The 72089-nt window shown below is 34.0% G+C and overlaps 3 protein-coding genes and 1 long non-coding RNA gene across 5 annotated transcripts; 2 read left to right on the top strand and 2 right to left on the bottom strand.

The window, feature by feature from the left end:
* The first annotated feature begins 30472 nt into the window (after positions 1-30472).
* On the top strand, positions 30473-32237 carry LOC125874432 (chlorophyllase-2-like). Of its 2 annotated transcripts, none has more exons than XM_049555324.1 (2): positions 30473-30774; positions 31341-32237. In XM_049555324.1, exons 1-2 carry the CDS (start codon positions 30606-30608, stop codon positions 32015-32017), a joined length of 846 nt encoding a protein of 281 aa, XP_049411281.1. In that variant the 5' UTR covers positions 30473-30605; the 3' UTR covers positions 32018-32237. The 2 variants fall into 2 exon arrangements, with proteins under 2 accessions (XP_049411281.1, XP_049411280.1); XM_049555323.1 differs by having other exon boundaries at positions 30474-30774; positions 31331-32237.
* A 2796-nt stretch (positions 32238-35033) lies between these two features.
* Positions 35034-35777, top strand: LOC125874468 (EPIDERMAL PATTERNING FACTOR-like protein 4). The gene is made up of 2 exons (XM_049555364.1): positions 35034-35247; positions 35318-35777. The coding sequence occupies exons 1-2, from the start codon at positions 35139-35141 to the stop codon at positions 35524-35526; spliced, it is 318 nt and encodes a 105-aa protein (XP_049411321.1). The 5' UTR covers positions 35034-35138; the 3' UTR covers positions 35527-35777.
* Positions 35778-47383: 11606 nt separating this feature from the next.
* Positions 47384-53948, bottom strand: LOC125874473 (uncharacterized). The gene is made up of 3 exons (XR_007447269.1): positions 53726-53948; positions 50596-50747; positions 47384-47591 (listed from the first exon to the last, which is right to left on the bottom strand). It is a non-coding gene; the product is annotated as an uncharacterized LOC125874473 (long non-coding RNA).
* Positions 53949-59958: 6010 nt separating this feature from the next.
* On the bottom strand, positions 59959-70490 carry LOC125873550 (uncharacterized). Its single transcript, XM_049554459.1, is given in 9 exon segments — positions 59959-59997; positions 64703-65062; positions 65140-65256; positions 65333-65425; positions 65498-65713; positions 65804-65831; positions 65833-66046; positions 67779-67864; positions 70264-70490. Coding segments are annotated over 9 exon segments (1380 nt in total).
* Between the last annotated feature and the right edge of the window lie 1599 nt (positions 70491-72089).

Here is a 72089-nt window from a genome sequence, read left to right as displayed (position 1 = left end):
GTGATGTGGAAGAAATAAGGGTATATCGTGAGTGGTTGGCCCGGTTGGTAGTGGTTACATCCGAAAACTCTTCTAAGTGATGGAACGGTTAAGTTATGATCAATAACGAAGCGAGCGAGGGGTTAGAATCAAGTGTACTAGTATATTTTAAAGTATTCGGGAATGGTATGGGCATGAGGATATAAAGATGGAGGAATGAACAGTCTTATTGCATGTTTCCTGCTAGTCGATTTGTTATATTATGCGGTGGGTATCGGGTTGACCGATGATGCCTACCAGTATGTGTGGTTTGTACTGATACTACTTTTGTTATGCCTTTTTGGCATAGTCTGGTTGCAAGGTCAGTGATATTTCATAGGTAAAAACGAAGACAATCTCCAACAGCTTCTATTTTTCCTTCCATGTAGTGGGAGCTGCGTCATTTGTTATCATGTTTATACCTTGTAATCTTAGAAGCTCTTGTACCTGTTTAGACTAGATCCTTGGAGAAGTTAATTACTTTACAATTAATTTTGAGTCGTTTAAAACTCTTAATTTATAAACATTACATGAATTTCCGTTTATTCNATAGGTAAAAACGAAGACAATCTCCAACAGCTTTTATTTTTCCTTCCATGTAGTGGGAGCTGCGTCATTTGTTATCATGTTTATACCTTGTAATCTTAGAAGCTCTTGTACCTGTTTAGACTAGATCCTTAGAGAAGTTAATTACTTTACAATTAATTTTGAGTCGTTTAAAACTCTTATTTTATAAACATTACATGAATTTCCGTTTATTCGTTAGTTTTCTTAATCTTCCGCATGTCTTTAACTGTTTGGGAATCGAGGGTTCTCCTACTTAGGTGTTAGAGTAGGTGCATGCACGGCCTGATGGGTTGGATTGTGACAAATTGGGATCAGAGCCCAGGTTACCGGTCTCCCAGTACAAGAGCAACTGTGGAATAAACTTCTACGGATGGGTGTGTTGAAGTCCACATCTAATCTTCAAGAAGCTATGAAGCATTCTAGGAAGTCATCCATTTATTCTTTCCTTTCGCGTGAGTTATCGCTTGTGGTAGGAGTTGAGTCCAATTGGTATCTCTTGATTCCAATTGGTATCTTAACAAAGTGAACTGGACGTCGTAGTCACGACCGAAAGGACACAAGCAAAGTAAATTGGAACTAAGAATGTTCCAATTGGTATCTGGCATTAGAGGTTGTATAAATGCATGGATGATCAGTAATGGTCATCTATGGAGCGAACTAATTAATAATTTGGACTTGTTTGTGAGTTGTAGCTTGAAATTGTGAATATGTGCATATTATTGTCTGAAATGATTGTTGGTGTGTAAGGTATATTTACTTGGATGCTATGATATGATTATGTGCACCGTGTTGCCTGACTAGAGTTCGATGTAGACAGTGTACTTGCCCGAATGTTCAAAACTATGCGAGTTATAATTGCTTGAGTTTCGTGAACTTGTTGTGAGAAAGAGATTCATCACTAGGTTAGGTGCAAAGGTTAAGATAAACTACGATGTGATTCGTAAATGAAACCAGGACGCGTATTGCAACCGATTATAAACCGTATGAGTGATAAGCATGTTTGTTATGTCGGATTAATGGGAAGGGATTCTGGAGTGTGTACCGTTGGGTTGACTCGAGGTAGAGAATGACTATCGTTGCTAAGAGGGAAATCCTAAATGCTTAGTTATAGCCCTGGGAGTCAATGACAAACTTTGGAAACGGGAAGAACCCCAGAAACTGTTGTCCTGGGAACTGGTTCCGTCGGAGCCGCTGAGGCAGGATCATTCCCGCCAGGACAAGACCGCCAGAGCAAGACGTCCCCCGTCAGAGCAGGACAGGGCGAGACAGAATCTCATCCCTATCTCCCATGTTTTTCCTAGTCACACATATGAACCCCGAATCGTGCGTGGGTTAATCCCTGTAATTCGATCAGTACTCAGCAATAGAACATGAAGTTGTAATCACCTAGCATTTAAATATTAGCGGTGAAAAACAACAAAAACCAGCATCCATGTTTGTCACGCCTCAAACTAGAGAAGGCGTGACTGGCACTCGACACTTTATGCAATCGAGTTAGCCACATAAACATACCAATTGATTGAACTGAGAGCCTAGAAGGTTGGGCAACATAACATCTAAAATATTATGACTGGACCCTTAAGGTTATAACATGAATATCGGTAAGTCATATAGACGAAGGTAGACAGCCAAAGATCATAAGGTACTAGCTAGCTGACAAGGCTACAATGAAGATATGCACACATACATACATATTTATACATGCCAAGCCTATGTGGCTGGAAACTGGAAGCTGTAGAAAGAAACCCAAAATACTGTGTCCACAATAGCCTCTATGAGTGACATAAGCACTGGTCGAGACAAGGCCCCGATTATATCCAAAATATACAATAAAAGTAACATCTTATGAGAGCTCCAAGAAGAAGTGGAGCTTACCAACTCACAACTGAACCCCGAATCCTAGCAGAAGGGTCAATCAGAATCCTTACCTGGACCTGCACGCACGAAACAAAAATGCTTCCCCAGGCAACGGGACGTCAGTACTAATAAAAATGTACTGGTATGTAAGGCAGAAAATAGAATAATAAATAGTTACTGTAAAAAGGGGAATAAAGATACCACCTGAAATAGAAACTCTGGTAGCCACCATGGCTGACATCAAACCTTATATAAATTAAATATGCATGGTATGCTCACATAATCGTATGTCGTAAATACATATATATATATATAGATGCAAATGCATGTCATACCCAATCAAGTGCTATCAATGGTGATGCCTTTCGGTAGCGAACCGGGATCATATTCGCCAACTTGTGGCCATCTGTGTCTCATACGTATAAATATAGGCAATAGGCCCCATACCTTCCGATTATAGCTCGGAAGTAGAATGCATAGCATGTAATGTCATGGATTCGTAATGCATTTGTTACCTGAATCATGTTGCCAATCTTGGCTCATTGGTACTCTTGTCCTCATAATCTCGTAATCACTTTCGTATCACATGTAAATATCTCGTGAAACTTATATACTTGTAAATTAAACTGGAACACTTAACTTGAATTTAGAAAGGCAACTTAAACTTGAGGATGTTCATAAAGAGCTTAAAGTTCTTCACTTTGTATCTATATATGTTTCCTTAGTAGTTTGTAAAAGAAAGTATTTCAGAAAAAATCCATACTTTAGTAGTTTAAACCTACGATTTACATTTAAGAGTTTCGGAGATCAATGTTTTATTTTAAAGTTTTCAAAAATATAAATTAGCGAGGAAGGAGGACTAATTTCAAATTCATATTGTTCATCCCTAATCTTTTTAAGTTACTACACCTAAAGAAGAATAAGAATTCGTACACATGGATCTATAGTCAAGAGAATCAACAAAATGACATAAAGACGCCAAATACCCTATCTAACCGAATTAGTGGAATAACAACATAATGGAGTCACAAAAATATACCAATTGCAATATCAATGCCTTTCACAAAAGGTCTTTCTAGTAATAGAGTAGTAAAACAATATTTGACAATTTAGGATTCCAAAATTCATGCTCAAAGGAAGTACAGTGCTTAGCCTTAACATACCTCAATTCTGAGTCTTGTTGTATCAATATGGATTGTACCCCTTCCTTACCGTATGTAATCTACAGAAAATCATGCCACACAACCATTGCAGGCAGAATATTAACATGGCAGGGTCAAAGTAGAAATTTAGATCTTACTAGCAGAGTAATTCGCTCGCCAGACCCTTTTTAAATGTATGCCTCATTACCTTTTCTTCTCCAAATTACAACCCCAAATTAATGACGTAACATACATTTTTGCAGCAGCTATTAACAAGTGGAGGCCTACACAATAGTCAACAACAACCAAATAGAGTATGCCTGCACAATAATAAAAACTCGGCGTATCACCACACCCCTCCTCTCCAACCACAAAATAACCACAACCAAATCCAAACCATGAGTCTTCTAACCATTAAATCCAGAAAAATATATGTAACACAGTCTTATAATTGTTTAATATAACCATAATAACTCGAACTTACGACTTCCAGTCACCATCCTGTGAGTTCGTCCAATAATTACGTTTGGAATCACGTCCTTATCTTCATAAGCAATACGAGAATAAAAGGGCAGAACTTTAACTTAAAATTGATGGAGATTATAGTATTTTAGCATGTCTCCTCCATTACAGAAAGTCTCCTAAAACACAAGACGTTGAACCAAGAAGAAGTCATTTGAAAATTGCAATGCAATAATAGAACCAACGTTACACTTATTTATCTTATAATTAATTACCCATCTATACTTCTTCTTCTCTTCCAAACTCATATCAATAACAACCACACACAACCAAATCATTTCCAAAAATTCCAGCAACAACAACATCATAAAATACTTCAAAAACAGCCCAACATCACATAACTATCAAAATACGATTTTTCAACCGTCTATTCGTGTTCTTGCTTATATAGCATAACTATAACTTGGAATCGCTAAATAAAATGAAGGGTGAGAATGATTACCTCCAAACAGCAATAACAACACCTAAAAATGAGACTCCTTCACCACGAAGAATCCTTCAAATCACAACCAACGAGGAGGAAAGAAGTAACACAATCTCTATGAACGTTCTAATGGTGAAACCACGTTGAAATCTTGTAAATCTTTTCTTGGATGATAGGGGAACCTTTAGAGAGGATTTAAGATTGTTTCCTTCTTATTTTGGTCAAAAAAATGAGTTAGAACGAAGGGAAACAAAATCTTATAAAGCTAAATCGACATAGGGGCGAGGGACCTACCTTCACGTGCATGCTTGTGCAGTCTCACTAAAATCTAAATATCTTTTAATTCTGAAGTCGTATGGACAAATGGTTTAATGCTTTGGAAAGTAGACTTGTAGACCTTCGATTTCATATATTGGGATTCTTCTAAAGTTTTATATATTGGGACAAAAGCTCCGAGACATTTAACCCAAATTTCAGAAGGTTTATTAAAGAAACTTACTCTAACCTTTGTCAACTTTTATTTTCCTACTTACTTGACTTCAAAACTTAACTTACAATCATTGGGCAACTATATCACCTTATATAACATCCTTATTAGCATATAAGACACTCTTTGTCTTATCCTAAAGGTACTAGTTAACTTAAACCTTTCGAAAGGGCGGGGTGTTAGAAGAGACATTCTTTAACTCGAACTTGTTTAAGGGCTTCCTTGACCCATAATGTTAGTTTAATTCCTTCATTTTTAACCACCACTATGCAAACTTATTCTTCTAACATAATACACCAAGTCATATAAACTTCATACACTCATGCAATGATACACATACTATACAAAAGAACCACAGTGTAACATCCAGCAATTTGAAATAACTATGAAAAAGCTTGGAAATTGGAATTAGTCATTTTTGGAAAAATATTCAAAATCTGGAAAATTTGGCTAAGTGTGGGAAATCACTGAGTTTTTGGCCAACTTTGAGTAGTCGTAACTCCTAGCTTAGGATAATTTAGGAGTAGTTCCAATTATGGTTGCGAAGCTTTTGGAATGATATTTCCAACGCCACCGAGTTTGCTCTATTTCGATTTCGTATGAGTGAGATATGGCCATTTAAAGTTGGGCAGTTGGCAGGGAATCCGTCCGGAAATTTTAAGGGCATTTTGGTCTTTTCCCTAGCCATTTCTTTTGGGATTATATTGGGTGTTAGGCTGATTTTGGATCATTTTTATCCCATCCTAAAAGAGAAAGAGTTAGGGTTCCTGAGAGTGAAGAAGAGAAGAAAGAGGAGATCAACAAGATTCGTCAAGATCATCGTGGATTTTCGTCGGGGGTGATCCCTATCAAGGTATGTGAGTTCTTTGTGTGGGTTGATCCTTCCCCCCACACAGCAAGCTCATTTTTTATGATTTGAGAAAAGATTGGATTTGTTGTTGAAGTTGTTAGTTGTTGTTGTTGAAGTTATTGTTGGTTGTGGGACATGATTGGGTTGTGTATTTGAGTTGTAATCTATTGTATGTTGAGAGATTGATGATCCTTAGTGTTTGGGATTAAATCCATTGAAGTAAGGATGGTTTAGAGTTGAAGACAAATGGGAGAAAAGTCGAGTTTTCTGGGGAAGGGACTGGCACGTCGCGCCTGCCAGCGCGCCCCAAAGGGGACTCTAAAGTCCAGCCCTTGGGGCAGCGCGCCACTCAGAGCACCAGTAGGTGACTTCTGACCTTCAAGGGCTAGCGCTCCGCTCCTTGCAGATCGCCAAGGACGTCATGCTTCCCCATTCTTTCTATGCTTTCTCATGCATGTTCCTAGATATTGTACCTATGTTCCCTAGTTGTTTCCAACACTCTAAGGTACATTTAAACATTCCAAATTCATCCATAAACATGTGATCATATACCTTAAATCCGTAATTCAATTCAAGGCAAGTTAGGATCGAAGTTAAGGTGAAGTTAGAGCCAAGTCAAGTAAAGTTAAGAAGCAAGTCCAAGCAAGTCTTTAAAGCTTTTCAAGAGTCGTTATTGAACGTTTTAAATTCGTTTCAAGTTTCAAAGTCAAGCAAAAGTGTTGAGTTCCAAGTCAAGAAAAGAGTCTCAAGTTTCAAGTCGAGTAAGAGTCTTGGGTTTCAGGTTAAGTCAAGAGTTTAAAGTTAAGTCCATTTTCTCAAAAGCTATTAGGGAACTAAGTATTCCCAAAGAAGTTTATAAATGTTTTTACATTTAAGTAAGGAAGGAACCATGTTTCCCAAAAGAGCCTTTGGGCTAAGTTTTGAGTAATTATCTTAATTAAAGAAAGATGTATTTAAAGCACTTATGAGCCAAAGTATTTTGGGAGTGGGATTGAGCACCGAATTAGGGACACGAGTTCATATTAACTCAACTCTCCATAAGAACCATGCGCCAACATGGGACTTGACGTATCATTCTTTTTAGNAAGTCAAGAAAAGAGTCTCAAGTTTCAAGTCGAGTAAGAGTCTTGGGTTTCAGGTTAAGTCAAGAGTTTAAAGTTAAGTCCATTTTCTCAAAAGCTATTAGGGAACTAAGTATTCCCAAAGAAGTTTATAAATGTTTTTACATTTAAGTAAGGAAGGAACCATGTTTCCCAAAAGAGCCTTTGGGCTAAGTTTTGAGTAATTATCTCAATTAAAGAAAGATGTATTTAAAGCACTTATGAGCCAAAGTATTTTGGGAGTGGGATTGAGCACCAAATTAGGGACACGAGTTCATATTAACTCAACTCTCCATAAGAACCATGCGCCAACATGGGACTTGACGTATCATTCTTTTTAGATGATCACATAAGATTAGGCTAGTGGATCCACTAAGCAAAAGTAAGGTCCTATATCACGAAAAGGTATAGGATGGTCCTCGGGCAATGTGAGGTAAGACGTTGTTTCATCACTAGGGCTCATAGTGGTGGTTGTCGGTTAAAAAACCTCCCACAAAAGCTATCTTATTTTTATATAAGTGAAGTTGAGTTTGTTATCGTTTAATCCTTAACGAACTAAGTTGTTTACATTGTTTTACAAGTTTTATATGTATTGCATGTGTCTTATTGCTTTATATTGAGTTCGGTTATTCATGAGTCGAACAAAGTCAAGGTAAGTGTTCTTTTGTAGCCTTTTCAAGCTTAAGTTGTGATTTAGCTTTCCAGCTCGCATACTCGTACATTTCATGTACTGATGCCAATTGGTCTGCATCTTATCATGATGCAGATAGAGGTATCCCGGATCAGCATCTAGCACGTCGTTGATCCAGCTGAGCACTCCAGAGTCAGTGGTGAGTCTCCTTGCATTCGGGAGGACTCAATTATTTTGTGTACTTAGTTTTGTTCTATTAGGATGTTGCGGGGTCTGTCCCAACATCCATCTCAGTATATTAGAGGTTTCATAGACAGTCAGTCAGTTAGTTTTGAGTTTTTCTTCTATGTATATATGTAAATATCCTATTTTGAGACTCGAGTTGCCATTTGGCCAGATTTTATCAGTTGGTTATTTTATAACCTTTCATTGTATTGAGTTATGCTTTTGAGATAAGTTTCCGCTGAGTTAAGAAAGTCTGGCCAAGGGTCCCGCCCAGGGTGTAGGCTCGGGGTGTGCCACACAGGGTCTCACATTTTATAAAAATACAAGAAAAAATGAAAGAGAAAATGAAATATTGTTCATTACATGCCCAAGAGGGACAAAACCAAATCAGGATCCTTGGGAATGGCAAGTGTCACTGCCGAACTCCACGTCCTCGGGGGGTATCAAGCCAGACCATGCCTCATTCAACCAAGGGAACTCCTGATTATCTCCCAGCTCGAGTCGGGGAAGCTCTCTTTGGGAAATACAAGAGAAGATGACTTTATTGGTCTTCACATTCGAGCCATTAGACGATCCCTCTCTATACTCTTCCTTCTCTCATGTCGCAACAATCGGCGGAGCATCTCAACTTCGAGGGCAATAGAGGGTGGAAATAGAGTCGAGGCACTAGCATAGGAGCATACCAATCTCCTTTCGAACGGCCACTAGGTCCTACTCCACACGAGCACCTGTTAGTGGGGGCTGGGACTAGGTAGGGAGAGTGTCCTTGCCCTCCTCATCTTCCCCTCCTTCGTTATCTGCATCAATAACTTCTTGACTACTACCGACCCCGTCCGTCTTCCTTCTCTTACTTTCAGATGTGGAAGCCTACCTAATCAAAAGAGGGTGAAAAAGGGAATCCTTGGGAAGTCCCTCATCGGTGTCCAAGAGTGGCACCCCTACCCAATTACACATCGTTGTCACCAGTCCAGGCAAGAAGAATGCCTTCTTGTTGCCCGGTAGAACACCTTTCACTCAAAAATGATCTGGGCATTCAGTCAAATTCCCTATATAGCACAAGCCACCACCAATGCCCGGGAAAAGGTCACATCGGTGCGGTTCCTCGACGGGCGGATCCTCCTGAAACCAAGTGCAACCACCTCTTAGCATCCGACAACCATTTAGTACTGGAGATGCCCTCAGTAGTAGCCTAGTAAACCCGGTCCTAGCGCGCCTCAACCAGTGTATCCCACAGGCAGCCCAAATCCATCTCCCTCAGCTTGGCCTCGTACTTAGTGTTAGAAAACTCTGGCACTTCTAGCACTTCATTGATGAACTAAGTGCTCAGAGGGATGTTAACTCCTCGAATGTAGATGGAGGGGTGAGGATCATCCCAACGAATAGTAGGAAGAATGGCATAGAACTCCCTTACCCATCCAAAGCGCGCAACAGGGGGAGCCTCTATCAGTGGACCCCAACCAAACTTCATCAGTCGGGCATGGAAGGTGGACACTTTCTCCGCTAGGCCTAGAAGGTGGAAACCCCTATCGCAATAAAACTTGGTGTTCCCGTGATCGTGGTACATTTCCCGACTTGCAACATTGGGAAATCAGACGAAATGCAAGTTTTCCTCGTTGTTTCCAGCCATAATAGATAAGCCTGCAAAATTCATGAAATATACACGTTAGGAATCCATGGAATTAGTGAATATTTGGCTAAAGAAAAAGAAAAAAAATCTATTTGGCAAAAGGCCAATGTCTCGCCAGAGTGGCCAGGATCCCACCACAGCAGGGTGAAGGAGGCCCCCACATCGAGAGAGAGGCCGCCAAAGCGGCCTTCATCTGGGATGAATTTCAAGCGCGACCATGGTGCCCCATTCTCCCTCAAAACCTCATTTTAACGAATTTTTCATCAGATCAGAGTATCTAAAGTACCCTAGTACCTAAATATGCAAGAATTTCTAGCAAAATAACCCCTAAATAATGTCCGAATTAAAGTTTTACACCAAGAAACTATTCAACTTTCCCTATCCATTTCAGAACTGTTTCGACAATAATTTCACAAAATCCTTACGCTCAGAACATTGTGGAGACATTATGAACATAATGGGAGTGTCTATGCTACGTTTTCTAACAAATCAAGCAAACTATGTTCATATTTTGAAAAACTACCCCAAAGGCTATCGTAACAAATCGATTAGTATCATGCAATCGTAGCTAAGTAAGTAATGAAGTAATCGGAGTAGAAAGCAAGAATTTTACCATAAATTTGACGTTTGGAGTGAAGTGATCAAGAGCGTTTTTGAGTTTGGGGTGAGTTTAGGAGAAAATGGGGGAAAACGTTTCCTTTTCCCCCTATTTACTGATCTTCGATCCCCCGCTGCAGTGGCGTTTCCCCGCCACAAAGCCCCGCCTTAGTAGAAACCCTGCCATTCTGGTGGGGAAGGCTATACAATTGGACGTGTCTTTTTCTCCGTGAGTTGCCTCATTTCCTAGTCGGTCCCTTGAATAAAGATCCCTTTCGTGCTTAAAACTTGGAAACCACTATCCTTCGTGGTTCCTTAACATGTCGTTTGTTTAGTTTAGAAGTACTCCAAAAGGGGCTCATATTTATCTCTTCGCTAGTTGTTCGGGGATGAACAAGGGGTAAATTTGTATCTATTGTAATGATCCGAACCTTCGTTATTTAGGAAAGGAAAATGTTAGGAGAACTGGGCCCATCATTTTGCCAGAGCGAGACAAATGTTGCTAGGGCGGCTGCACTCCAGCGGGACAAGGAGCACCAGAGCGGGATGATCGGGACAAAACTTAAATAACGCAAAGTCTTATTTTCTCATTTTCCCTAAATGCCAAAAAGAGGTGAGGATCACCCCAGAAACCCTCAAAAGGCTACTCTAGGCTTAGGAAAGAAGGAGAAAGAGATTTCTAGCGCAAAGGTGACTATAGCTTGCGAATTCTCGGCCAAATCCACCGTCTCAAGGTCCAGAAACTAGGATTAGAGCTATCATCCCATGTAACTTCTTGGCGCCCAAGTAGGTTAGGTTTTTTTAATTGAGTAGTCTTAAATATGTGCTCACTGCGTAGTATATTGTTAATTGACGGTAGAATCCATGCGTAGGCCTTCGTGCACCTAAAAAGGGATGGTTGTACCTGTATTCCTAGTGGTTATGTGAGATGTGTACCGTAGGGGAAGCCTCTTCCTGTGAACTAGGTATAAGTGATTGTTTGATTTCCTGTTTGTATGACATATGCCAGGTAATTCCTTCGTTGTATGCATGCATGTATGAGAATAATGAATGTGAATCGAATCTAATGCAAATGAGTATACGTATGTGGATAATTACATGCCATAAACACATTACTTAATTGTATGACTATGAGTATTGTTTATTATAGGTGTGATTGTGATTGTGATTGTGGTTGTGCTGACTGGATCAGGTTTCACATTTCGACACATTTATTGGATCAGGTGTCTGTTCCGACACTTCTATTGGATTGAGTATCACGTTTCGACACATCTATTGGATCAAATATCGCGTTCCGACACATGTATATTGGATCAGGTGTTACGTTTTGACATACTAATAGTTTGGGTGTGGGTTCCATGAGAGAACCATTGGTGACTACTATGTTCATATCTACCTATCCGGGATGTTGGGAATTAGTACGGTGCTCCTGAATGATAATTGAATTATGCATTATGTATATGTGCGTTTACTATGTTGTGTAATTTTTATATATCTCATTACTAAATGAACTGTGAATGGCCAGGCCTAATCCGGATGTTGTATGGTAAGTGGAGACTAAGGTTCCAAGTGTTACTATGTATTACTTTAGAGAGGTTGTTTATATTCATAAAAAGTATGAGAAGTGGGGAGGTGTTCGTGTTGTAAATGTTGAGTATCTAGGTCTTACCTTGGAAGGGGATTTGTATTGAAACGGTTAGCGAGCCTTGATAGAATGTACTATGGGATCAAGGGTTGAGTGGCGATGTGGAAGAAGTAAGGATATATCGTGAGTGGTTGGCCCGATTGGTAGTGGTTACATCCGGAAACTCCTCTCTGTGATGGAATGGTTAAGTTATAATCAAGAACAGAGCGAGCGAGGGGTTAGAGTCAAGTGTACTAATATATTTTAAAGTATTTGGGAATGGTATGGGCATGAGGATATAAAGGTGGAGGAATGAACAGTTTTCTTGCATGTTTCCTGCTAGTCGATTTCTTATATTATGCGTAGTGGGTATCGGGTTGACCGGTGATGCCTACCAGTACGTGTGGTTTGTACTGATACTTCTCTTGTTATGCCTTTTTGGCATAGTCTGGTTGCAGGGTCAGTGATATTTCATAGGTGAAGACGAAGACAATCTCCAACAACTTCTATTTTCCTTTCATATGGTGGGAGCTGCGTTATTGTTATCATGTTTATACCTTGTAATCTTAGAAGCTCTTGTACCTGTTTAGACTAGATCCTTGGGGAAGTTAATTACTGTACAAGTTAACTTTGAGTCGTTTAAAACTCTTATTTTATAAACATTACATGAATTTCCGTTTATTCGTTAGTTTTCTTAATCTTCTGCATGTCTTTAAATGTTTGGGAATCGAGGCTTCTCCTACTTAGGTGTTAGAATAGGTGCCTATACTGCCCGATGGATTGGATCGTGATACCTTATTAACTAATGTGTCATCTGCATTGCGATTTGTATTTAATCATAGATCTAAAGTGAGCTTCGAGCAAATAAAATATTAATGTGGCATCTTATGGTTAAAGGACGTTTCATTTCACTTACGTACTATTTTCCTTGTTATGGTAAGGAAAACGAACGAGTTGTCGCACGTCACATATTTGTACTGTGAACAAACCTTATAATAAATAAACGAAATGGTGGATGCATAATTTGAAGATTAACCCCCTAAATTAGGTAAAATACATAAACATGATTTTTAACTTGACCTCAGTTGGCAACTATGACCTTTAACTTTGACTTTGCACAAGTAGACACTTAAACTTGTATAAAATTGAACAAATAAACACATTCGTCCTACATGGTATCGTACCTGACAATTTTGTATAGTACGTGACAACCTATGTTTATTATGCACATAAGACATGTGTGTCTACTTGTGCACACCCAAAGTTGGTGGGCATAGATGTCAGCTGAATCCAAATTAAATGACATATTTATGTATTATGCCCCTAAATTATTATGTTAACTTCATATCTAAATCATGTCTTGAATTTGAACTTTCGTTTAAAAACACTCAACTCAACATTTGTTGGTGTGTGTATATTTTCACGCTCCTAAAACAATTAGAAAATGTGTCAAGTGAAATTACACATTTCATTTAAACTTAGAGTTAACACGTAAAACCTAATTTATAAAGTATCATTATCTTACGAGTTTCATACTTAAACTATCAGATGTTTTTTGTATCTTTCCACCCTGCCCCATACTACAATAAAACCTCTATAAATTAATATAGACGGGACCATGAAATATTATTATTTTGTAGAAGTATTATTTAATCAATAGATTAATATTTATTAATTTAAAGAGTGTTTCGACACCAAAAAAATTATCCAGGGATGGAATCTCAAAAAATTTGAAAGAACCCACTTGTGAAAACGTCATTCATGAACTTGAGGTCATGATTAATGATCTCGGTTTCCGTAATAAATGGATGTTAATAACCTATTGGATAGGTGAAAATGATACATGTTTAGAGGTCCAAAACTTAAAACAAATAGTAGATGTCATTGAAAAAATAGTGTTGATGATAAAGTTGAAGATGATACAATACATTTGGAACCAGTTACGCGTAAGAAAACACTTGCATCTAGAACTCTTCACAATTTCATGGTGCAATTTGAAAAGACAATACCGAAACTTTTGGATGCAATAAGAAAAGTTAGAGATGAGTTTCAACTAGATTTAAATTTTAACAAAAAAAAGAACATAATAGAATCATATTTCACTAATTTTCTTAGATATATTTGTACTTTTAAGGAATTATTAATTTGTAATATTAATGGGACCATATATTTATATAGGGGTCTCCTAAAAATATATTATCTTATTATCTTATCGAAATGGGTGATTTTTTCCATTGGCTCAAGTCGGGACCAAAGGAAATTATTATCATAGAGAGACTATTAATTAATCGAGTATTAATTTAGTGAGGTTTTACTATATATATATTTTTTGAAGGCTAAGGCCATCCCCCCGGAGATTATTGTTCAATGCGCCTAGTGGCATTATATCTTCAGCCTAGATTAAAATTCTATCAAAGTTAAATACAAAAAAATCAAATAAACTAGTTAAAATATAAAAAAAAAAGTCAATTATTTAAAAGGGTCGGTCATTGGTTTCCCGTAAAGGTTAAAGAACACTGGTTAATTCTTTTATTATATTAATTATCACCTTTTTAACAAAAATTAGGAATTGTCAAAAAATTCAGACTTCTATATTTTGGGGTTTTTTTTTCTTTCATAAATTAATGTTTTCTTAAGTTTAATATCGGTTACACATAATTACATAAGATATTGATTTTTATCTCCAAGAAAGTGTTTGTTTTCAAAAGATCATGATCTAACAAAATCAAGAAAAGGGTGTTGAAGAAGGTGTAGAACAATAACATATTTAATGATTAAGTAAGGTCTGGCCGAAAAGTGTCACTTGAGATGTTGTATGTAAAATTTACTTCTATTTTGTGTGAAATACAAAGATTATTCACAATAGACTCTTGGCTCAACAAAAGCATTTTAAAAAAATGGTTAGACTAATACAATACAAAAGAAAAACTATGATAGAAATACTATAGAGAAAATAAAAGTACTGATAACAAAAAAATATGTTATTGACCTGATCATCCATCTATCTTTGGAATAAGAAGAAACAGGTCCATCCAACACCTCTGGCCTTATTCCAAGAAGATCATCTCATTTCACCCTTTGCGAGATAAAGATCTCGAACATCGACTCAAAGGTGGATCCACCCTAACTCAAGAGGTGTCAAACGACACCCTTTCATCAAAAATTACATTGTATATATAGAGGTCAAATTTCGGTTTAATATATATATATAAAGTATTGACACCTCTCAACACAAGTTAAAGGTTTAGTCTAATGGTTTAAGGTGTTGCAAAGATTCCTTGAAGTCATGTGTTCTAGTCTTACTCGCCTCATGATTGTATTTTTTTACTGACACCCTTTAATGACAATCATGGGACTGCTACAAAACATCGTAGAAAAAAGTCCTAACTCTCGATTACCTAACCTTCTACCTGATCTCCTATCTGAAAAAGTATCATGTCATGGGCATATATACTCCTACTCTTTAAAACCATTACAGTCTCATTTTTTGCATCTTGTCCACTATTGAGGTTACTCATACCTTGCTCTGAATTTATTTGTTTCTTAATTTATCTCTTCTAGTGTTCTCAAACATTCATTTGAGCATCCTCATTTTTTACATTCAATTTTGAACTTGTGAATCTTATATTTGGTCAATATCTTCTCTCATACAACATAGTGGATCTAACAATTATTAATCTACTATATTCATTTTTATCTAAGTCTTGGTAGCACATTCCTATCACATTAGACATTCAATGTGAGCCTCTACTTAATTAATTCTCACTACAATACAATGTCTGATATCATCGTCAATCTCACTATTTTCTTGAATATTTAATGACGTGAGATACTTGAAGTTTTCTCTCTTTGGAATGACATGGGTTTCAATCCTCACTCTACATCCATATCATGCATGTAATGTGTCACTGAACTTTCACTTCACGTGCTCTATCTTAGTCATATTCAACCTAAAACTTTTAGGGGTCGTTAGGTACAAACATTGGTAAGACTAGGATTGGTAACACATGGATTAGTAATGCAGAGATTATTTTTTATCAAGTGTTTGGTTCATTGCTTTCCACTTAATCTTGTGTTTGATTAAGTGGGAAGTAATGAACCAAACACTTCATGTAATTGGGTCAATAAATATATAATTATTATTAATTTTGAAGTATGATGTACCACTACGGAGATCCTTTACGGCACGGTGTATTTCTAATTTTTTATTCATCAAATATATCTTAGACTTAACATAGATTTAAAGTTAATAAATTGTTCAATACCTAAAGCTTATTGGGAAAAAAAAATAGTTCAAGTGCTTAATCGACGAACTACATTGAATAAAAAATCAAAAAAAAAGGAGAGAAAAAAATATTAGTCAAATCATCAAATACACTAAACAAATTTGGAGAATTAAAATGAACATTTATAACCATTTCAATATAAATAAAAAGGAATTAATCAAATTACAAAAGAAATTTAGGAAAAGGAATAGGGGGGTAATTTAGTCATTTAGGGGTCGTATCCAAGGTTTCTTAAACCTTGGATTCGTTATCCATCCATTTTCTAGGGACAAAATAAGATCATATATGGTGTATAACTAATCCATGAATTAAGTTAAATAAAGTAATTAACCAAACAATGTATTAGATGGACTAAATTTTAATCCATGAACTATTCTAATTAATATGCCTACCAAACAGGTCCTTAAACTCTAGGATCATGTCTCCAAACCCCTCGCATATCACTGACTTCATCGCATATCTCGTCAATTAATATTATGTCATTAGAAAATAACATGCATCATGGTACCTCCTGTTGCATATATATGTCGTGTCAATTCATCCATTAGCAAGGTGAATAAAAATGGGCTTAAAGTTGAGTTCGGAACCTATTTGAGTCACAAAGAGATAAAATTGATCAAAATAAGCCACAATTTTAGAAAGTAACTAAAATAGGCTTAGTGTAGTTTTTTATTCCGTTTTACCCAAAAATATAAACGGCAGACGTTAGTCTATATTTAATGTAACTTTTTCTTACACTTTATAAAGTGTAAGTTTTTCTAACACTTTAATACTTTATAAGAAAGGTTAATTTTACCAAAATCTTCACTTTCATCTTCTCAAATCAATATTTCAACTCTTCATTGGCCCCAATCCGACAAACCAACAATCCGATCCCACAACAAAAATTGAATTCTCAAAAGATTTGAGATACGTAGCACAATTCGACCTTACAATTTTTTAAAAATATTTATTTCTTTTCATCTTATATTCATTGATCCATGGTTAATATATAAATTAGTGAAAGATTTGAAATGATGTTGTTGTTCTAATTTATTTAAAATTTCGTTTATATATATAGTTAAAATCAGAAGCATGATTTTTCTCTTAGAATAAGTGCTAATATTTTTGAAGTAGTAATCTTGACTTGAGGAGAAAAGCCAAAATAAATTAATAAAATTTGCAATATTGAGTGTAAGAAAAAATACACTTCATAAAATGTAAGATTTTCTTACAAAAAGTTACACTTCATTAAGTGGAAAAAATTCCATTTTATGTTAAAATATAGACGTTAACAGACTAACGTCTGTTGTAGGTAAAACGGAAGAAAAAACTACACTAAGCTTATTTTCTAGAATTATGATTTATTTTGATCAATTTTATCTCTTTGTGGCTCAAATATGTTGTGGACTCCTTAAAGTTGATCTATAGTGCAACCCCAACTAGACCGGAAAGTGTTATACGAGTCTCCTTTTCACTATTCTCTCTCAAGTTTAGCTCTATCATACATGTCCTTAAATAATGGCCCTAATATATGTCATATATACACCTCTAGAGTCTAACCATCTTCATAAAGCGTTCTTAGATACTAATTATCGTATATATATGTCTTTTCTAAGTCAATGAACACCATATATACGTAAGTCTCTTTTCCTATCTCTATACTACTCCAAAACTCTCCTAAATGATTTTCGTAGTTGACCACTCCGAAATGAAATCAAATTAGTTCTAAGTAATAGATATATCTCTCATCATCCTCATCTTTACCAGCTTCTCTCAAATTTACATAGGATATATAGCTTAATAGTTTAATATCCCTACAATTACTACAATTATGAAAATCAACTTTGTTTTTTAACTATAAAATCATTGTACTCCTTCATTCTTCAAACATTTTAGTCATCCTAAAAATGACATTAAACAATTCAATTAGCCATTCTATACCTAATTTTCCCGCGCTTTTACAAATCAAAATCGATTCAATCAAAGAAGAAAATGAAGAAGATAGAGTTCCGAAGGATGAAACTTTCTCGTTGACTGATCTTAATTCATATATACGTAACACGGTAGATGTATACATAATCCTTCATATTGTCACGATTTAATTAATTAATGGACTTTAAGTTACGAATTAATTAGAACAAATCATATACTAAAGTTTATTTAACCAAAAAATGGTTTAATTGATTGAATTGACAGAGGAATAATGAAGTGGCAATATCAGGACCCATAAACCATAAAAATTGTCACAGACAAATAAGATGGAAACCTAACATTGAAAGTTAATTAGAACACTTTACCAGCCAAGTGTAGCTTCAAACACCATGAATGATGAACCCAATAGGTCCCATCTTATGAGATATCATTAAGACTTGGAAAAAAAAACTTGATGTTATCCATTAATTTGAATATCAATTGCTATAATAACTAAATAAATGATTTTGGGATAATTATTAATATGAAAATTTATAATAACACTTTATATATGTCGTTAAAGACTTCATGAGTGATTTTGAATGCAATGACATAAATTTAATTATTGTTAAATATTTGTGTGGCAAGAAAAAAAGATTATTGTCACTAAATATTGTGATTATATATCAATGTTAGGTGGATATCTTCATAAATTGTCAAATTTCATCAAGACCTTATTTGTCCCTTGACTTCTAGGTAGAGCTTCTAGAATTAATCAGGTTTTAAGATCCTTTGAAGTTATATCAATTAGTCAAATCACATGAAATAAATACTAATAGAATAGACTTTTCAATAATTAATTAGGACCACATATAATATAATATGAAACTTAAAAGATGTTTGTGATTTTATAATAAAGATTCAATTCCGTTCTAGATTATTGAATTTTTGAAATTTTCTTGTTTTGCATGTATATTCAAATTTTAAACAGGTATAAGATTAAGACAATCTACGTAAAATAGATTTCTCTGTAATTAATTAGGACCACATATAATATGAAACTTAAAACATGTTGTCGGCGATTCTATAATAAAGATTCAATCTCGTACTAGATTATCAAATTTTTGAAATTTTCTTGTTTTGCATGTATATTCAAATTTTAAACAGGTATAAGACTAAGACAGACCACATCAAATAGATATTTCTGTAATTAATTAGGACCACATATAATATGAAACTTAAAAGATGTCGTCTGTGATTTTATAATAAAGATTCTATCTCATACTAAATTAGTAAACTTTTGAAATTCTCTTGTTTTGCATGTATATTCAAATTTTAAACAAGTATAAGACTAAGACCGACCACATAGAATAGATTCCTCTATAATTAATTAGGACCATATATAATATGAAACTTAAAACATGTTGTCTGTGATTTTATAATAAAGATTCAATCTCGTACTAAATTATTAAACTTTTGAAAATTTCTTATTTTGCATGTATATTCAAATTTTAAACAGGTATAAGACTAAGACAGACCACATAGAATAGATTCCTCTGTAATTTATTAGGACCACATATAATATGAAACTTAAAACTTGTTGACTGTAATTTTATAATAAAGATTCAATCTCGTACGAGATTATTAAACTTTTGAATTTTTCTTATTTTACATGTATATTCAAATTTTAAACAGGTATAAGACTAAGACTGATAAAAAATGTCATGATCTAATTCATTGTTTTGCATATTTATTTATTTTCAAAGTATACATCATAAATTAATGGACTTCTATAAATATAGTGTTCCACTGATTATCTTATCAGAAGAAAAATGTTACCATGAAGAGCCTCATAATATGCTTTCTTGTGGAACCCCAAATTCAATACGTGTGGGTTATCTATTTTTTGGAAAAACAATCTAGACAAATATTTCTAATCATATTTTATTTTAAAAAAAATTCTACTTTAAAATAATTATCTAATATCTCTCACCCNCCCCCCCCCCCCACTTTCTGCTCCTGCCCCTCTCTCTCGCTCTATCCCGCTTTCTCTCTATCTCTCTCTTTTTTTCTATTCGATGGTGATGACGCTTAGATGCAATTGATATATCAATCATATTTTTGATACTAGATAAGTACATGTATCTAAGTTTATCAATTAATATTTGTATAAAGAATTATCTTCTTGTTGCCTTTTTAAGACGATCAATGTGTAACGTACTTGACACACTATAGAATATAGACTATTTAGCACATACGCCACTTCACGTGTCATGCACACAATCATGTCTTGATTAAACCAATAATCAAGGATAACCTATGAATTTTCCCTTTCTCAAAAGCATAATTGTTTCCTCTCCACAAATTAACCTAAAATTAATTTATGCCTCAAAAGCTCTAACGATAACATAACTCTATAAATCCCAATGAACATTCAACTAACATTAACACATTATATTTCATTCAAACAATAATAAACTCACTTAATTGTGTCGCACAAAAAGAAAAATGGGATCCAACAAGGTTATTGCTGTGTTTTTCATCGTTATGGTGACAATGTTTGCTGCTTCAAATGTAAATGTTGTTGAGGCACAACAAGAACTTGCATATAAAGAGTGCTATGAAAATGGCATGAGACTTGGTGCGACCGAAGAAAGTGTCAAAAGAGAATGCAGAAACATCGTCAGGGACCATGATATTAATACCTAAAACACATTAACAAAGTGATATTTTTTTCACTTCTAATCTTTTTGGCTATGATTTTGTCATTGGCTTTTATATATGTTGTTTGACAACAAAAAAAAAAAAAATGTAACATAAAGAATAAATGAAAAATTAAAATTTTCAGTTATATTTTCCCTTCTTCAAGAATTTTTCTTCTTTTCACGGATTCGATCTCAGATTGGATTACGAGGCTTTAGTTCTAATTTACGAGTACGTCCATTTGCTCGAAAATAAGAGTGACCGTCCGATAGTTTGGTTTGAGTTTTCAATTTTCGAATTAAGAAATTACAATACAAATCAAACCATGTAAGCCCAACTTGATTCAACTTTTAAAGTTTAGCTTCAAATTAGTCAATTTGATTATTTTGAATTTTCGTTTTGAGCCATATGAGTTGGGTTTCTTCATCTTACAAAAGTTATAACTTTCATAAGAGAACTCCATCCGTCAAAAGGTTATATGTAAAAATATTATACACATTTTTTACATCATATATATAAAAAAGTTAAACTTATATAGAAAAAAATATTATGCGTATAAATGAATATTTATTTTTGTAAGAATGTTATACGTATATTTTACAAAAAGAGAAAATATATGTGAAAATGTTAAACATGTATAGTAAACACATATTATATGTATAAATAGTGTTCTCCCTGTTTCAATTTGTTTGTCTGGTATTGACTTGGCACAAAGTTTAATTTACAGAAGTAAACAAACTTTTGAATCTCGGACTCTTGAACTAAAGAGATGTAGAATATATATACCAAAAACGTCCATTAATATTGTGTTCTCAAACATGTCATGTGAAATGTTAGAATTAATAGTTTCCAAAAAATATTTTTTTAAAACGGACTAGAAAGGAAAATAAGAATCAATTTGAAACAAAGGGAGTATATATTGTAACCATCAAGAATGTGGTTCAGTGGATTGAGTTGTTTATCTCTTAACCAGAGTGTCTTGGTTTTGAGTCATGGGTATGGAGCCAAGGAATGCTACTCCTACCTGACATGAATCCGAATTAGTCGGACTTCAATGTGAGTACCAAACAAAAATAAAAATGAAGAAGTAATTACTACATTATGATTGCAGCAAAATCTAAAAGAAATCTATTTTCATTTTGTTTTTTGTTAGGTGTTTGAATTTGTTGTTTGAGAACTAATTCAAAATGTACTCTCTCCTTATATAGGATTATTGTTGCCTAAATGTGCGCAACATTTCCCTATAGCAATTTCAGGTATCTTACTAAATTTGAGAATGCTTTTGTTACACGTCTCAAATTCACAATGTTGGAATGTATGCGTTCACGTATATCAATGGGACCAGGTTCTCGGCACATTTGCAAAACAAGCAGTAAAGTAAATGCTGAAGTTAAAGATTGCACAATCAACTTTACGTGGAAACCTCCTTGCTCAAGGGAGTAAAACCACGACCTGGCCTGCCAGGGCTTTTCAAACTGCTTTCACTAATCTTCTCAAGCAAAAGTAAAAGCCAGTTTACAAACTGAGATTAGCCTACTAATTCCAACTCTAAGCAATACCTCCTATTACTTAGATGAGCCAGAGCAGATACAACACTGCCCACTAAGCTATCACCTTTAGATAACTTAGATTTTGCTAAACAGATACCACACCGCCCATTAAATCAATTTGCTTCTAAATGACTTAGAATTTGACTAAGCAGCAAACAATGCTGCCCACTAAATCAGTTAGCCTCAACTGACTTAAACTTTTACAACGAGTACAAGAATTTGAATCCTTTATAGATTAGGAACAAATTTACAATATAAGCACGGAAGTAAAACTCTTAAGACACACTCTGACGCTTGCAGCTCGATCAGGTCCTTATTGTGCTTGTCTGAGAATACTTCACCAAGATAGTCTTTGCTTGTATACTTGAGAATTTTCAAGATGCAAAAACCTATAAATGATAGACACAAAACTCAAACTCAACAAAAATGCTTCAACACTTTATCAGATCCCTTTGTTGAGTGTGAGTATTGTTCTACCTTGAAGATGGCTTTTTCCTTTTAAGCTTGTGAGTTTTTGTTTGCCAAAATCTTGAGTTTTTGTTTTGTGTTGAGAGATTTTATCAAAATGAACACAAACTCCTTGGGACCGCCCATTGGCTGAGAGCCTGCCTCTCTAGAAGGACGTGCACCTACCACATCAGAAGTGACAACTTTTCTGATAGCTGTCTTGTCGTCCTTTCACATCGCAGTCTTGCAGGGACCAGGTCCCTTGCAAACTTCTCTTAGTAAGTTCTTGAGAATATGTGTTGGCTCTCTCCTTTTGAATGAATGAATTAGTTTGTTGTTTTTTCTTGGATTTATTTAGACATGAAAAGTTATTTATCCAATGAACAAGCAACCTCGTCGCTTCTGATTGGTGGAGTACTCTGCAGCTTCACCAACTTTCTGACGCAGACAGCTTTCCAGTTGTACAACACTTTGACCACTGGACGAGTATTCATACTCTGCAGAGGACCAGGTCCCTGCACTTGTGAGGAGATCATCAAAACATCAAGGACCATAAGAACTTATCAATTTTCCCTTTTTTGATGATGACAAACAACCTACATAACTCCTCATGTGAGTGAGCGAACATTCATTCAATAACTTGTGTTCCCCCTTAATTAGTGTCCTTGCACTTGTGAGGAGATCATCAAAAACATCTAGGAACATAAGCAATTATCACACAATTTCCTTGTTGTTGACACCCAATTTTGACCCTTCCCGATAATAATTAATCATCGAGCTTCTTAAACTCTGAACGATTTGAAACAATTGACCTTATAAAATTCAAAATATTTTCAAGTTAGTTTTATGTGATTTTGTCATTTTTTGGNATATATATATATATATATATATATATATATATATATATATATATATGCACATAAGGGAGGAGTCTTATGTGCGGTTTTGAAACGGAGATTATTTCTCTAATGTATGTTTTCTTTTGTGATTTACGTGCACCCTGATGTATTTTTTAAAAAATATATTATTTACACCCTTAAATCCTTTTTTTCCTTGCAAAACAGCAAAATCACTATTTTATAAATTTTCCAAGAGGGTAAAATGGGAAATGGGATAGCTTAAAAAGGAATTTTGCAATGCAAGAAATTATATATGTTGCTTTAAATCTTGCATAATTAACGCTACCATGTAGCTTAAACTAACTCAGTATTTTATTATCTATTGACTTTATAACCAGGTTTAACTAAGTATTTTATTACCAACCCTCAGCCCGTGAACTTCATAAAGTTGGGGGTGTACATAGGTAAATTCATGAATCGTAAGATAATGATTATTCAAAATCTTACACCATGTAAAGTATTAATTTTAATGAAAAACTTGAATTCATAATAATATCATAACTAAACATATATAGTAGCTAAAAAGAACGACCATCATCCAAATAAAAAGTGTTATTAAATTGCTTTAATCCTCAGACTAATTGATGATGCAACACATTTTTCTTGCCGACTATTACATCTAAATTTTTTTAACTAAATGATGAAATCACTAGTAATTACTACATTATGATTGCAGCAAAATCTAAAAGAAATCTATTTTCATTTTGTTTTTTGTTAGGTGTTTGAATTTGTTGTTTGAGAACTAATTCAAAATGTACTCTCTCCTTATATAGGATTATTGTTGCCTAAATGCGCGCAACATTCCCCTATAGCAATTTCAGGTATCTTACCAAATTTGAGAACGCTTTTGTTACACGTCTCAAATTCACAATGTTGGAATGTATGCGTCCACGTCTATCAATGGGACCAGGTCCTTGGCACAGTTGCAAAACAAGCAGTAAAGTAAATGTTGAAGTTAAAGATTGCACAACCAACTTTACGTAGAAACCTCCTTGCTCAAGGGAGTAAAACCACGACCTGGCCTGCCAGGACTTTTCAAACTGCTTTCACTAATCTTCTCAAGCAAAAGTAAAAGCCAGTTTACAAACTGAGATTAGCCTACTAATCCCAATTCTAAGCAATACCTCCTATTACTTAGATGAGCCAAAGCAGATACAACACTGCCCACTAAGCTATCACCCCTAGATAACTTAGACTTTGCTAAGTGGATACCACACCGCCCACTAAATCAACTAGCTCCTATATGACTTAGAATTTGACTAAGCAGCAAACAATGCTGCCCACTAAATCAGTTAGCCTCAACTGACTTAGACTTTTACGTCGAACACAAGAATCTGAATCTTTTATAGATTAGGAACAGATTTACAATATAAGCACATAAGTAAAACTCCTAAGACACACTCTGACGCTTGTTGTGCTTGTTTGAGAATACTTCACCAAGATAGTCTTTGCTTGTATATTTGAGAATTTTCAAGATGCAAAAACCTATGAATGATAGACACAAAACTCAAACTCAACAAAGATGCTTCAGCACTTTATCAAATCCTTTTGTTGAGTGTGAGTATTACTGTACCTTGAAGATGGTTTTTTTCCTTTTAAGCTTGTGAGTTTTTGTTTGCCAAAATCTTGAGTTTTTATTTTGTGTTGAGAGATTATATCAAAATGAACACAAACTCCTTGGGACCGCCCATTGACTGAGAGCCTGCCTCTCTAGAAGGGCGTGCACCTACCACATCAGAAGTGACAACTTTTCTGACAGTTGTCTTGTCGTCCTTTCACATCGCAGTCTTGCAGGGACCAGGTCCCTTGCAAACTTCTCTAGTTCTTGAGAATACGTGCTGGCTCTCTCCTTTTGAATGAATGAATTAGTTTGTTGTTTTTCCTTGGATATATTTAGACATGAAAAATTATTTATCCAATGAACAAGCAACCTCGTCGCTTCTGATTGGTGGAGTACTCTGCAGCTTCACCAACTTTCTGACGCATACAGCTTTCCAGCTGTACAACACTTTGATCACTGGACGAGTATTCATACTCTGCAGAGGACCAGGTCCCTGCACTTGTGAGGAGATCATCAAAACATCAAGAAACATAAGAACTTATCAATTTTCCCCTTTTTGATGATGACAAACAATTTGCATAACTCCTCATGTGAGTGAACAAACATTCATTCAATAACTGGTGTTCCCCCTTAATTAGTGTCCCTGCACTTGTGAGGAAATCATCAAAACATCTAGGAACATAAGCACTTATCACACAATTTCCTTATACCACAATATTTGAAGTTTTAAATACAATTATAATTAATAACTATACATAGTATAATTATGATCTTGTTGGAAACCATCTTGTTATAATTAACTACTTTTTGCCTTTGTTTGCTGTGACACAAGTTATAGTTATTCCTTGACTGCGGTGTATTAGATGACTTTGGGTATTTGAACAAAATTTGATTGAAGTTATAAAAAAAAAGTATTTGAAAATTAAATATATATTTAGACATGTTTTAAAATTAAAATAATAGTGAATCAAATTTAAAATTTACGTTGAAACTGAAGATATGTATACTAGGGTGGCTTTCCAAATAGGCCCTAGTCAAACCAAATTTCATGATAGGTAAGTAAGTGTACAAAAGGCTCAATCAAAAACTGCATTAGTCATTGTTCGTTTTATTTCTTCAACTTATATATATTACAAGAAGCAAAGAGTTAATAAATAATAAAAGCAAAATATAAATATATATTTATATTATTTTGGAAAGTTCAGTGATTTGTCCCCAAATATACTTTGATTCACGGATTTGACTATCCAAAATAGCTATCGGTGCCTCATCATATGCCAACTTCTAATCAAACCGAACCGAATTATGGTGAATGGTCGGTACAATATGACTCAAATTTCAGATTTAATAAAGTGCTTATTTATCAAAAAGTTGTAATTTGTTATTTATTTATTTTTTTTAAATATTGACACTGCTTAGTTGTTTAAAAAAAAAAATTGTATATGCCGCTAGTGAGAAGAAGAATATAAGAAGACACCCAATTTATAGGCTAAAAAAAGAAGTAAAAATTAGGCAAATGACATAGTATAAGAAAGAAATTACTTCCTTNAAAACTTTATTATTATATTTTCCTCGTTAGTCTAGGACAGGTGCAAAGAACATGCAAGAATTGGGCCGAAGGCCCAAAAACGAAAATAGGCCCAAGTGCTGGCCCAGGCGAACATAAACCAAACTTGGGCCTCCAAGTCTCTTTCCCTCCTTATCTTTTTGTGTTTGTTTATTTGCTAATATCCGTTATTAATCTTAAGGTTAAAAATTTCAAATCCCCCAAAGACGCTTATTTCGTTTTTAACAACTTTACCAAATCAATCACCTTTAAAAGGACTTAAAGAATTTTTGCAAGGAAAATACCTCACTTAGATGATAGTATTTCAACATTTTTCTTTTTCCCCTTTAAAATAGTTTCGACTACAAAATAGTTCAATTTTGCAAGGTGAGTTAAGTTAAAATTATTTTAGCCAAATAATTAATTGTCGGATAACCACATTAGTGGACATTCTAGGTGCTTTTAAAACCTTCCTAGACTGTTAATAAGAACCTCGAACCCTTTTTAAAGTTTTCACTAGATTTCTGTTTTAGTCTTTTGAAAACAACGGTTTTCTTAATTTTGCTTTAAAATTAAGTGGCGACTCTAAACCAGTTCAAAATAATATTTTCCTAATAAAACAGAATGGCGACTTCCGCTGGGGCTTTGAATGGTTCTAACCTTAAGATTAATTATTTGGCTATGTGTTTAATTGTTTGCTTGTTTAAATTATTGTATCTTATATTACTTGTGGCATTCATGGCACCCGATTCTGCCAAACGACAAATAGATTGCATTAGGGAAAGGCGGTTACGTGGCTTACCACGGCTGTCCTTCAGAAAAAGCACAAGATAAATCATTTGGAAGTGATAAACGAATAGTTGGCTTGTGGTCATCCAACGTCGTTTATTATACTTCACCCCGTTGTTTGTCCGACTCGGGTAACCGTCATTTCTCAACCAATTCTAGTCAACCTAGAGTAGAGCGAAACCAAATCCAAATCTAAGCATTTGCCTAAGTCGGCTTAATACCCAAGGCGTATTAAGTCCATTAGTGAAACCGCCAAAATCATGTCCAAGGTCTACGACCTGACGACATATCATATTGTTTGACATTTGAAAGATGTATGTGTAGAAACCTGATTGTTGCTTATTTAGGGGGAGGGAATCTTAACCGTGCTTTGTTTTGTAGGTATGGATCGATTCCCCAAATTCGACATGGTAGTGGAAGCCCCGGTTCTACTCAAGATGTGGTACAACGACCTCACTGTGGTCCACAAAAGGGTCCTCAACAAATATATAGGAGCCCTAACAGAACTTATCAATATGATTGGGTGGCCTGAACTGATTGAAGTCCTCACAGGCTATTGGGACAACGAGAAAATGGTGTTCCGATTTGGAACCATGGAAATCACCTCGACAATTGAGGAAATTCGGGACGGAATAGACACAGTTGGTACAAGGCTTGAAGGAAGAGTGAGAAAATGGGAAAACATCCTAATTCCTAACAAGCCTACCCTCGAGGATATTGTAAACTGGCTCGGATTAAGAAAGGATTGTGCCTACTGGGCTGAGGGTTCTAGCGTTTCTTTCATGGATCTCTATGTTAGATTCGGGGATGCGAGCTTTTATGTGAATCACAACCAAGAGTTCAGGGTCACTTTCAGAGAATGGGACGGGATCAGACCTTTGGCGTTTACCATTGCACTATTAGGCACCATGGTTTTTCCACACGGCCCGAGCCTTAGTATCAACACCCGGGTGATAATGCTTGCACACACTCTATTCCACGGACATATGAACCAAGGGCAAGTGAAGTATTATCCTATCGCACCTGTCATCCTTTCCGACATATACCGTGCTCTGAGTAGGTGTAAGGAAGGACATCGTTACTTTCAGGGTTGTAATCTTCTTCTTCAATGGTGGATAATGAGTCACTTGGTGAAGAGACACGAAACTCAAGAACTCCATACCCTCGATGAACATAATGCTCTTAAGAGTTTGAATGACATGTTGTTCTGGGCAGACTTGGAAAAAAGAAGAACTAGAGAAAGATGGGCTCAAATTTTCTCTGAGTTGAGAGAAGAAAACATCCAATGGATGTTCGACTGTTTCATCTCGAAAGATGCCATAGTACGGGGCGACAGACAACTTGTGCTTCCTCTGCCAGGTATTCGAGGTATTCGCCCATATGCACCCATTCGGGTCTTGAGACAGTTTGGAAAAAGACAGACTACACCTCCAGAAGCATATTACCGTATCTATGTGTTCGACATCGGGGATGATAGAGTGCCTGAGGCTTTAGAGATGCTGAGAGAATGGAAAAGAGCAGTGCGAATGAACAAGGACACTATTGCCATAGATCGATTTAATGCGGGGTATGATGAAACTTACAAAGCTTGGTTGAAGCGTAATATACAGGGTATCTCCTTCTCAGTTCCGAACATTTACCGCAGTGTAGAGAACAAAGAGTCCAAAGCTNGGTTTAATCAAGACATGATTGTGTATTAACTGAATCGATTTAATTAGACCGCTCATTTTTTTTTGTATTTTCCTAATGAATAAATTTTAAACCAATAAATTTGTAGTGTAATTTTCGTGTATGATTTTAACAAATAGTTCAAGGGCAAATTGGATAATATTTACTTGTTTTGCAACATCCATTTGTAATAAAGGTATTTTTGAGGTATTTTGCTAAAACATATTTGAACCAAATAATGTAATAACAAATATTTTGAGCTAAAAATATAACGGAGGATAAAAGTGACTCATTTTTAATACTTGCCCTCTTCCCGAATATATACTCCCTCCGTCTATTTTTAATTGTCATAGTTTTCTCTTTAGAGTTAAACTATAAGAACTTTGACTAATATTTTACGGTGTATTTTTTTTTTTATCATATTGATATGCGAAAAATGTCAATTTATAGTACTTTTCATATTGTTTTTTTGAATATCTATTTTTTTAATTTAAAATATTAAATTAATGTAATCTAATTTAACTTCAAAAATTAGTCAAATTGACTTTTAAAACACGCAACATGACAATTAATAGTGAACGAAGGAAGTATAACATTGGAAGACATGGATTTCGTCATGAGTTAATAATTACTCATTCTAATGCATAAGGTTCAAGAAAAAATCACCAAAAAATGTGATGTAATGGATGAAGTTGATTCTCTGTTAATTAGAGGTTTCGTGTTCAAACCTTACATATGAAAAAAAAATCTTGATGGGAAGCACTTCCTGTTAGGACTAAATAATTAAGTGTTATGCAGAAGCTAGCAAAACAAACCTCAAAAAACCATGAGTAATAAGACAAACGAGAAATATATACCATAAGACACAAAGATTTAACGTTGTTTAGTCAACCGACCTACATCCACAAAAGAGATGAGCAATCCACAATATAAATACGAGAGTACAAATATATAGAGAAATAAACCTCAACCAATTAGCTCGAAATACAAGGAGATTCACACAAGCGATAACGTATTACTTGTGTTCCACAAATTCTCTCTCTAATCAAAACTCTCAAAGCCCATAAGACTACATTGTAAATGCTCGTTAAGTTAGAAGGAACAAGTTTCTATTTATAGAGTCCTAAACTTTTTCCTATAAGAAAAGAACTAGTCAAATATTAAGATTTTATATTTTTCTTTTAAAAAGAAGTAATATCTATTTACGATAAGAAATTCAGACAATCCAAAATAGCCAAGATTCAATTTGGGTATCCGACACCAAAAAATGGTGACATTTCACAAGGACAAAAAATGCCAAAAATATCTAAGCAGATTCTAGTTAATTTCTTGCTTTCCCATTGCCCAAGTCCCCAAGTCATCAATCAAACACTAAAATTAAACACACAGTAAGGTGGGTCTATGAGGACCACAAAACTGACCTCTATCTTAAAGCAAAAGTAGGAAAAAATCTATATGTTAAAACAACAGAGTACAGAGTAAAAAAAGAACAAAAAAAAAATGGTGATAACTAGCACTTCCTCTGTTACTTGTTCTACTGTTTTTGATATTGGAAATTATAAGACTAAGTTGTTGAAAATTGAGCCACAGAGATGTACCAAACACAATTCTCCTCCAAAAGCTCTGTTAATTGGGACCCCATCAGAAGCAGGAAACTTCCCAGTATTGATATTTCTTCATGGCTATCTTCTTTACAATTCTTTCTATTCTCAGCTTATTCAACATCTCTCTTCTCATGGCTTCATTGTTGTTGCTCCTCAGGTTCCTTCCTCTCTCTTATTTTCGCTTTTCTAGTTTAGTGTGCTCCAAGAAATTGATAATTTTGTATACCTTTTTGACTTATCTCGCATCCAAACATCTCTCACGTGCCTCAATTATGTGGAGTCAAGGAGTGTGCCACATAAGCCAAAAAGTGTGCAAAATTACAAAAAAGAAAGAAAGAAGATGTTTGGGGTAATATGACCTTAGTTTAGCTAATGTGTGTCTCTGAAATTTTGGTCATTGTCTAGCAGTTACTTGTGCTTTATTCCTTGTAACAATATGTAGCTCTAATTGTCAAGGAGAGTCTAATTAGTACTTACATTAACAGCTTTTGGATTGGGAAATTAGTTGGTTCTAACGACTGCTAGTCTATGTACTACTTTGCTAGTGAACAATTTTATTTGTTTTCATTGATTTTAAGCATAGACAATATTGTTATAAGTTAATTAACAGTAATCTCTACTATCGGTATTAGTAAAAATGGTAACTAACATGTGATGATAGTGTCATTATATTGTTGTGATTCTCGTGTGACATTTCATTTGGTTTGTACTAGTTATATTTAGTGGAAGGAGCAGATGCAACTGAGGATATCAAATCGACAGCTGAAATCACAAATTGGTTAGCTGAAGGATTGCAGCATTACCTTCCACCTGAAGTTGAGCCAAACTTGAAGAAACTTGGACTAGCAGGACACAGCCGTGGAGGAAAAGTTGCATTTTCGCTAGCTCTGGGTAGACTTGCTAATATTTCTACTGACCTGAAATTTTCAGCGTTGATCGGTGTTGATCCTGTTGATGGAATGGACAAAGGAAAGCAAACTCCACCATCAGTTCTCACCTATGTTCCACGTTCCTTCAATAATCTTGATATGCCTGTGATGGTAATTGGCTCGGGTTTGGGAGAAGTTAAAAAGAATCCTCTGTTCCCAGCTTGTGCTCCTAAAGGGGTGAATCATCGCGATTTCTACAATGAATGTTGCAAGCCAGCTTGTTACTTTGTGGCAAAGGATTATGGACATAATGATATGTTAGATGATGAAACGAAAGGGATTCGAGGCAAGGCTACTTATTGTTTGTGCAAGAAAGGGAAATCTAGAGAACCCATGAGGAGATTTGTTGGAGGGGTTTTGGTTGCATTTTTGGAAGCTTATTTGGAAGGAAATTCGAGTGACTTGATAGCTATTAGAGATGGGCATGTTACACTGCCTGTTGAGCTCCAAGATACTGATTTTCTTGTCTAAGTTATGGGATATGATTTAGAACTTTGGTTGTGGTTACAATTGGTAAGTTTAGGTTAGCTTCTCTATGCTTCTTGCAATGTCTCGAGATAACAATGATGTTTCGTTGTACTGAATCCTTCGCTAAAAGCAGTAGCATGTATCCAAACCCATAGCCGTGTATGTGTTTATTTGTTCAACCTTTACAAATTTAAATGTCTACTTGTGCACAACTAAAATTGAAGGAGACCAAATTAAAAGACATGAAGAAATCATAGAATGGCCACTATTGAAAATAGGTTACAGCTCTATGTGAAAATGCAAAACGCAGAGCTAACTTGCAAAGACCCCTCCAATGATTTCACTTATTTATTACAATCTCACACAAAGTAAGACATGGTATCTTGGTCCAAATACATATAGGAAAGTAAGCCCTTCACTATTAAGTATTTTTTATCCAATCAGGAGCAGAGCAAGTATTTTTTACTTCCACAGTTAGGTAGGTCATTCTATCAAATCTTTGACAAAGAATCCACCCGATCTCGTATTTGATGGTCTGCGTAGCAATAGACTTCATTTCTAGAATTGTCTTCTCATTAGAAGTGGGTGTTCGGTTCTCCGGTTCGATTTTATCAAATTTTGGTTTGGTTCTTCGGTTTTCGATTTTAGAAAAGTGTGCACCGTATATTAAACCAAACTAATTTGGTTCGGTTCGGTTTAATTCGGTGTTTTTAAATCGGTTTTTCGGTGTGAATGAAAAATAAAATAAGGATAAGTATAAGATACTTAGAAATTTAACTATGTTAAGGAATGATGCGTGTCACCGTGGAACACTTATTGTGCTAACTAAAAGACTATATTTATCTTTATCAAGAATATTGTGCCTCCAACTATTTCTCGAGAAAAATAAGTACAAAAACGGTTCCTTTACATAATCTACATTAGTAGAAATATGTTTGAGTTTCTCTTGAAAATTAATATTTGAAGTTAACTATTGAATTGTATATTTGTTGTTACATTGATTTGTTCATGAATGATTTAATTGTTAGTTGAATTTTAAATTTTTAGTTAAGAGAATACTAATATATTCTATATATAAAAAAATATTTTATTTTATTTTTTTATAAAAGTTTGGTTCTTCGGTGCACTAAAATTTTGAGACCCTTACACCAAACACTGAACCGAAGAACCGAACTTTCAAAAAAATAACACCGACATCGAACCAAAAAACCGAATTAGTTCGATTCGATTTGATTTTTCGATTTTCCGATATTTATGTCCACCCCTACTTCTCATTATATGGGGATGCAAGTCACTATACGAGGACAAAGAAAGTTGTTTGACCCTATCGAATCAAGAATTTGAATAACTTAGTAGCTTGGTTTTAAACCGTACTTGTGTTTAAAAAAATTCCCTTAATACATATAAATAATTTAATAATAACCTAATAACTTTTTAATTATAACATCCAAAATCTATAAATTCAAAATCATAACTCAGCGCCTCCGCCTCTAGATACGATAACCACAAAATTTCTTCATATTTTACTAGTATTATTATTTGAGTAAATTTTAGGTTTAGCAAATATAAAAATCATATTTGTATGTTATAGCTATAGTTTGTATAATTGCGCTCCATAGCAAACTTTATGTTTGCTATGACTATTAATATGTATATTTTGATATACATATACATAAAAAATATGTATTTGAATCTATTTGTATATTTTGGTATACAAATGGATCCTGCATTTGTATATTTCGATATACAAAATGAGTTTTGCATTTGTATATTTCGGTCTATTTGTATATTTTGGTATTCAAATGGGTCCTGCATTTGTATATTTCGGTATACAAATGGGTCCTGCATTTGTATATTTTGATATACAAATGTGTCCTGCATTTGTATATTTCGGTATTCAAATGAGATGAAAAAAAACATGAAATGTTTGCTGCCAATTACAAATAAAAAAAACTATGACTATATTATTTAATTTAAATTAATAATTTACTATTTTATATAGTTTTCCCTTATTTTTTTACCCCCTCAAAATGGTAGTGTAGAAGTCAAAACTCACCAACTTTAAATGACACTATTATTTCCCTCCTATATAATAAAAATAAGTAACCTGCCGTGACTACATAAAGATATAAACGAATCGAACATCACTTCAAGTCATTTCCTTTACTTTCTCTTTTTGCTTTTCTAAAAGTTACTACTAATTCCTTATATTAAAAAGATTCAACATCATTTCAGAAATGATCTTGTATAGACTATAGACTATAGTCTATACACATTATTGTGTGTGAAATTGGAATAGCCAGACTGAGTGACTGCACCTTTTATTAATTTGGGTTTTTAATAACTACAATTGATGTCTGTGGTCTGTCCCTATCAAAATAAAAAAAGAAATTATCTTCATGATCTTTTGACAGGGTGCATAGAGAATATAATACATATATTAGTTTCGTGTACTATTAATATTTTATTTGGTATAGTTTTCCAAACCTATTGTATATCTAATGATATATTTGAAATACAGTCTATTTGGTATTAAAGTATTTTTTACTAATACATGAAAATTTATGACAGTAATAATGCAGTGAGTTTAGATATATGTATTAGCATGATTACACATAAAATTATAAAAATCACTTACCTTTTATTATATTTGTGGAGGATATTTTTAAAAATAAATATTTTTTTAATACATTAAACAATATTGCATAAGAAAAATCTCAATGTAACTAATATAAATATAATTAATAGTAGCATTACTAATATCAACATATTCAACATTATTGTTACACTTTGTACCAAACAATCTTTGTAACAGTAAATGAAAATATATAATTAATTTAAATAATATTTTATATATTCAATTTTAATAAAATAAATTAAACATTTAACGAAATATAATTTTTATATAACTAATTCATATATAACTAATACGTTCCCATCAAACACATATGGGGGCGGAGTGTTGGGGTTTTGACTTGGACCGAGACCCACATAGACGACGCAACACTTTAAATAGTAGAGCTTACAACAACCTGGAGACCTCTGCCCTGCAATTCTCATACTTGTTCTCCATGTTAACTTTCCTTATTATTTTGCTGCATTGGAGCTTCGATTAATTTGGGCGATGAGCGTATCACGCCACCGCCATAGACCTTTTCCGATTTTCACATTTCTTTTGCTGATTTCTTCTCTACTACTAATTATTTCAGCTTTACCCTTAATTAACCCAACTAGTGAGTTCCATTTTTGCTTTATTTCTTAATCTATTGGATTCTGATTAATTAAGTTACTAACTGTATTTAGTTTTTTGTGAAGCAGAACCAGTATTCCTTAATGGGCAGCAGAAACTCAGTGGACCGGGTTCATCGCCCCCAACGTGTAGATTCAAGTGCGGACGTTGTTCGCCATGTAAACCGGTTCGAGTCTCGGTTCACCCCGGTTTTACTTTTACTTTAGAGTACTACCCTCAAGCTTGGAGGTGCAAGTGTGGCAACAAGCTCTTCATGCCTTAACAAGTGATACATATTATTGGAGTAAATTTAATTAGACTTTATTAACTCTTCTTATTGTAAAATTTTTTGTAAATTTCTAGATTTGTTTTTCTTATTTTTTTTCAAGAAAATTACACTTCTCTTCGTAATTTGTACCGTTTTACTATAAACTTTCACTTTATAGGTGAAGATTTGATTCTCCGTCTCATAATCTTTTCTTCCATTTTCCTTTCCACTATACCAAATCTTTTTAATAATTCCACTTCTACAAAATGTTGGAAAAAGAACTACTCCAATTTTTGGGACTAGCTACTTATTTCTGTGATTCTCTAGATGGTTTTTTTTACTCCTTGTTCAATCTTTTTTATTTTTCATCTGGTGTCCGGTATTCATATTGAAGCCCGATTAAATTTGGATTTGCACCGAAAAATTTCACATTGGGGTAAAGCACTCCCTAACAAAGGCAACTATGTACTCAAGGGGGCTCAAACCCGAGACCTCTTGGTTAAGGATGAAGAAGTACTTATCTCTCCACCACAACTCTTGTTGATACTCTTTGTTCATTACTTTGCTTTGTAAGTACTAAATTTTTAAACACTTTTTTGGTTAAAAAAAATATTGAAAGAGATGATTTTGTTATGAAATTGTGCATATGTTACATGCACCTTCTATGAAAATGATTTTAAATATTTCCAAGACCTATTAATAATTTCTTGCAGTTTGTTTTTTCTGTTCTTAAATCCTATTTATACACTTTCATTTTTAGAACACGTTTTCTTCTTTCTTTCTCCGTTTACATTTACCTGTTCATTTTAAATTTTACACATTCATTACAAAATAGTTATGAGGATTTTAATTACTATAATAGTGTACTACATGAAAAAATAATTATCTTTTTTTGATATGTTAAAAGTGACATGTAAAAGTAAAAATATAGTTTAAAAATATTTGGTTAAATAAAACTAAATGGATAAAATGTTTTTTTTTTTAGAATTTAATTCAATAGACATTGAGAATGTATTACCAATCATTTTTTTTATATATAAAAAGAGTTTAATTAATTATTTCATAGAAGCACTATAAACATCTATTTGTAATATAATAATAATAACAACAACAACAATATGACAATAAAATTGAAATCTCATAAGTGAGGTATGAGAGGATGAAATGTACGCAGGCCTTATCGTTATTTTATAGAGATGGAGAAGCTATTTTCGAAGGACTCTCGGCTCAAGTGCAACAAATTTCGGTATAAAAAAAGAAGATAATGTAGAGAATATATAGCAAATAACAAGGAACAATACAAAAGTATAGTAAAATCATGTGATAATGAAACACCATAAACAATAATGATACAAGTAAAAAAAAACTACTAGAGTACACTAGCTAGTGTATCGCAAACGTCAGGCACCTTAAGCAAAATAACACTATACTACCTACTATCCTTCTATCCTAATGCGAGTCATCTACACTCTTCTGTCTAGTGTCATGACCTCGATTATCTGAGCTATGTCGTATCTTGTGTCACCACCTTCTATCTCTTTTTAATATAATAAATCAATAAAACTGAATGAAGAAAGTACTAAATTAACAATTATGAACACAAATACAAGTTGAGAAAAATATAAATAATTGGACAATGAGAATATGGCAAATGTAAGATAAGAAATTCTTTCAGATGAAAAGTTCCATCAAAACTTACTCGATCATGACTTTCTTAGCAGATAATATGCGACAATTAGTACTTCAATTATGAGATATGAGTTGTCACGTTTTGTGACAAATGCAGAGGACTGGCTTCTAATCACCGGGGTATTAAAAATTTTGATCCGATAATTTTAATTTTTTAAAAATATTATATCAATATCATATTAAATTATAAATTTAGTTTATGATATTTTTAAGTTTGATTTTGATAATTTAGGGTACGATAAATTATATAATACCCAACACCTTATACATGGCAAAAGGGGATTTGCTTGGATGGAAAGGCACCCCTGATCACTTTCAATCCGAAGGTTGTGAGTTTGAGTCACCAAGAGAGCAAAAAAGATGGGTACTCCTATTAAGGGTAAAACAAAACACCTTATACATGTTGCAAATATAGAATGGAACGACAAAGTATTAACGTCTAAAGTACAGTTAATTTTGTACTAATACTAGTCTATATAGTATTTATTAGTATTATAATGATATATATGAATTATACATGTAAGTTATATTTTGATACTATATTCGATATTCCAATATCAAATATTGAACTTAATATCAAAATTTATGAGATACCTAATATTGAAACCATAATATAAAAAATTCAATTCGATATCTACTATACCATATACCCCACCCCTCCCCTCTCCTAGAAGCACTTATCCTTTTTGCTAGGAGTAACTACTTTTATCGTACCATATCCACTCTTAATTAATACTCCCTCTGTCTCTATTTAGTTGTCCACTTTAGAAATGACACACATATTAAGGCAACAATGATTAGCATAGTGAAGTTACAATTTTGCCCTTATTAATTATGATTCCAAAATAAATTTATTCAAGATAACTAATCAATGTTGGGGGAAGTTTAAATGAGGGTATAATAGGAATTTTTTTTTGTCATTTCTTGATTTGTCAAAATGGACAAGTAAATAGGGATATCTAAAAGAGGAAATATGAACAAGTAAATAGGGACGGAGGGAGTACTACACAATTATTTCCAGAGATAGACACACAGCCGGCTTATCTGCCCATGTTACAACTGAGCTTTAAATATGTTTGACCGAACTGTGAGCCCAATGACCCCTACAGTACTTGTGGCCCATGCTTTTTATCATGAGAGGCCCACTAAGCCCGGCCCACATACTGTTGTTACTTGTTCTTGCCTATAAACAGGAGGGGAAACTAATACTATACCTCATAAAAGCAAAATAATTATAAACATATACTCTTTTATATTCATCCACACTAAGTAATTACATTATATACCCCCCAACTAATTCTGCGTAACTCATACTAAATCAATATATATATATATATATATATACTGTATTGATATCATTAAGGTTTTTTGTTCAGAAATTACTCATTAGTCTATGATACTATAAAAGTATATATATATATATATATTTTTTTTTTTTTTGTATCATTAAGGTTTCTTATTAAAAAATTACTCATTAGTCAATGATACTATATATATATATATATATATATATATATATCAAGGAAGAGACACAACTATTTGAATGGTTGTGTCCCTCAAATAGTTGTGTCCATTCAGAATTATAAAAAAGGTTCTCACAAGAGAAATAAATAAAAAGTAATAAAATATTTTCATTCCCTACAATTCCAAATAGAACAGACACTTCTTCTGCTTCTTCTCCCTCTTCCTTCTCTAATTCCATAAAGTTTGTGTGAAGATTCTTTGAAGATTTTTTTTCCAAAAAAGTGATGGAACGAACGAAAGTAACAAGTACGATTTTAGATTGTGACTTTATATGATGTAGTTCGTATTTATATACATGTGATTACATTTTCTGACTAGTGAAACAATATTCAATTATCCTACAAACTAAGTGTTCGATTAAATTCATCAAAAAGTATAAACAAATAAATTATAAAAATATTATCATGCCTATCCCTACTTGTTGTTGCCCCATAAATATATAAGAATTAAAATCACATATATATGTACGGTGCTTACCTAATTTTTAATTAATTAGCCGCTAGATCTTTTAAAACGAAATCTGATTTTAAAATTTTCCGACAATATTCAGGAACAAATAAATAGTCTCCATTAATTTGTTTGACTGCACATGAAATCTGAAAAAGAAAAGAGGATACCAGTCTTTTGGACATATTTTATGTCCTTAATGTAATTATATATGCTATTTTTAGGAAGTAAAAAAAACAACAACAAAGAGGGAATTTAGTGGAAAACCCATTTTATCAAGAGAAACTAAATATAAATATATTTTTAATCAAGTGGCGGTCTGCATCGATCGAATTGGTTTGATTTTATGTATTATTGGTTCAGTTTATTAGTTTTCGATTGTTAATTATGCTAAACTAATAATCAAACTAAAGTTTAAATTTTGGCGTTTTATAATGTGAAGTTGTAAATTCAAAGTGTCACAACCCAAAACGCGTCATGAATGTCACCCACACTTAACCTCCTAGGTGGGCAAACCAACGAATTCAACCCCAACTTATATTTATTGTTGAACTTACGAAATACAAATCATAATGCGGAATTAAGCTCAAATCTTATTAATGTAAGAAATACAAATATGCTAAAGTCTATTAAATATCGTTTCCCAAAACCTAAAAGTTATCACATCAAAGACATCTTATTGAAGTATAAATTGAAGGCTAAAGGGCAAAGAACCAAAGACAATAAATAGTAAGGTATTGAGATTAATATTTAATATTAATGTATGGATAAAGTAGTAAATTACTACAGTTTTAATGAGTTATTGATTTATCCAATAACCCATTTTCAAAAACCAAAATCGAACCAATAACTCAATAATTTTTTTTAATAAAACCATTAGAAAATCATTAACCCAATAACAATAATAATAAACCAATAACATTGTTTCAATTCGATTTATCGATCGGTTCGATTTTCGCACATCCCTATCAATCAACAAAAAATAATTACATCTGCCAGCAATATATTTATAAAGTATACACTATTTTTGTATAATAAATATATTATATTAATATACATAAAATATACATCAATTAATTGACGACTATTTATGTTAATTTCTCTATTCTATTAAAAAGCAGGGGTGCATAATATCGGATCCCAAATGCCATAGTTTTTTTAAAAATAAATAAATAAATAAAATAAAATAACAACTGTTTTTAGAACATCATTTATATACTTAAAAAGATGGCTTAAGTCATCTGCAGCCCCTTAAAATTGTCTGTATATTTCACTTAAACACCTCAACTATAACTATTACCTATTGAACACCTGAATTGTTCAAGAAGTATACCTATTATACACAAAATGTTGATGTGGCAAAAAAAGTCTTTTACACTTCCGCTGAGCGCATGAAAAAACTTAAATAATCTTTTATTTTTATTGTTTCCAAAAAAACTTAATACCTTTTCTTCTTTGAGTGCCACTTGGCATTTAAATAATTTAACTTTAACAAATATATATTTAAAATTAATACTAATTCTTTAAATAAAAAAAAAAGAGCCCCCCTGTAAGTCGTCTTCTCCATGAAGACCACTGCACTCCATTTTTTTCTTTTCTTTTTCTATTCTATTTCTTTTCAACATTTATTAAAAAATAAAAATTGAATCAGCTAATTAAATTTGGAGGAAAAAAAGAAGAAAGAACATCAGATTGAAAAAAGTTAGTCGATCGACGTTCATTTCGGTCACATTCGAACAAATATTACCATTCAAATTAAAATGTAAACCCACTAAAATTATCAAACATAATATCATATTGATTCAATAAAATTAATTTAGGTCCTCTCAATTTTTCTTTGTTATCGATCTCAAGACGATTGATAGTCTTTCTTCATCATTCTTGTATCAGTCTCTTTGAATATATCGATCTCACGTATTAGGAATAAAAAATAATTATGTAAGCAATTAACAAAGAATTGGATTTTGTCCTTTGAGAAATAAAATCTTGCTAGGAAGAAGATGAAGAAGAAAGGAGGATGGGGTAGGGTTGGGCTACTCATTTATTTTTATTAAAAAAAATAGATGAAAAATTTATTTGAAATAAATTTGGAAAATTGTTGGGCCCAACACCACATGTTATCTTTTAATTAGTCATTTTGTCACATCACAGCAAGTGTATTACACACTTTATTTTATTTACTTATTGTCGAAAAATGTCTAATAGGAACAAGTTTTGAATAAATAAAAGTGTTCATTAGGTACTAGTCCTGATTGAGATGTCTAAGTGAATTATGCGGACAACTTTAAGGGGCCGCAGATGACTTAAGCCTAAAAAGATAGTTGAATTAATTTGAAAACATTGGTGCAGAGAGTTATATTGGAGGAAATGACATATATATACAACTGATAGTTATAATTAGCAATAAATAGTCCAACATTAATTAACATTTAATAGACAAATAAAAAATAAGCACAAAATGACCCAAATTAATAAATGACATTTTAATAGTTTTTTTTTTGTTTTCCTCGTATAACCTATATCACTAAACAACAAAAATAACGAAAATATAAAAAATTATATACAATACGTAACCGCCTAAAAACGTAAATTATGTATTTTCATATATATTTTTGTTCGTTACTTGATTAAAAAAATTTAATTGTATACTTGATGATTGTATATAGGTAAAAGAATGGTGTATTCATTCACTTAGTATTAGTATACATTTATAGCTATGTTATCCCCTCCAGTGTATACATATTAAAAAATCAAACACTTTATGTATTCATTCACTTATCATATGTATACACTGCATTGTAGATTTTGTTTTAATCATGAACATCATGTATGCATTGCATTCATGTATACATATCTGTGTATTCATTCTCTCAAAATTTGTATACATTCCAAATTCTTTCTTCAGTAAATGAGAATTTCACGTGGAATATAAAAATGCTCAATAGCAAACACACAAGTCGAATCGGATAACGAGAAGAACTTACATAGCTTTAAAATTTAGAGTTATGGATGTAGAATCCACAAAATTAGAATTAGAATCCCCATTTTTATGAATAATCCTAGGATAACTTTCTTAAACATGACAATTGATACCCACAATTAATTACTATTACGTAAATTTTTATCTAAATTAGATATAACTTTCAATTTCAAAAATTAAAACCCCAAAAAAAATTGAACGACAATACAAGAGGGGATCAAACATAGGCTAACAATTAGAGAAATTGATGGGTAGACATCAACAAACCATCAAGAATTTAAAAGCGAAAGAGAAAAAAATACACTATGGACGAATATTTATATAGAATTCAATATGTAAAACTAATAAACAAGAAAGTAAATCATCTTTTATTCAAAGTAATGAAGAAGAAGAATTGAATAAATATTTACATAATCAATAAAAAAAACATCATTCAAAAGAATCATGTGTGTATGGGAAAGAAGAGAAAAAAAAAAAGCAAAAAAAAAAACCACTTCCCAATAAAAAAGGACATCATGCTGCCACCTCCTAAAATTATTTAATTTAATTAAAAAAAAACTTCCCAACACATGGGCTATTAATTGTAAAATTTAATTTTTAAAAACCTTTTTTTGTCAAGAAAATAAAAGATGGCTATATGTTGCCAATTAGTAAAATGTGATGTCATGCTGTGCCATTTTTTCCTGTTGAAGTAGTAACATACAGGCCCAAATGGTTCAGCTAATTAGAATAAAACATCAATAAATAGGGGAGTACGTTTAGTATTGGAAAAATTGTATGAAATAGAAAATTATTAATTTAAATTAAATGTTATAGTCATAGTTTATTTTATTTGCAATTCGCAGTAAACATTTCATTTTTTTGCCATCTGATTCGGTATACAATTACCCATTCGGTATACAAATGTATAAAATGTGTTTGTGTTTGTATAAAGCGAGAGAAATCAAAATGTATATACAAATACAATTTTTCGTTCTATACACTTATAATTATACAAATACATATCTTATTATACAAATTACAATGTATAAATGAATTTATACAAAACTGAACAATTTGTATAAAATTGGATGTATCTAGCGAATTATACAAATCAAAAACTTCAAACATAAAATTTGCTATGGGGTGCAATTATGCAAACTATACCTATAATATACAAATATGATTTTTATGTTTGCTACAAGTGAAAGTTGCTCTTTAGTATTCGGTTCGATATTTCTTATTTTTGAGTTTGATAATTTAGTAATTGATAGTTAAAAGTAGATATCAAATATTAAAATTTAAAATTTTTATCCGGTAATTGGTAAATCAAAACTTTCAAGGGTTGATTTTATTACAAAGTTAATATTATTGCTCCAATTATTTCTATTTATCCATGTGGAGACATGATATAATAAAAATTCAACAAGTAAAAAGACATCAAAAAATGTAAATTGACACAACTAAAAACATGTATTTGGATTGTTTAAGTTTAGTCTTTAACTTTTTCTTTGGATTTGTACTGATAAGTTATGAATGTGTTGACATATTGTAATATCCCATAACTTAAAATACATTTGCGACTCGTAAACACCAATGCATAGATGTGATATCGGGGGAGGTATATCATTGAAAATGGTTAAGTATACAATGTAACCCTTATATTTAGTCATTTGAAGTGTTAAACAAAAAATTTTAGATCAAAGAGATCATTAAAGAAAAGATTAAAGTTTAAAGGTTCATTGTGGAGGAATACTACAAATGATCTCATTTCTCATCTGACTTTGAATGAGCATATCTCTTAATATATAAAGAGTTAGAGGGCCTACAACCTATCAATTGAAGGTATTTGAGTCTAGTTTCCAGCAAAATAAATCGCTCGTTAAAACGATATCGAAGTAAAAAGTTATGGTTATTCTACGACAAACGCGCGCACTGCCCAATCACTGCGGGACATATGGCACTTTAGAGAAAGTCGGCCAAACTTGTTGTTTTTATATTAGAAGTTTGGGGTATACTTTCTCATATACTCAAGAACGTGTAAGGACTGGTTTCAAGTTATTTCTTCAAGTATTTCTCAACTTCAATCCACCAAAGCTTAAGGTAAGTTGGTTTCTTCAAGAATCAAGTGTCTTCCTCTCCATAGACCTATAGATATACTTAGCTAAATGTTTTCTTGAAGGAAAAAAGCAATGTTCTTGGAGAATAAAGAAGGGCAGGGGCTGCTTTTCTTTGATATATAGGTATGAATCCTCTACTGTCTTCATAAATAGTATTCCAAGGATGCTTTAAGTATAATTTGCGGGTAGGACTCACGGGACGGTGATAGGAAGCCGTGAGTCCATGTTTTACCCATTGTATTTGATGTTTTGGTGAGAAGGGAGTTTGTAGAAGGTTGTGTTGGTTGTTGTTTTGACCAAATGAGGGGTCAATGGTATTGTATTGGGGAAGTAAGATGGCTACATTAAAACGGAAGGCGAGGTATAGAGAACACGACTCTTATAGTTCTTGAAAGTTTGTCGCTCACCAAGTGTTTGATGAAATTCCTAAGTCGCTAAGAATATGTTGTAGTTAGTTATATGAGCTCCTATTATTTTAATTTATGGCATTGGTTCTCTACCAACTTAAACTATGAGCTTATAAAGGAATTTGACATCGTTAACAAGGAACCAGTGGGATGGTGATCGGAGGCCATGGGTTTTACTTTTATGTTAAGTGTGGATGATNNCAAGTTTTTCTCATCTTCAATCCACCAAAGCTTAAGGTAAGTTGGTTTCTTCAAGAATCAAGTGTCTTCCTCTCCTTAGACCTATAGATATACTTAGCTAAATGTTTTCTTGAAGGAAAAAGTAATGTTCTTGGAGAATAAAGAAGGGCAGGGGCTGCTTTTCTTTGATATATAGGTATGAATCCTCTTCTGTCTTCATAAATAGTATTCCAAGGATGCTTTAAGTATAATTTGCGGGTAGGACTCACGGGACGTAATATGAAGCCGTGAGTCCATGTTTTACCCATTGTATTTGATGTTTTGGTGAGAAGGGAGTTTGTAGAAGGTTGTGTTGGTTGTTGTTTTGACCAAATGAGGGGTCAATGGTATTGTATTGGGGAAGTAAGATGGTTACATTAAAACGGAAGGCGAGGTATAGAGAACGCGACTCTTATAGTTCTTGAAAGTTTGTCGCTCACCAAGTGTTTGATGAAATTCCTAAGTCGCTAAGAATATGTTGTAGCTGGTTATATGAGCTCCTATTATTTTAATATATGGCATTGGTTCTCTACCAACTTAAACTATGAGCTTATAAAGGAATTTGACATCGTTAACAAGGAACCAGTAGGATGGTGATCGGAGGCCATGGGTTTTACTTTTATGTTAAGTGTGGATGATTAAGGGGGCTGGTTCTTTATGATTAAAGGATGAGGAGTAATACTTCACATGTAAATAAGTCATAAGCCTAATTGGAAAGTAGAGAAAGAGAAGGGTGTGGTGATACACCATTCATCTATGGTAATTGTTGAGATGGTCGCTCTCGAACCATTATTGTGTTTTTGGCATTGTTGTGACTCTTGATTAGTTTCTTATACTATCCTTTTATGATTTTATGTTATAGATAAAGTTGTCAGCAAAGGAGTTTGATGACGTAAGATAGTAAGTCCCGAATTAAGGTATGTAAAACTAAAACCTCTTTGGCCCTTAAGGCACGACCTAAACTCGCATGTTCTTCCTATAAATGTCACTATAGATTCTATGATACTTGAAAGAAAGTTATCCTATTTTATAAACCCTCTCATGTTGAGTCCTAAACCTATAGAGTTATAGTACTCTTCAAGGAAGCAATATGTTTCACACAACTACATTTGTCTATAGTTGGAACTCTTAGAAGTTAGCGGTGTACATGTTGCATAAATTTAAAGAAAACAGCCAGCCATAGACTGTTCGTAAGTGCATAGGTTATAAGATATATGATTATCAAGCTAAAGAATGTAATCACGAATTGTATTACGAGCTATGTGATTAATGAATTAATTATTATAAATAATTGCAAGCAGTTGAGATTATAGATTACTCTGTAGCGTAGGGTGGGTATATTTAGGGCTACTACGGGCGACACTACTCTGTGCACATAATTTAGATATAGTCAGCTGGAATTTCCCGTCGTAGATTCACCTGACTAACATAGGCCAGCGGGCAGATCATACAAGAGCCCTGGGGGCGTACCTTGATAGACCTCGTTACCAGTCTATGAGGTTTCATGCGTGGTCGTGACAGTGGGCTACAGATGCCATACAGGGTTCACTAATCGCCGTCAGTAGGCCATCATGTGATTCCGTGACAGTTAGCTTTACAAAGAGCAAAGAAGCGATATAATGAAGTAGATATCACTTAGGCAAATTATAGGGATTATATATATATAAATGACTAAGCCATGAAACGTTCGATGAGGACCCTTGAGGTTGGTCACAATTCCAGTTACGGATTATGTCTCATGCATACACATGCTCAGATTTACCTATCATGATATTTGATGTCTACTTGTTATTTAGTTTGCTTTACATACCGGTACATGTTTTGTATGTACTGACGTCCCTATTATTTTGGCGTTTCATTTGTATGACTATAGGCTCAGGTACTCAAGACAACAAGCATTTTCAGTAGACTAAAGACTTCCAGTTTAGTAGTTGGTAAGCTCCACCTCTACCTGGAGCTATAAGATATTTAGAGCCTATATTTTGCTACGTATGTACATATATCAGAATGGGTATGTCGGGGCCCTGTCCCGACTAGTTATCAGTTTCTCAGCGGCATACTCTTTAGAGGCTTCGTAGACTTAGTCTTGTTTCCGTTGTAAAGTAGCCCAATGGGCACTTTCATTATCTATGTTTTAGTATGTGTCTTCATATAGGTTCCGCTGCTTATGAATCTACAGCTTTGACATGAGATTAGTAAGATATTTAGCAGGTGCTTGTGTATATCCTTGATGTCTGTCCCTTTCTAGTTAGTACATATACTTTAATGACCGAAATTCCTTTCGTTATTCGTTAATGGTATGTTAGTTTCTTACCAATACATTTAACGACCAAGTTTTCCGTCGGTAATGGCCATTTCAATAGTTGATAAGCTATCTGTAAATGAGTTTTGAAGACCCCATTTTTATTTACTATTTTACAAAAATTATACTATTGAATAATATTGATTATTTCATACACAGAAACACCAAAACATATTTTTTAATAATTAACTTAATAAACTTCATTGTTAATACAAATAACTAATTAAAGAAAGATAGATCATATTCAAGTTAGTATGATCTATCTTTACCAACTCCAAAAAAGAGAAAAAATTCAGCATATCTAAATAATAAGACATCTTTAAACTACCCCGAATCAAATTGGTAAAAGAACTCTTGAACTTCAACTTGCTCCATATTTTCTTGAACATTAGATTCATATTGGAATTCTTGAGCTATGAAAAAAGAAACTTATGTCAGTTTAGCAAAAAAATCTCATAAAGTATAAACACAAAACCTCAATATATTTACCTAAAAGAATGCAAAACATTTAAGTTTATAAAAAACACGTGAATAATAACTTATAGTATGGCTGAATATAGCATATTTTCAGTTGTTTTTTTATATTATTATAATTCTCTCTAGAGTCTAATATGATATTGAAAAATAGCAATTAGGATATAGAGTTACTTTCTGCGAAGTCGTGTATAATTTCTTAATTCATGAAGTCGGTTCACACAGGAGTTTTACTTTTTGAAGGGTATATGTTGTCAGTGACATGGTTCCAAAGTGTTTTACTATCACCATATATATATATTCTGGAATGTTGAGTGCTAATTTTTTCCAGAACAGTTTGTCTGAGGTTCTAAGAAATAGATTACTAGAGCTATGAATATCATTCTTCGGTTATATACTTCCTCGTCTACATAAGTGGAATCTGTGCTTGCTTTTGGAACTTATGTTGCAGATAGTAGACTCCTCAAATTCGCCAGGGGACTTGGAGAATGCCCCAACAATCTATGAGACTATCGAATGCATAGTGCATTTGGTGACTGGAAACGAATCCCGAAGAAATTGTCAAATAGAGAACTGGACTTCTGATAAATTACCCTACAACCACACATTTTTTCGAGAGGATGATATAAACTAATGCATTACCGGGTGATAACTAGTACAACTCAAAAGTTTCAAACAAAAATGGTTGGGATAAAATCTCCCATATCATTAATATGTATATATGCCTCTGAAAATTTATGCATGGATTAGTATGACTACATTTGATAGAAAATAAAACATCTTAACAAAAGTATAGAATTCTCTAAAACCGAAGATCTTTACAGATGAAGTTCGTTCATTAACATACAACTAGAAAGTGATTTCCTGGAGGCAAGTTCTTGTCCTCTCTTTCAGCCATTTATAGGACTACTCTACAAAGATAGGTCAAGAAGAGATTACAAGCAAGTGCAGCTGCAGTGCAGCATGGCACCAGCAAGTGCAACTGCAGTGCAGCATGGCAACAAGTGCAGCTACAGCAAGTAAAGCCATTTGTACCATGGCAACAAGTGCAGCTGCAGCAAGTAAAGCCACTTGTACCATGGCAATAAATGCAGCTGCTACAAGTTGCATTTTACTACTGATGTTTGCAGTGACAAGATGAGAATTTGTCTTGGAATCAACCCCACCAATCATGACAATCCCATCTAAGTAGAATTCCTTAGCTATTTCAACATACTGCTCAATTTGGTCTAGGAAAAAAACCGAAAGACGTGGTTTTGGAAGTGGTCATGGCAGCCTAAGTTTCTTTCTTAAAATTGTTACCGCACGCATGTCGGATCCTCCAAAAATACACTACTCTTGAAGGATCTTACACGCACCCGATGACATTTTTGAACAGTCCAAACAACATAGATGGCAGCCAAGGTAAAGCAGTTTGTACACCAACTTTGCTACTGGACATTTCATTGAACAACTTGCGACCTTTCAAAGTACCATCAAGAACAAATACACTTCAGTACAGTGGAATAGACAAGCAATGTGTTATATCTAAATCTATATCCAAGCTCTAGAACCTAATGGATAGATGAATAGACTCACCAGCATCAAATGGAAAATGAATGAAGCTGAAATTAAAAGGAAAGAAGATGAAATAAAAATATCTCATATTCAAATCCTTCGAGAGGAGGCTAAGGTCGCTTAAATTATTACTAACTGTTTGCTACCTTTTGTAGGTACAGCTAGGCAGAGTCATATAGAATCTCTCCTTTCATACGTTGTACGAGGCATTAATATTCTTAACCCTCATATCTGGAACAAGGTATCCCAATGTAAGTTACTATGGAATCTAAGTAGAAAAAAGGATGTGTTATGGATTCAATGGGTCCACATCTATTATGGTAGGGAAGCTCATTGTGGGGTAAGGAACCCAGACAAGCTACTTGGATTATACAGAAGATTTTGAAGATACAACAGAATATAGAGAAGACAGGGATGTGTGAACTAGAACTGACCCAAATGACCACATTCACTATTAAAAGAATGTATTATAAGCTACTATGAGAATATCCTAAACTACCATGGAGGAAAGTGATTTGTAACAATGCTGAATCTCCTAAATGGCTCTTCATTCTTTTCCTAAAGCTACATGGGAAACTATATATAAGAAACTGACTGATCATTGAGGGATGCAAGTGAGCCGTGAGTGACTGTGAGACACCAACCTGGAAAGTCCAGCAACCAAGAGCATATGGAGAAAACTTTTGATTTGGCTAGGAATAATGAGACCATCCTGATCATGGACTTAGGAAGTTCAATGGTGCATGAACTGGGAGAAAGGCAAGGGGAACATGGCTATAATATATAGAGTCACACTTGTGGATGCTGTGTATTAGATATGGTTGGAAAGGAACAATAAAATATTCGAGCAAAGAAGGAGACAAGAGGCTTGCACAATGAAGAACATCATCTAAGAAGTACTAGTGAGAGGCAACATACATCCAAAGATACAACAGTGTGCTGCTCAACTCAATAGATACTCGTGCTTCCTAGAGGGTTATCATAAGATTTAATTATAAGAAGTAGATAGATGAAGAGGTTTCATTCGCAGGCTGCGCATGTTTAGTTGAGGAACGAGTTTGTATTTATGTGTTTTATGAATGACATAAAACTTCAGTAAGGAAAGTTAAGAATACTCTAGGGGCATTATAAGGACAAATAAAAGTTTACTTCACTTTAAGTTTAAAAGAAAAGTAAGTCTTGGAAAAGGAGTTAGAAAAAACTCCTTTGGAAAAAAGTCTGGCAGCAACTAGCTAAGGTGATAAACAATACTTACATCTGACCACCCCTCACTGCTCGATTAGTTAGTAACACCACCACCAATAACCCATAAATTAAAAAGAGTAATTAAACAAGATTCACCATAGAATCAAATTCATTAATACACGTAGAAAAGCAGAAACTTACCTTTGATGAGAAGAGCACTCTGAGAATGCATAATTTTTTTATCAAGCAGCAATTGACAAGAGCTAGACCAACAGATGAGCAATTCTGATGAGCGATAAGTGATGAGTAGTGGCAAGAGAAGTCTGGAGTTCTTCTTTTAACACATGCCACGGCTGAATAAATTCCCAACTTTAAACAATCTACTAATTTTTCTCTTAAATATGTAATAATTAACAAAAGAAGATTTTGTATTAATCACATTATTATAGAGTAGAAGCTAAACACCTAAAGGCCTTAAACCAATGCTTCCTAGTGGTTAGCAGAAAATAATGTAGCAGCAAGCCAACAATTGTTAGTAGCAACCAAGGCAACAGTAATCTAGGTGCAATAATACTTCTGTCCTAAGTTAAAGCAGGGAAGCAACATGTTGTATAATCTATATTTTTTAATAAACAACAGGTTCTAAGGAATAAGAAGCTATGCCATAAAGGCAAAAACAGAACTTACAATTATCCAGCAGCTAAGGCAAGGAGAAACAGATGTACACACGATACAATAGATAAGAAAATAGTAAACCATCTTATAAAAAGTGATGCGGTTGCCTTCAGTGGCGGACCCAGGATTTTCGTTCAGGGGTTCGAAAAATAAAAGTATAAACGTGAAATAAGCCTTTGGAAATGGAAACCTTGAATTCTTATGGGTTTAAAACCAAACTTTTAGCACATTTTTTGAAGTAAAAAAAACACTGAAACTGAATAAGAAAAAAATAAAACGCTTTCATTGGGATTCGAACCAGTGACGTACATCATAATTTTGGGGGTACTTGCCACTGCGCCATCAGTTTCTCTTTGATATTGAGGGGGTTCAAAATATATATATCTACAGAAATACAGAAAATTTACCTTATATATACCGTGTAATTTTTTGCCCAGGGGGTTCGGGTGAACCCCTGGATACAACGTGGGTCCGCCCCTGGTTGCCTTAGGGAAGAACTGGTGGACAGCAATGCATGAATTCAATCTAGTACCGGTTTAACCTTACAAGAAGGAAGATTCAGATTGAGAATAGATGCCACATGTGCAATAGAGCAGCAGAAACTCACAGCCATATGTTTCTACAGTGCCTGGCTGCAGCAGGCTTATGAAACATGTTCCTCAGCCTTTTTGGCCTCAGAAGGTTAATGCCTAACACTATCATGAAAATCTTTGAAGGCTTGAGCCGCTAGAAAGTTGACAGCACCATAAAAAAGATTTGAAAGTTAATACTTGCTGCCATGTTATGGACTATATGGAATTAAAGAAGTAGAAGATGTTTTGATGGCATCTCAACTACACAAGTCATGCTCAAAGCTAATGTTTTTTGTATTTATATTTTACAACAACAATCCAGGTGCAAGTACTTTGCATTATAGACCATAATCATTACATTAAAACTTATGTGTATACTCATTTGGCTTAAATGGTGGCCTCAAAAACATAACTCCTTTAAGTTAAATGCAGATGGAGACCTTTGATGTTGTCTCCGACAGGGGAGGACCAGTAGGGGTTATACGAAATCATACAGGTATAACTTAGACGAGATCAGACATTGTTTTTTGTTGCTGACAGCTTATTGTTTAGGAAAATGTATTTTGGGTTGCATACACACTATTTTTGTTGCTGACAGCTTATTGTTTACGTTACTTGCCCACTTTCATGAACTTAAGCTTTCTTAATACACAACTTACACTCAATAATCATCGAAATTGACGCTACACAGGTACTTGATCTTAGACATGCTCCTACGTCCTAGTTTGGTCACATTCTACATGATAATGGCTGGATCCTCCACCAACTATCTAATAGGCTTGCAGTAGATTGGGTAAGACAACTTTAAGTGACGACATTTTGAATGGACTCTCTTCTTTGGAGAAGCACCTCTTTTTGTCCAACCCACCCTCGCAGCTAACCAAAAGGCAATGCTACAGAGAAATTTCTACCAGTGGGATCTTCTTGTCCCACTAATGTAGAACTGAACCATAATTCTAGTGTACTACTTTACTTTACTGTAGAATTATCAATGCAACACGGAACTCCCTGTACTCTTACCTAGTTTGACGATACGTTTAATCTTTTCAGTGGCACCTTAAGTTTTTCCATGTCTTGAACCATAAGAAAACATAGAGAAAACCAGAAATGAGCAACTGAGTACACATAAAATATGACAAGCAGACATTAAATGATGTAGACCCAAAAAAAGTTATCAAACAGTGTTTTAGATTAATGTTAACTGTTGAACTCTAATTAGTGCGGTAGCTTATGTATTTCATCAGTGTCTTGAACCACAAGAAAAAATAGAGAAAAATATAAATAAGCAAATCAGTACACATAATGTATAATGAGTAGACATTAACTGATGCAGACGAAAAAAAGAAGAAGCTGTCAAATCGTATTTTAGATTCGTGGTAACTGATGTATTTTTATTAGTGCGGCAGATTAAGTTTTTCAGTGTGTTGAACTATAAAAAAATATAGAGAAAAGTATAAACGAGCAACTCAGTACATATAACATATGACAAGAAGATGTTAAGTGATGCAATAAAAAAAAGTAGCTGTAAGTATTTGGATTCATGTTATCTGTGTGATTCTTATTAGTACAGAAACTTAAGTTTTTCAGTGTCTTGAATCACAATATAAATGATTAAATAGAAACGAAAAATTAGTACACATAACATATGACGAGCAGATGTTAAATGATGCAGTTCACCTTCAAAGTATTTGAATCATAAGAACTGTGGAGATTTTGTTATCAGATTAATAACTTAATCAATAATCATCATCATCACACTTTTTATTAATTCAATCAAGGTTACCATAAGAAGTGCTCAAAGCAGTACACATAACATATAACAATGGCAAAATATAATACAGCTTATATGTAAGTTCAAGAACACCAAAAAAGAAGAAAAACCTAAAATTTGAGAAAATACAGAATTTTAAAAAATTATTCATTCCACAAAGAAATTCATAGATATAATAAAAAAATTTACCTTGAAGAGATGGGAACTCCAAGAATACGTCCGAATATTATCAACCGAAGCAAGGTTACAAAGAGCAATAAGAAAAGAAAGTTGATTTTGTTGCTATGCTATCAAGCAGGGATACCAAAATTACCTTTTAGAAGATGGAGCACAGAGCCGTGAGTATCTCTATCTGTTGATTCTCCTCTAACGAACCTAGAAGAGACGCAATGCTTTTTTTGCTGATTTTACTCTTACAAGCAAGGGTTGTAGATTTTTCTATAAACATCACTCTATTTTCTATAACTGAAATGGAGAGAAGTTGTTCTTGCAAGGCTTCCTATGCTTGCTGAATTCTCTAACAAAGACAAATGTGGAGTATATCAATAATGTTTTCCTCACAAAGGAGTGGGGTGGTGGAGAAACGTGTGTTCTTGAAAAATTGAAGAGGGTAGCTTTATTAATGTAGCGCTCTTTTCTATTATTATTATTATTAATTAACAACTGGATACTAATTTTATTTACAGTCTGATATTATCCTGTTGTGAAGGTTAAATAGAAAATTGACTTATAACGATGGAATAAAAATTGTGTCGCTATAAGTATACCTTTAACGACCAGATTCATATCCCTTCGTTATGAATTGGTCGTTAAAAGTATGATTTCTTGTTGTGTCGGGACAGGGCCCCGACATACCCATTCTGATATATGTACATACGTAACAAAATATAGGCTCTAAATAACTGATAGCTCCAGGTACAGGTGGAGCTTACCAACTGCTAAACTGGAAGTCTTTAGTCTATTGAAAATGCTTGTTGTCCTGAGTACCTGAGCTCGTAGTTATACAAATGAAACGCCAAAATAATAGGGACATCAGTACATACAAAACATGTACCAGTATGTAAAGCAAACTGCATAACAAGTAGACATCAAATATCATGATAGGCAAATCTAAGCATGTGTATGCAGGAGACATAATCCGTAACTGGAATTGTAACCAACCTCAAAGGTCCTCATCGAACGTTTCATGGCTTAGTCATTTATATATATATATATATAATCCCTATAATTTGCCTAACTGATATCTTTACTTCATTATATCGCTTCTTTGCTCTTTGTAAAGCTAACTGTCAGGTGACGAAGGATAACTTACTTGTCTAATATGAATTGGATTGATTTATTTACTTGTGGCTTAGTTTGCATAGGATTGTTATTCTCATTACATGACTTAGACTAGGACTCTTACCTGATCTATATGTATAACTATAACGTGTATTTACAACATATTATAATGAGAAAGTCTTTCATGATATCAAGGCCCTAAGAGGTTAAAACAACCCAAATTTAAACCCTCGCCATAGAAACAGAAGCTTTGTAGCAGCTTCAATGGTGAACAACAACATCTCATCAAGTTCTTCTTTGCAGGGAACAACTGTGAGAACACAGACCTCTACTGTCACCACTCTACCATCTCCTAGCCTTGCTTATCAGTTACCGCTTAAACTTACATCATCAAATTTTTTGTTGTGGAAGACACAGTTCCTTCCGATGGTTCGCGGTTGTGAACTTGGTCATCATATTGATGGTAGTCAAGTAATTCCAGAGCAGTTTCTGTTTGATGATCAACCTAACCCAGACTACCATGTTTGGGTAAGAGCAGATTAACTTGTGTTAAGTTGGATCGTTGCTTCCGTATCTGAAGGAATATTACCCCAACTAGTTGGTGTTGAGACAGCCCAAACAACTTGGAACAAACTGGTTGCTTCATATGCTTCAGGTTCGAAGCCTCAAATTCGTGAGTTAAAAACACAACTACACACATTGCAGCGAGACAATACTAGTATTGAGTCTTATGAGCAAAGGGCAAAAGGAATTGCGGACAAGTTGGTTGCATTGCAGCATCCAGTTACTAATGATGATTTGGTCAAATTTGTTCTTGCTGGACTGGGACCAGCCTATCGACCATTTACAAGATCACTTGAATCGCGTCAAGAGGATCTCGTTTGATGCTTTATATAGATTATTGTTGAATGAAGAACGACAATTAAAGAAAGATGAGACTCTTAATGTCATAGCGCCGACAACACTCTATACTCAGAGTTCCTATCCTCCCGATCGTGGTCGTGGTAGAGATAGAGGTAACAGGAGCCGTGGATGTTTCCAAAATCATGGTTTTTCTCAGATGCCCCAACAACGTGGTGTCCAGAATACCACTCAATCCTTTAACATCCCATCTCCAATCTTCGATATGTCAACAATTATTTGTCACAATTGTGAAGGTAAATGCCATATCTCACGAGTTTGCCCATCACGCAAGACATCTAATGGCACTCGGATTTCTGGACGACCTGTCTCCAACCTAGCAAATACCCAACATTTACCTACCAAAAATTGGTTGATGAATAGTGGCACCACGCATCATCTGACATCTGATCTGGATAACCTTGGCATTCACTTTGAATATCAAGGTCCTGAGGAAGTAACTCTAAGTAATGGCTCTAAATTACCAATATCTCATATAGGTGCAAGTTCTATTGTCGCTTCCGACAAAAACTTCAAACTTGACGACATTCTTCATGTTCCTACTGCTACTCAAAATTTAGTTTCCATTAATTCCTTTACTAAATCTAACAATGTGTCTGTTGAATTCTTTCCTGACCATTTTTTGATTAAGGATTTGGCAACGAGGGTACCACTTCACAAATGATGGATTAATAGAGGACTGTACTCGCTTCCTGTGACAAAACCATCCTCTCCAGCTTCCTTTGCAGCTTCTCTTGGTGTTTGGCATGCTCGTCTGGCTCATGCATCTTATCCTACCGTTCGTCAAGGATTACCATCTACTATTTTTTAGTCTAGTAAATTCCTAGTTTATGCACTACTTGTGCTGTTAGCAAAAGTCATAAGATTTCCTTTTGTGAATCTAGTTTTTAGGCTTCTGGACCACTTGATTTAATTTGTTCAGATGTTTGGGGACCTGCCCCGGTTGTTTCTAATGATGGTTATCGCTATTATGTGATCTTTTTTTTTTTTTTTTATCATTTTAGTAAATACACTTGGATCTATTTTCTTCGCTTTAAATCTGAAGTTATTTTTGTTTTTATTCAGTTTCACACTCTTGTTGAAATTTTTTTTGGTCGCCCAATTAAATGTTTTCAAGCAGACTGGGGAGGGGAGTTTCAAGCCTTAACCAACTATTTACGTGATAATGGTATTACATAACGAGTTTCTTGTCTTTACACTCCTGAACAGAATGGTTGCGCAGAATGTAAACATAGGCAAATTGTCGAAACTGGTAGAGCATTATTACATCATGCCAATGTTCCTTCCCATTTTTGGACAAATGCTTTTGAAACGGTTGTACGTATATACTATTAATAGATTACCCACACCACAATTGAACAATCGATCACCATTTCATGCACTTTTTCAAAAGGATCCAGACTATTCTCTGTTGCGTGTTTTTGGTTGTATGTGTTTCTCTTGGCTTCGTCCCTACACCAAGGACAAATTATCACCTCGATCCAAACCGTGTGTGTTCTTGGGATATAGTAAAATTCATAAAGGATATAAATGCTTTGATTCTCTTTCCTCAAAATTTTTTGTCTCACGTCATGTAGTCTTTGATGAATCTGTGTTTCCATTTTTTTTGCAGGATGCGTTGGTGCACATGAAATCAACCAATCCTCCAACAGATCCTCTCACGCTACAAATTCCTCTTTCTCCAACAATACCTCCATCTCCAAGTAATTTTTCTTCTAACCCTTCCCAGACTACTTTACGAAATACATCTCAACCAGATCAGTCCCTCACCTTACCAATAACCGAGTTACCTGTATTCCAGCCCTCACAGCTACCAGATGTAGTTGTTCAGCCTCTAAGTTCGACGGTAACACCTATGTCACCATAACCTGAGTTGCTAAATTCACCACCTGCTCGGCGTATGGTCACTCGGGCTCAAACTGGTTCACTGAAGCCTAAGCACCCATTCTCCGTGTCTGCTATTACTCCGACCTTTGAGGAACCTTCTTGCTATTCTCAAGTTTTTAAGCATGAGCACTGGCGCCGTGCTATGGATGAAGAATACAATGCGATAATACGCAATGGAACTTGGCAGCTTGTTCCTTCCTTCCCAACTCAAAATATCATTGGTTGTCGATGGGTGTTTAATACAAAATTGAAGGTCGATGGTTCTTTAGATCGTTACAAGGCACGACTTGTCGCCAAAGGGTATCACCAATGACCTGGGATTGATTTTGTGGATACTTTCAGTCCTGTAGTTAAGTCGTCCATAATTTGGTTGTTACTATCATTGGTTGTGACTAATGATTGGCATATCACACAGTTGGACATCTCCAATGCTTTTCTTCATGGTAACTTGGATGAAGTTGTTTACATGTCTCAACCTCCTGGTTTCGTAGATTCCTCTTGTGCAGATCATGTGTGTCTTCTCAAACGATCCTTGTATGGTCTTAAACATGTTCCTCGTATGTGGAACAAGCGACTCATTAATGCTCTCACTTCACTAGGATTCTCGGGTTCTAAGACAAATAATTCTTTGTTCTATATGTCTACTCCAGCTGACAAATTTTTTTGTCTAATATATGTGGATGATATTTTGGTACTTGGTAATAACACTGCTCGTATTAAGTCTTTGATTACGCAACTCCAATCCCAATTCGCAGGACGTGATTTGGGGACTCTTTCTTATTTTTTGGGTATTGCAGCATCTAGGACCAATAAAGGTTTATTTTTATCTCAAAGGAAATATGTTGAGGAGCTCCTTCGACGTGTCCAGATGGAGTCTTGCAGCCCTGTTAACACTCTCATTTGCCCATTTTCTAAACTTTCATCATCTAGTGGTGTTCCATTCAATGATCCGATATTGTATCGTAGCATAGTTGGTGGACTGCAGTACTTAACTTTCACGCGTCCGGATTTGGCGTATGCAGTGAATAAGGTTTCTCAATTCATGCATTTTCCTATGGATATTCATTGGGTGGCAGTGAAACATATATTGAGATATATCAAAGGTTCATTAGCTCATGGGTTGTTCTTTTCCCGACGATCTACTACATTACTTCATGGCTATACAGATTCTGATTGGGAGGAGATGTGGATGACAGGAAGTCCACTACTGGTTTTGCTATATGCTTAGGTAACCATTTGACATCATGGTCATCACGGAAGCAAAAGGCGGTATCTCGATCAAGCACTGAGGCAGAGTATAGAGCACTAGCTGTCGCAACTTTAGAAATCACATGGGTGGAGTTTTTGCTTCGGGAAATTAGTTGTTTTACGTCTTCTACTCCTGTTCTATGGTGTGACAATTTGAGTGCTACATACTTAACAACCAATCCCATTTTCCATTTTGTTCGAGAGAAAGTTCGTGCTAAGACTCTTTCGGTGCGGTATGTCAGTTCTCATGATCAAGTGCAGATTTATTAACGAAGCCATTGTCCAAGTCACGGTTTCTTGAGTTGAAATACAAGTTGATGGTGGTCCAGACCCTTGCTCAACTTGAGGGGGAATGACAAATGATAACTTACTTGTCTAATATGAATTGGATTGATTTATTTACTTGTGGCTTAGTTTGCATAGGATTTTTATTCTCATTACATGACTTAGACTAGAACTCTTACCCGATCTATATGTATAAATATAACGTGTATCTACAACTTAATATAATGAGAAAGTCTTTCATCAGGGAATCACATGATGGCCTACTGACGACAATTAGTGAACCATGTATGGCATCTGTAGCCCAATGTCACGACCACGCGTGAAATTTCATAGTTTGGTAACAAGGTCTATCAAGGTACGCCCCCAAGGCTCATGTATGGTCTGCCCGCAGGCCTGTGTCAGTCAGGTGAATCCACGACGGGAAATTCCAGCTGACTATATCTGAATTATGTGCACAGAATAGCGTCGCACGTAGTAGCCCTAAATATACCCACCCTATGCTACAGAGTAGTCTATAATCTCAACTGCTTGCAATTATTTATAATAATTAATTCATTAATCACATAGCTCGTGATATAATTCGTGATTACATTCTTTAGCTTGATAATTATATATCTTGTGATCTATGCACTTACAAACAGTCTATGGCTGGCTATTTTATTTAAATTTATGCAACATGTACACCGCTAACTTCTAAGAGTTCCAAATGTAGACAAATGTAGTTGTGTGAAACATATTGCTTCCTTGAAGAGTACTATAACTCTATAGGTTTACGACTCAACATGAGAGGGTTTATAAAATAGGATAAGTTTCTTTCAAGTATCATAGAATCTATAGTGACATTTATTGGAAGAACATACGAGGTTAGGTCGTGCCTTAAGGGCAAAAGAGGTTTTAGCTTTACATACCTTAACTCGGGACTTACTATCTTCCGTCGTCAAACTCCTTTGCTAACAACTTTATCTATAACATAAAATCATAAAAGGATAGTATAAGAAACTAATCAAGAGTCACAACAATTCCAAAAACACAATAATGGTTTGCGAGCGACCATCTCAACAATTACCATAGATGAATGGTGTATCACCACACCCTTCTCTTTCTCTACTTTCCAATTAGGCTTATGACTTATTTACATGTTCAGTATTACTCATCCTTTAACCATAAAGAACCAACCCCCTTAATCATCCACACTTAACATAAAAGTAAAATTCATGGCCTCTGATCACCATCCCATCGGTTCCTTGTTAACGATGTCAAATTCATTTATAAACTCATAGTTTAAGTTGGTAGAGAACCAATGCCATAAATTAAAATAATAGGAGCTCATATAACCAGCTACAACATATTCTTAGTGACTTAGGAATTTCATCAAACACTTGGTGAGCGACAAACTTTCAAGAACTATAAGAGTCGCGTTCTCTATACCTCGCCTTCCATTTTAATGTAACCAGCTTACTTCCCCAATACAATACCATTGACCCCTCATTCGGTCAAAACAACAGCCAACACAACCTTCTACAAACTCCCTCCTCACGAAAACATCAAATACAATGGGTAAAACATGGACTCACGGCTTCCTATCACCGTCCCGTGAGTCCTACCCGCAAATTATACTTAAAAACATTCTTGGAATACTATTTATGAAGACAGAAGAGGATTCATACCTATATATCAAAGAAAAGCAGCCCCTACCCTTCTTTATTCTCCAAGAACAATGCTTTTTCCTTCAAGAAAACATTTAGTTAGGTATATCTATAGGTCTATGGAGAGGATGACACTTTGATTCTTGAAGAAACCAACTTACCTTAAGCTTTGGCGGACTGAAGATGAGAAAAACTTGAAGAAATAACTTGAAACCAATCCTTACATGTTCTTGAGTAAATGAGAAAGTATATCCCAAACTTCTAATATAAAAACAACAAGTTTGGCCGACTTTCTCTAAAGTGCCACATGTCCCGCAGTGATTGGGCAGTGCGCGCGTCTATCGTAGAATGAACATAACTTTTTACTCCGATATCGTTTTAATGAGCGGTTTATTTTGCTGGAAACTAGACTCAAATACCTTCAATTGGATAGGTTGTAGGCCCTCTAACTCATTATATATTTGGAGATATGCTCGTTCAATGTCAGATGAGAAATGGGATCATTTGTAGTATTCCTCCACAATGAACCTTTAAACGTTAATATTTTCTTTAATGATCTCTTTCACCTAAAACTTTTGTTTAACACTTCAAATGACTAAATATAAGGGTTACATGGTATACTTAACCATTTTCATGATATACCTCCCCCATTATCACATCTATGCATTGGTATTTACGAGTCGCAAATGTATTTTAAGTTATGGGATATTACATATATGACCTTCATTAAGTAAATATTTTGATCTTCAGGAAAAACCGAATACCCAATAGTTCTAATGTCACATACCAAATTCAAATATGTATACTATTTTGTTAGGACTATTAGATTATTTCTTTTTGTTGTGTTATGGATTAGGGCAATGGTTCTAGTGTCACACACCAAAATGAGTTTGTAATGTTTATTTGAAAGTAATTTCAATAAAAGTTCGAAATTTGATTTTTTTTAAAAGAAATTTAGATCCGAATATTAAAATTTAGAATTTTACTCTCGAATACCATATCAAATATCGAATTATCAAATACCAAATTATCAAAAAAAAATTGATTCGATTTTTATGCCCATCCCTATCAATGATGTAGTAAATCTTGTCTAGACCAACACAAGAATAAAAATTAGAGAAGGTAGCATTTAGATAACATCCTTTTTCGATTGAGTATAGCTTCAACTGTTTCCGCAACCCATCAATTAGTTAATTATCAATATATTTTAGTTATATCATATAAGATATATCAAATTGTTGCTGCAAACCCTAAAATATTATTACGACAATAAATAAATAAAAATAAAAATTTCTCTCGATCCATCTCCTCACGAGAAATTACCAAATCAAGTAAATCTTGTCATCTGTATTTCAAGAAAAAGTGTTAATAATTTGATCAAGAGAAGAAAAAATAGCAGTGATGTAATTTTATGTGATAACATTTTCTTCACTAAATCTCTTTTTCTTCCACTTCTTTTGTTATAAGATGAAAAATATTAGAAATTGTATGTCAAAAACAACATCACGACTTAAAAAAATTTGCATTTAAAGAACTAAAATTGTTCAAATATAGAATTAAAGGGTCAAAATAGCTCTTCGGTTATGAAAAATTGAATAAAAAATATCGTTGTTATTTTGGGTTCAAAATTGTTCATGTTTTTGATAGTTTAGCAAATGTCTTTATTGTTATTAATTCATTGGGTAAAAATGTGTTTTTTTTTAATAAATATATTATTCTTTAAGTATACTTTTTTTTTCTAAAAAATAATTATTTCAAAGGAATTTTTTTCTTATTTTTTTTTTTTTTTTTAAAATATCTTTAACTGGTATGATCTAAAATATAATGTCATGCTTACACTTACATTAACTCACTAGTCGGTAAACCAAACACACTCAAATTGAATATTGAACGTAGACATAATTTACAGAGGCTACTAGAAGAGAAAGAAGAAGAAATTCATTTATGAGCTCAAAGGTAACTTGTACAATGATAGGAACATGTATTTATATTTGTTTCTGTAACTAACTATTGAAGAGTTAGTTATAACAACTTTTAAAGAGAAAAGACTATACTATCCTTAATCATCACAACCACCTTTTAACTACTTAACAACCAACTAATCTGATTAAGTCTAATTACTCCCCTTCAAGCTAGGAGGGGCAAAAATGTTCAACACTCCTAGCTTGGATAACAAGTACTCATGTTGACTTTTGGACAGCCCCTTTGTCAAAATATTTGTTGGTTGATCTTGTGTTGGTATATAATTCACTTTGATTGAACCTTGTTGTATCCTTTCCCTTATAAAGTGACAATTTATTTCTATATATTTTGTCACTACAAGAAATAAGGTATTTAGTGGCGACTAAGATCGCCACAAATGCTTTAAAAGTCGCCACGAAATGACCTTTTGCTGCGACTCAAAGGAAGTAAAGAAAAACTCAGTGGCTGATACCCTTTCGTCGCGATTATGAAAGTTCGCTGCGATATCGTGCAACAAATAACTTGTTGCTGCGAGAAAGTCGCCACAAAAGATATTAAAATCTCCATGAAAACACCCAAAAATCTCACCAAAAAAAGGGTCGCCACAAAAACAAAATGTTTGGTGGCGACCATTATCGCTACCGACATGTATTAGTGTCGTACGTCATTGCCACAAAAGTTTGATTTTATGGTGGCAGTTCTTGTCGGCACAAATAATTCCTTTAGTGGCGACAATACATTGTCACTAATATGTACATGTATTATGCATACATAGTTTTTGTGGCAACTATTGTCGCCACTATTATCAACTTCTATTTTTTTTTAAATCAAAAATATTTTCATAATAGTTACCCAGTAACTAATTGTACCACAATACTAATTTTTGCCATAGTTGACCAACCACACTAGTTCAATCACATCTCAAAAATTATGAACTTTTCATTAATAAAAGTCACAAAATAAAGTAGATATCACTACATAATTCATGAGGACCATTGTATATAAGTCTCATCATAATATTTTATCATTTTAAATAAACAAAAAGAGAATCACAAAGTAACTTCTAAGAGAATTACAAAATAACTTCTAAGAGTATCACAAAATAACTTTAGACTCCTTCACAATCATTCTCCTTCTAAGCAGCTTGTCCGTGAAATTAAAAAAAACTTACTTCAATAACATACTGCTGATTTATATTAAAATAAGAAAATAATATTGTAAAGCTTCCCTCATCTCTTTTAATTATTTAATAGCAAACCAACATCAGATTCATGAAAAATAATATCTCCAAAAGTCAAAGCCAAACCTATTTGATCATTAGTTGTTACTCAAAGTCATGAAGAGTTCATATAATTACATTTTGCTGGAATGTTTATTAAAACATAGCTCCACTAGTTACTGCTACAAAAAAATAAACTAGTCCAGCCCTATATTATAATTGAGAATTAAACAAGAAGTAATTAAAAAAATAGTTACTGCTCAAAAAAAATTGGTTGCAAAAGAAGGTGTCAAGTAAAGCTAATGAGATAGGCCTAACGTAAATCATAAACTATCAATTTTGATCTTCTTTTCTTGAGCAGAAAAGATTAAGATTTCATCTATCAATATTCAGTAGTCCAATAATATGCAAAGGCAGAGAATCAATTAATCATAAATTTGTACAACATAAAAAGAAAGGTTTTGGAAAATGAATTTGTCAGCTAGCTTCTCTTAAATACTGATTGTCTAAGATGTTGTGGTTAGAAGTCAAGCTATTTATATCCTATTCTTTTCTCGTGTCTTTCTCTGTGTGTGCTTTCTGTTTTGAGTTGTTATCAACACATTCTTATGCAACTAACGGTTTAACATGTAGTGAGCTCCTACAGGAATTCTCAAAAAATCCTTTTCATAGTTATTAATATGAAGAAGTTATGAAACATAAGACATTTTAAGAAGTCAAACCACCATTTGTAAGAGTTATTGATATGAAGAAGTAAGTCACTCTCATTTCCACCTCCTCAATGGAGTCAAAAAGTGTAGATAAAAAAAAATAAAAATGTATAAAGATAATAATTCATCACCTGTTGCATTCTAGACATTATATCAGCCATTTGTTCTTTTATTCTTTTGTCCACTTCTTCTCTCATCTGCTCTTGGAATATTCTATCCATTTCTTCACGAATTTTTTCTTGTTCTTCTTGTAATTTATGATCCATCTCAGCTTGCATCTCTTGCCGAACGTTTGTCATAGCAGAAGACACACTAGCTTCTACATCTGCTTGTTGCATGCAGTTTTTTCTAGGAGGCCTCTTTCCATTGCCTTTTCTGCGAACGTCACTTGTTCTCTCTCCAAGTGCAGTGGCTAAAATATCATCTCCAGTCATTGGATTCGCATTTTCTTCGAGTTGTTGTTGATCAGTAACAAGAGCTTGAATACGGCCCTGCGATTATGTGTAATTATTTACAACAATAGATAACATATATAAATATAATAAAGGCAATGATGAATGAAAATTACATGAACTTCTTGTGATTGTGGATCCGACCATAACAATTCTCCTTTATCATTCTTACGTGTGTGTTGGAGCTCCCAAACTATATCCGTTGTCGCCTTTTTTCCAGTTTGGGGATCTTTCTGTAGTGAAATTACATTTAAAAACTAGCATTACTTAAACATTATGACAACGAAAATAGGGTTAACAGAATTTTACTGTGGACTCTTCAACTTCTGCAAAGGATTTAGAGCCACATGAATGCTTAGTTGTTTGTTTTTCCCTGTTTGATTTATTTTTTGCACTTACAGACTGCAATAAATATAATAGAATAAGAGATAATGTTTAATTAGTAATTCATCAGACATTATTTTATCAAGTTACCTTAAATTTTGTACTTCCAAAATATGAAACCAGATATTCCCAATCCACGGGTGAAACACTTTCTGGACGATGGGACAGTTTTTCCTCATCAGTGTTATAGAGCAGGTATTCCTTGAGTAATCGAGTCTTCCATGCTCTAAAGAGCCTTTGTGTTGTGCTAATTGCAAAAGCTTGCAACACACTTTCTTGCCTGCCTCTACCAACTTCAAATTTGTCCTAAACTCACATGTAAAATTGTATATTTTGTCTTAACATTAATAAAGATGTGATTTGAAAGTCAATTTAATATTAAAGTTAACTTAATACCTTCACCTACAACCACATTGTTTGTCCATGCAAAAATGGTTGGCCAGTCACCATTTAGAAATGAGACAGTGGTTCTCACTACCAATCCACAGTAATTGACAATATCCCTAGCCCCTTCACCTACAACTCTTTCAATATCATCAGGAATGTCAACTATAATTTTACCCCCATACTTGGTCTTCATATCCACCTTCATAGATTTATACGATCCCCTACCCCTCTTTTTTGTAATGCTGCAAGAAGCTATGATGGGAAAAAATAACTTTAAGAAATATTAAAGTTGAAAAGAGGTTGAGAGTACATTAGTAAAAGGACATGAATACATATCTTTGTCCATTCAACTATCAGCTCGTTTCTCCAAAAGATTAAAAAAAGTAGCCAAAAATTACGTCAGAAATTTAAGACATGATAAAGTTTCTCACAAAACTAAGGGCCCGTTTGGCCATGCGATAAGATATCATGATATGAAATCATGATATGGTATCATTATATGGAATCATGAGATGAAATTGAAGGTTTGTTTGGACATGCGATATGGAATTCTTGTGTTGTATTTTCTCATAAACATAAAAATCTCATAAGTTGTAAAACTATTAAAATAACCCCAATTATTTATTCAATCTTATCAAATAAACAAAAATTATAAAATCGCATAATAAATGATTACAAAGTTATTTGTTCTTCAGTTAAATAATTATTTCATCTAACTTTAATTTAATTAAAAAAAATTGAACATAAATTGTACTTGATATGTTCATATCTCTCAACTACTCTTACAAATAACCTATAAAGTAGAAAAAAAAAACATACATTAGTGAGTAAATATTAACTTAGAAGTTAAATGCACTAAGATAAAAATTAACAAACATCACTAACTTCTAACTATTTACAAGAAAAATCAATAGTTAAATATTATTGAATAACGAAATTTTAAAAAGTTACCACAAGTTTGAGTCAAAAACACATTCTAATAAAATTTAATCAAAAAAATTATAACTAGTCCACTTGACTAAATATTAATAACTAATTGATCAAATTTTCCTAAGTCCTCAATCAATTGGACTTGATATCCTTCAGTCATGTGAACGAACATTTTGCAAATACTAAGATTAAGAAAGTGCGGCACCGCCAATGAAAATTGTCTTTTATCAATATTATGCTTAGTCATAAGATTAAGACGTTTTTTTTTATTATGAAAAATCAAAAAAGTATTACTCCCTTTGTTCTCATTTATATTCACCAAATGAATTTCTACTTTATCATTTATATTCACCAAATTTAAAGTGATAATAAATTTTATATTGGTGAGAATAATAAATTTTAAAAAGTAATGATGTGATTATAAATTTTATTTACATATGAAACAAATGGTTAGTAGATATAAATGTGGGGTTGTTTTAACAAAAATAAACTCATGAATCAATTATTGTATTAAAATATCTCAAATCATGATATGAAATCACATGGTGATTCCATATCATGGTTTTTGGAGAATATGATATCACCTCTCATGATATGAAATCATGAGATGAAATCAGCGTAAAATTGCATGTCCAAACGCTGATTTCATCTCACGATATCATATCGTGATATGATATCGCATGGCCAAACGCCTACTAAATCAACATACAAACAACTACACTAAAGTGCATTATTAGCCACAAACAACATGATAAAAACAACTAGTACACTGATGGTTTATAAGATTTATTTAACTCCACATTTGCTTGAGGATTACTACTGACTTTGGAGAAAAATACTCACCTTTCGTAAATGAATTTCAAGTTTTCAAGCAAAGTAAGTTTATACTGATGACGTCGAGTTCGAAAATCTGATAACCACACAATATAAGGACACATCCTAATATTACAAAACTAAAGCTGCAGAAGCAAAAAATATATATTTATGATATTTCAAATATACAAAGAAGAAAAATAGATAAAGAGATGAAGTAGAGAAACGCAAGAAAACTAACCTCCACCATTGTTTACATTCATTGAAGAGGGATGCATACTATCTTCCACATTCATTGATAATTGTGTATCTACAGGGTCCTCTAACCTGGTTCACGAATTGTGATCGGACGTGAATGTGTCAATGAAGATTGATTAAAAGTATGCATTAATGATGGGTTGTTAGCCCTGCCTTCAATATTTCCTCGTCCACGACCCTTTCCACTTCGACCTCGTCCCATTCCTATCATTTTCTACATAATCACATAAAATTGTTAATTGAATGTCTCAATCATTAGGTCATTGATGGCTACTATTGATGTAAGTGTAAGTTGAATTGCTACTTATGATCCATTTTTCGAATTATTAGAGTTAAAAGTTGTGAGTTTTTTAACTTCTCTGAAAACTTAGGATAATCAGGTATGCTTGTAATTTAATCAGTGACTCAATAATAAGACATAGCTCTAGTTAAGTCTCTGTCACAAATGTTGTTGTCTAACCTACCAAAGTCCCATAACTAAAGATTCACCGAAAGAATTTAATGATTTTTCTTCAGAAGGGATGTGAACTAAGGATCGAAGATCTTATCACTAGAGACAACTTGGAGAACACGAACATGTGCATGTACTTTGCTTGAGGCATTAATCTCATACCTGGGCTGGTTGACACTGATTGGGCCTGACAATACATCAAATAAGTACTGCTAGTTTCTTAGTTGTAGCTTAATTGTACCTAAAAATAGAGTCGTTAAGCCTTAAAAAGCAATCTGTTTTGTAGTTTGAGGTTGACGATCACTGTACCTTGCCCTTGTGAATAGGATTTTTTTGTAGTTTTAGATATCACTACAATTCTTACCAGTACCACTATGTATTTCCCTTTGTTCTTCTTTGTGCAATGAGGATTGAGAATATTGACATAGTGGGGTTCTAAGCACAAGAGTGGAGTTGTGTAATGTATCATTCAAGTAATTATGGATGAAGTAATGGAAATGAAAAGTCGTAATGATTGTGGAAATAAAGAAATTTAGGAACCAATGATTACCTTCTGAACCAAAGCAGTGACATGTTGAGTATTACAATCACAAGGTGGACTAGGGAAACAAAGATTTCTAGACAACTTTACTTCCTCGTTGCTTACTTCTTTGTGATTTGTGGAATCAATGTAATTCAATTTTGAAACTCTAGGTTCTACCAAACCTATGAACAACACATTTGAATTCGCCACTGTAAGAATGCTACATGTAAAAGGGAAAATACCCTTCAACTTTGCGATCTAGAACTTATATATTCCTTATCAACAAAATAGAGCATATATGCCCTCACCGTTTAACAAATATAACATATCTTATAGATACCATCTTTTGATTCACAAAGACTACTAATGGGATTCTATAATCTCAGTATTCCATAAGAATTTCACTCCGGGCTGAGGTTAATAGTTCATTCCACAATTGATATTATATACAACATAAAATAAGAATATGTTGTTCTTTAGATAGCAGCAATTTTATGAAGATGAAGAGCACAAAACATAAAATTAGACAAAAAATTTCAGCACTTAACAAAAAGTTAAGAATCAAAGAATGAACATTTTTCAAGCTCCACACTGAGCCTAATATCTTCAAACAATATTTATCAAATTAAAATGCACAAAAACTACATCCATCACATTCAATATGAAAATAGGACCCAAAATTCTTAGCCCAAAACTAAAAAAATTAAATGAAAGTTTCAGCCAAAAAAAATAATACCAACTAAAATTCACAATAAAAACACCAAAATGTATACACATTAGAAATCAAAGTTTCAGCTTACTCAATTTTGTTGGATGCCAAAGGTGAATGTTATACAGTTTCTTGTGCCAAATTCTCAGTATTCCTGTAGATTTTAAAATGGGTAAAGAAATAAGAGGTTAAATTGAAGAATACAAAGGTGAAATCAATGAAACAACCACTCTAATTTCAAATGGGTAAAGAAGTTAGCGATTTAATAGAGTTTAAGGCTGAACTTTAGAGCAAAGCATATGATTTAGTACCTGATAGAATAGGTGATTAGAGTAATAGCTTTACACCATAATTATGTGCATGATACATATATGAGTTTTCTGTAGTTTAGGTCTATGGGTTTGGTGATTGTGTGTAAAGAGAGGCAAGATTTCGCAGAGAGATGAAAATAAGAATATACAAAGTGCCGCTTTAGTTTTGCTTTTTAAATATATTTCATTTTCTTAATTAGTATTGTGGCGACCTAGTCACCACAAAATTTAGTATAGAGGCGACTTTTTGAGACCCACTACAAATAGATTGGAGCCAAAATTTATTCCAAGCGGGAAAGAAAATTTCAGCTTTTTGTTGCAAACTTTAGTGGCGACCCAATAAGAGTCGCCTCTATAAATATATTTTTTGTAACAGCTTAGAAGGTCGCTATAATAGAAACATTTATTGTGGCAACTATTATTGTCGCCACTAATTGATGCCACTAAATGTCCTATTTCTTGTAGCGTGTCCACTCATGATAGACTGGATTTGCAGCTATTTGTATTGCTGCTTTACTGTCACTGTATACTTGTATTGGCAGCTGCACTTCAACTCCTACTTCCTTTAACTTCCCAAGTAACCATACTAATTCTGACACAGTAGATGCAAGGCTTCTGTACTCAACTTCAGCTGAACTTTTGGAGACTGTGGTTTGCTTCTTTGCTTTCCATGACACTAAAGAGTTGTCTATCTTGATCATGTAACCTGTAACAGACCTCCTAGTAAGTGGACAAGAGGCCTAGTCTGCATCAAAACATGCAGTAACCAATTCATTTGAAGAACTAGTCATTAGCAGACCCTGTCCAGGCTGTTTCTTGAGATATCTCACCACCCTTAAAGCTGCATCCATGCGTGACTTCTTTGGCTGCTGTAGGAATTGACTTAGAGTCTGAGTGCTAAATAATACATATGGCCTTGTCATGTTAAGATACAACAGTTTCCCAAATAACTTTTGATATGATGTTTGATCCACCAACTGATCTTCAGAATTCCTTTTGTCCCTTATTTGCTCATCATACTGTTTTGATGTTAGCTTGACATTAACATCAATGGGAATTCCTGCAGGCTTTGCTACTGACATCCCCACTTCAGCCATAAGCTCCAAGATGTACTTTTTCTGATGCATAAGTATGCCTTTTTCTGTCCTAGTGAACTCAATGCCTAGAATATACTTTAGTTCATCTAGATCCTTCATTTTGAAACACTTTTGTAAAGCTTGATTTGTCTCTTCAATCAATTTAAGACTGCTTCCAGTAACCAACATCTCATCTACATACACAAGTACAATGATTATACCAGCTTCTGAATCTTGAATAAACAAGGAGTAGTCATACTGACTTTGTCTGAACTTGAGAGCAACAAAAGCTTCAGCCAACTTGTGATTCCATTGTCTTGGTTCCTGTTTGAGACCATATAGTGACTTTGTCAGTCTACAACCTTCTCCCCTTGACTGACAAAACCTTGAGGGAGCTGTATATAAATGTCATTTTCTAAATCACCTTGAAGAAAGGCATTAAAGACATCCATCTGATGAATATGGCATTTTCTAGATACTGCAAGAAAGACTGTAGATCTCACAGTTACCATCTTAACCACAGGTGAAAAAGTCTCTTTATAATCGATGCCTTCTTGTTGACTGTAGCCTTTAGCCACCAACCTCGCCTTAAATCTCTTTATTTCACCAGTAGCCTTATACTTAATCTTATAGACCCATCTACAGCCTATAGGTTTCTTTCCTTGTGGCAGATCAGTAACCACCCAGGTATTGTTGCTTTCTAATGCCTGAATTGCCAATTGCATAGCATCTATCCACCTTTGATCCATCACAGCTTCAGAATATGTACTAGGTTCTTTCAGTGAAGAAGAAGCAGCAATAGAACACCGATAGGAGGATGAGAGATGATTATAGCTCACATAATTTCCCATAGGATACTTCATTGCCTTTTGTGTAACAAAATCTGTCATCCAAGCAGGAGACTGCTTAGTTCTAGTGGACCTTCTGATATCAGTTGATACAACAACCTGTTGACCCTCTTGACTCGAATCCATAAGAGTGTCAGTACCAGAAGAAGAACTTCCTGCCTTATTTTTGCTAAAGGATCACATACTGTAGCCATATTATCATCTGAAATCTCAGGCATATGTTGGACAGGTTCTTGATCTCCAAGCTGTTCAAGCTCCTAACTTGCAAGGCCAGGTGCACGACCTTCATGCTCATGATTATAGGATACATAAGCTGGCTGAGACAACTCTTGAAAATTTACATCTGAACCTCCTTGGAATGTATCTGTGAATATCT

The sequence above is a fragment of the Solanum stenotomum genome, chromosome 8 (genome assembly GCF_019186545.1).
Source record: "Solanum stenotomum isolate F172 chromosome 8, ASM1918654v1, whole genome shotgun sequence".
NCBI classification, from domain to species: Eukaryota; Viridiplantae; Streptophyta; class Magnoliopsida; order Solanales; family Solanaceae; genus Solanum; species Solanum stenotomum.
This window is presented reverse-complemented; position numbering and strand designations above follow the sequence as displayed.

Bases quoted from the DNA above. Each gene is read 5' to 3' on its own strand.
- LOC125874468 (XM_049555364.1), top strand. From the start codon at position 35,139: ATGAGCGTATCACGCCACCGCCATAGACCTTTTCCGATTTTCACATTT. The intron at 35,248-35,317 runs GTGAGTTCCATT...AACTGTATTTAG, and splicing joins ACCCTTAATTAACCCAACTA to TTTTTTGTGAAGCAGAACCA.
- LOC125874432 (XM_049555323.1), top strand. From the start codon at position 30,514: ATGGTGATAACTAGCACTTCCTCTGTTACTTGTTCTACTGTTTTTGAT. The intron at 30,775-31,330 runs GTTCCTTCCTCT...GGTTTGTACTAG, and splicing joins TCATTGTTGTTGCTCCTCAG to TTATATTTAGTGGAAGGAGC.